The 72,089-nt window shown below is 42.7% G+C and overlaps 3 protein-coding genes across 3 annotated transcripts; 2 read left to right on the top strand and 1 right to left on the bottom strand.

The window, feature by feature from the left end:
* Positions 1-17,342: 17,342 nt before the first annotated feature.
* On the top strand, positions 17,343-37,877 carry LOC121832963 (chymotrypsinogen B-like). Its single transcript, XM_042290623.1, has 6 exons — positions 17,343-17,489; positions 22,312-22,495; positions 24,318-24,447; positions 28,733-28,877; positions 33,486-33,628; positions 37,617-37,877. The coding sequence occupies exons 1-6, from the start codon at positions 17,432-17,434 to the stop codon at positions 37,821-37,823; spliced, it is 867 nt and encodes a 288-aa protein (XP_042146557.1). The 5' UTR covers positions 17,343-17,431; the 3' UTR covers positions 37,824-37,877.
* A 4,722-nt stretch (positions 37,878-42,599) lies between these two features.
* On the top strand, positions 42,600-51,856 carry LOC115318301 (chymotrypsin-like protease CTRL-1). The gene is made up of 6 exons (XM_029978008.4): positions 42,600-42,746; positions 45,419-45,614; positions 47,245-47,365; positions 49,206-49,341; positions 49,655-49,794; positions 51,561-51,856. The coding sequence occupies exons 1-6, from the start codon at positions 42,683-42,685 to the stop codon at positions 51,762-51,764; spliced, it is 861 nt and encodes a 286-aa protein (XP_029833868.3). The 5' UTR covers positions 42,600-42,682; the 3' UTR covers positions 51,765-51,856.
* Positions 51,857-56,028: 4,172 nt separating this feature from the next.
* LOC121832961 (serine protease 48-like) lies at positions 56,029-63,364 on the bottom strand. Its single transcript, XM_042290622.1, is given in 5 exon segments — positions 56,029-56,172; positions 56,238-56,401; positions 56,404-56,447; positions 57,526-57,751; positions 63,316-63,364. Coding segments are annotated over 5 exon segments (627 nt in total).
* Positions 63,365-72,089: the final 8,725 nt, after the last annotated feature.

The raw sequence follows: 72,089 nt of genomic DNA, 5'->3' as shown, positions 1-72,089 counted from the left end.
GGTGAATGGCAACTGTTATCTTTATCAGACTTCTGTATTATGGTCAAAGTTGGACTGCATATTTGCAATACTTTTTCTCACTTAAAAATATGTCATACTGAAATATGTAGAATAGCCGATGACAAAAAGAGAATGGCTGGGCGTCCTCTAGCACGTGCTTGTGCTTTTCACCCCACTTTGGACAGATGTGCTTGCTCCAGGCTCATGAGGCGCTGAAACGGCATCGAAGGTAGCAGACGGGCTGATGGTGGAACAACGGAGACTTCTCCCTGCCTTTCTCATGCTGTCAGTGAGTGTGTACCTCTATACTCTAACTTAGCTTAACCTGCACAGAGCTGAGGAGAATAGGCTTGGCGAGTGCCCTTACTGCATATGCATTTGTACAGCTGAGGCACTTTCTGAATCAAGAACATTGTGTATCTTACCTTCATAAACACATCATTTTGGGGGTGCAAAAGGAATTGTAAGGCATATCTTTGTTTGTATTGTCCTATTACGCATCGCAGGCACGTAGCCAGGGGGAGGCTTATGAGGCCCGGCCCCCCCCCCCCTCCCCCCCGATATCTTCCATTTTGCATGGGTCCTCCCCTCCCCCTCATACAGCGTTTTGTTATGAGGGGGCCCCCCCTGAAACAAACTCCTGGCTACGTGCCTGACGCATCGACTCCAACTTAATGCGGAGTTGACCCACCCTGTTGATAAATTTAATGCCTGCCAGGTAATTTGTTTTGCATTCAGTTAATATATCAGTATTCAGTTAGGTATCCCAAGTCATTAGTCGTTGAGATGCAGTCTCTCTGCAAGTCAGTCATGTTTAACATCCATAAAACTGCTTGTCAAGTAATGGCACTGTTGAGGACATGTACTCGGCTCGAGCAATCGCTGTGCACAAGCTGGTCGTGTGGATGCAGACAGCAAACATCCCGGTTGAAACGTCCTTCCTCGCAATGTAGCTCAAGACTAGGTCAGGGCCCCACTCACAAACGTCTATACTTTGCATCTCTTTAAGCTGGACCACTTTTGACACTACAAGCCATTGCAGCAAAAATAGTGTGAGACATGATTATAAGCTCGACGTACAATGGCATCCAACTAGAAGGTCACATGGCTTGCAGCTTCTGCCGTAATTAACTTTAAACTGACATAGTTTGGAATAATGCTCCCGGTTTTTAGTGTTGCCCGGCACGGTTAACAATTTGGTGATATAGTGCTGCATTGAAAAATCTGCATTCGTGACTGTATCACCTTATGAATGCATACTAGCTATTAAACTCTCCATTCTGCAGAGAAATGAAATGCACTTTGCTTCCAATTGCAGCTACTTCTGGAACTTCATGCTATGAAGCACCTTATGGCTGCAAGCTCTGACCAATCTTGTTCTCTGGTCTGCGCAGGCTCATTGCAGGGAGTCGCTCCGAGAGCCTCACCAGAGGTTCCTGCCCCTGGTCGTTCTAAATTTTTTTGTTGTAGGTATGCATCCTTTCTGTCTTTCCCTAATGTACTCAGGCGTTTTCATTGTCGCAGATTTGCCTCAAAATCGGTTCAGCACAAAAATGGATGCTGTACAACTGTATCCCGCATATTTTGTTCAAAATAACTTTTCTTTGCGAAAGTTAGATTTTTTTTTTATGAAGGTTAGTCTTTTTTTGTTTTTATTCACTAATTTATTTGAGTTTCCATGGGCAACACTAAAATGTTATGCCAAGGGCAAGGACAAGTTCACTGCTCTAACTTGTTCTCAACTGATTGCAAGAAATTTTGTTAATGTCGTGAAACCTCTTTCCAGCACTTGCTTTGCAGCATGGTCACAAATTATACATGGGACATACTCTAGACTGCTTGTTCATTCTGCAGGTCTGCCTTCTATAGATGTCGTACTACTGGAGAGCAGGCGAATTCGATTGTTGGTTTTGCCATTGCTTTTTTTTAGCCGTTGTCTTAATAGTTCTTGTAAATTTAAAAATTTTCCTAGAAAGCAAGTCGGCAAGAATATCTATTTTGACTAGTTAGCTGGAAATAATGATCTAGTACCCTTTCGTCAGTAAAATAGATAGTGTGTGCCGCTGTTAGTGTCAAGTAGAGATGCACGCTTTTTAGGCATTTTGCGCAGAGTGGTACCCATTTTTATTGGTTAGCCTCTTGGTGCGCCAACTAAACACTTTCTATCCAGACCCCTGCCCTTTGCTTTTATTTGGCAGGCTCTGGCAATAAAATAATATAGTGTTATTCCTCGGTGGCTTAAAAACCTAAAGAAAGAAGTTTCTCCATGTTTAAACGCAAACTTTTATAAAGGCAAAAATGAATTAAGCCAGTAGCAGACGACACATAGCCTCAGCAGTGCTCCGCGCCAACAGCGTTGCGTCAAAATAGCGGTCGTCTCCTTTTTGCTGCCTTCTCTCTCTTTCCTTCGGCGCTCTCCTCCCTTTCCTCCTCTCCGGCACCTTTGTCACCACACCCACTGGCTAAACTCTCCCACTATACGGCTCTGCATTGCAGTAGTAGGTTTTTTTTATATAGTCTTTAGAGTTAAATGTGAATATTTGACAGAAATCTCCCAGGTTGGGGTGAAAGAGGGTTAAATGAATGCATTTGATCATTTGCCTTAATTCGGTACCCATCATTTCAAGGCCTGTGTGGCCTTGTCCTGGGGTGTGTCTATGACTGTGGCTGTGAAGGAGCAGTTTTTTAATAGGTACAAGTACAAAGTATAAAAGCAAAAGGATCTATGTGCTGATCATGAAAGAATATGCTAGCCATTTTAATGTAGCTCTGCCAAGTACTTGATTGTGATTTGTTTTTATTTCCAGCTACTTGGTTGCCTCAAGATCTGGAGATCCCAGTGGCCACAAGCTTGGACTCAATCTTCTTCTGTGGTCCGGCCAGGACCATGGGGGAGGTAATCCCAGCAACAAGAGCATCACAGTGTCTCCCTGCCTGTGACTTTCGATTAGCATCACGACAAGGGAGTCCTCATGCCACCAAGTGTTAGGTATGCTACTCGAAATAAGCATTCTTACCTATTCTTAACTGAAACAGCAAAAGCACTACTAAGCCTAAAATGCAAAAAACATTCAAATCTCGGGTTGGATGGAGTTCCAATTACAAAAAGGCGTCTGCAGACATGATTCACATGTGAACTTAAAGCCCACGGATGTAGGTTCGACGGAGTCACAGAAATAACTTCCCGCAGATGGCTTCGCTAGTGCCATGCCCAAACAAATTCTTAAAATAATCATTGTGTTACGTTGGTGTCATTAATCTTATGTACCTACCCCACCCAGCAGTCGGGAGATGTGAAGTATAAAAAAAATGGGAACCTGCACATTGTCAGCTCTGCAAAGATAATATATTGAACCAAGCATAGCACGTTCAACTTAAGAAAGCAATTCAGTGCAGGCCTAGTTTTAAGCTTCACATATTTGTTATTGCCCTTCATAATGAAGTAAAAACTGCTGAAGTTGTGGCCCACTACAGGCTTTCTATTAGTGTTAAAAAGTGTTATGGCAGTTTAAACAGCTCGCTCCAAATATTTTCTTGAAATGCATAGGTTTATGGAAATTATTATGTGGATGTTTGCAGACAGTCATGGTGAGACCAATCTTTAGTGCCAAGTGTTCCACTTATTCAGAGTTGGTTGAGTCTGTAAATATTGTAGGTCGCGAATTAAATTTTTATGGTATGCAATGGGCACAATCATCCGTAATGACTAGCTCTACCTAGGGGAACTTTATACGTTTACTACGGCAAGATGGTTTCACAAAACTAAGTATTTATAGTCAGTTACAGGTTAAGAAGGTAGCGGCAAATGCACCTCAAAGGGAATCAGATATCCCTCCGCCACCTCCGCATCCAATAGCGTCCCACCGTTTCCGGGACGTCGCGGCCAACGCGCGAGGAGGGTCTTGCCTTTCTGTACATATTTGCTTGCTCTTTCGACTTTGACTTAGCATTGTGGAAGCCACGAGAGGGAGATTAGAGGTCTCCCCCACCGACGGAAACAAACACGACTTTCGGGGATTAGCTTCCCCCCGATGGACACAAAGGCTGCTTTCAGGGACTCGGTTCCCTCTCCGCTGAATACAAAGGTCGCTTTCTTAAAAAGTGGGATCGGAGACAAGTGGGAAACCATTGAAGCGGAACAAGGGGTGTTTCCAGTGAACTCTTTCTTCGACTGCGGAGAGATTTGAAACAGGCGCATCACACTTGTGGGAGGAGCTTCTCCTACCTTCTTGACTTGTAACCGACTATAGTTTATTCAACTCCTGCACTAACCTTATCTCTAGAAACTTTTTATATTCTTTACGATGCTGAGTTAGGTTTCTGGAAGTAGTTTTTCTAGAACTACGCTAGACATTTCCAGTTCATAATTTTTCTCACGAAGAATTCGAGAGAGCCAAACCCTGTAATATACGGATGGAACTCGCAGAATGATGCGACTGGCAGTTTGAAACATTCGGCACTGTAACAGTAACAATGACATGTCACTTGCCTATGTAATGCTCATTGTCGCAGATCAAACTGCTTTTTCCGTCTGCACTCATTTTCAGTGGACTCATTCAGCGAACTCGCACCCGAGACTGCAGCGCTGGGTTCTGCGAAGTAATTTGCATGAATATAGATGCAACAGGTTTCTTTCAAACTTCTTAGTGAGCGCGTTGGTAATGATGTAGGTTTAGAAAGAGTTATATACGTAAAAACAGGGGACGGGACAACACATCTTTCAACTTTCAACAAACAAATGAATTTATTGCCGGACGCTTCGCCTTCGGAGCTCCACTATAGGAGAGGGAAAGTTAAAAGGAGGGGGAAGGGGAAGGAGGGTGGGGGGGGGGGGGGGGACAAGGACCCGGGAGAAAACTGTGGGAAAGGACAGCGGAAAGGAGAGGAAGGAAGGAAGCATCCCGATTTCCCTCTCAGGAGCAAGGGGCGCTCGCCCGGCCCGCCAAGGCCGTCAACTCCGGTCTCAGGAATGTAACCTCTCTCTCGGACAGCGACAACGAGGCCGAGGAAATGTTCTTCGGCGCCTCTTTTATGGCGAACGCCTCCACGATCTCGCGCCCGTAGCGGTTCTTGTTGGCCCCCAGAACACGCGCGGACGGGAACTCGGGGGCGCATGGAGCGCAAACCTTGAGGTGATGGACCATTGGGTGTTGGGAGTCCTCGTCGTTTTTTTCTATTTCTCTCTCATGTTCGTATCGGATACGAGTAGTGTTTCGCTGGTATAGGATGTCCCATATTACGTTATGCATGTATGGTTCCGTCCGCCTACATGATTCCGCCATAATCCACTACGCCGGTACAGAATGTCCCATAATACGACATGCTTGTATGGTTCCGCCTACCTGTATCGTTCCGCCTTAATCCACTATACTGGACCTGCCTTTTCGCTTGTATAGGATGTCCCATATTACGGTTACGCTTGTATGAGCCTTTTCCAACATCTTTCCATCATCGAAATTTTCCAACAGGGTAAAGTAATAATCATGTGGCAGTTAAAAATATTTTCATTCGAGTCAACATCATCCTGCATGGTACAATGAGCAAAAGATTTGCATTGGACTTCTGAGTGGAGCTAGAGTATAGGGATCGATAGCGATTGAAAATAGATCGGAGTGCTTTACTTTGTATGCGTGCATTTGTGTAATGTATTTGTTGCCTGGAAGGTTCACGTACTATACTGGGCTTGCATATTCAATTGTTCATGAAGCGGATGACTTATATGCTGTTAATATGCGTTGTGAACCGGCAAATTCTTAGTTCAGTTAAGGTAGCCAACGCTTCTTTTAGTGATTTATTAGCAACATTTTCTATGCGTGGATTCCACTTCAGATTCGATATTTAAAACAAACGCCTAGATATTCGTACTCCCCTACATACTTTAAAGGAACCATGAAGCGATATTGGACAGACCTTTACTGACTGCATATCGTTTATGGGATCACAATAAAACTAGCACGCGAGATTAGGAAGGCTAAATCTTAATTTTTGCCATAAAAGCTAGGCAAATAAAATTGGATTATCACTTACACTCTGTCCCTCGAGCACTCCCAACAAAGTTGAGTTCATCAGTTTTTTTGGATCAATAAATGAATTGCGGCGAAACGTTTTGTAACTGGCTGTAGCTTGCGCGATCTAGCAAAGCAACGACAACATTCACAGTGTCGGAGTTGTTTTCCATTTTTTCCTACCACGTCAGTTGAATTTAGCTTCCGTATCGGATACGAGTAGTGTGTCACTCAAACTGTGCTCGCAAGCGATGAAATTGACAATGAATACCCTTGACGGAAATGATCTAGTTCAGTATTCGTTTGGATAAGGTGCAACGTGAACAAAAGCGAGAGAGAATGGATGGGTGGATGCTCGGTAAATGCTAAAGGATGTACTCCTCATAACGGGCGGTAGCTCGCGCCACCTAGCCTGGAAATTAAAAACCAAAAGTATGATTTTTTTTCTTCGCCAGTTTCTTCCCTTCTGCGATTTCGTGACTATCACGAGGCGGTGCAGCATATTACCAGGATGACATTCGGGGGACCTGGCAAAAAAACTAAAAACATCACCCCCGCCTCTTTCCCTCTGCGAAGGAGTCGCTAATTTTCCTCTTGTCAAATCTAGTCGGTTACCAATGCACCGGGTCCACTGGAAGACAGGGTGGAGACTTTGGACCAGAGCCACGTGGGAGGGAGTCCCAATTTTTCCTCTGTCCCGCCTGTCGCCAGCTGTGACAGTTAGTTCTACTTCATTCAATTCCAAATAGATAATTTCCACCAGACTTCCAATCTCCCCTTGGTTCTTAAGATGCACTTATCATCCATTCTTCCATTCTCGTCTGGAAACCCCAGCGCTCCCGCTAAATCCATCGCCGCATCCGGGAGGGCGGAAGCAATCTCTGTGCACCTCAATACCATTTATTCTATAGCGACACGACGCTTGACTGAAAATGGGTTTACCCTGTGTCTTCACATACGTCGACGACCTGTTAGTCGCGAGGTCATCCTTGAGAATAGCACGCTGAACACCTCCGTCTTCTCTTCGATCGGCTCGCCGAACATGGCACCATTATCAACGCCACGAAGGGCTGGATTGGACCACCCAAACTAGACATTCTCGGCCACAGTGTTGATAGCTAACGCATTCAACGCTATTCAAGCGCTATTCAAGAGTTCCCGTGGACAAGTCACTCAGCAAGCTCCGCCAGTTCATTGGTGTCATCAACGTTTACAGACGCTTGATTCCGCACTGTGCCAAGCTGCTTCAACCACTTGACCACCTCGGCAAGCTTGGCAAGTGTGGACGGTTTGCTTCTCCGCTTCCGTGAGATGAAGTAGCTGAGCAAGCATCTTGCAATGCGAAGCGAGTGTTGGCAGAGACCACCCTTCTGCAGCATACGATGTACAACACTTCGACTCCGATTATGACGGATGCTTCCGCTAAGGCCGTCGGAGCTGGCCTTAGCGGAAGCTAAGGCCAGCTCCGAATGGAGCTGGCAACCACTCGCCTTCTTTAGCAACCACAAATGGCAACCACTCGTCTTCTTTACAAAGAAGCTGAAGCCCGCACAAAGGCGCTACAGCGTGTTTGGCCGTAAGTTGCTGGCGTCATACTAGGTTTTTTTTGCACTTCCACCACTTCGTTGAAGGAAGACCATTCACCATCTGTACAGATCATAAGCCCTAGACCAATGCCATTTCCGACGCCAAATCTCAATGCTCAGCGCGAAAACTACGCCAGCTGTCCTTTGTCGGAATTTACGACTGACATCCGACACGTCAGAGGTGTGGACAACCTAGCTGCCGATGTCCTAAGCAGCATTGACACCGTTCCGCTACCACCGCTCCCCAACCCGTCAGAACTCGCTCGTCTGCAAGTCGGTTACCAGGAGCTCGAAACCTTGCGCGCGCCAAGGCTCTGCTGCTGCTGGACGTCACCTTTCCAGGATACATAAGCATCATTTGCGATGAGAAAACTGGAAAGCAGCAGCCGTTTGTCCCTGGTCCTCTACAACGAAAACTCTTCGACGCCACTCACAGCCTGTCACACCCGGGCGTTGGGGCAACACAGAAGCTCATGACGTGCAGTTGTGTGTGGCCTCGCATCAAGACAGACGTCCGCACCTGGGCACGCTGCTGCATTTCGAGTCAGCAGGCCAAGGTACATCGGAACCCCGTGCCTCTGACCAGGACTTATCTTCAACCCGATGCCAGGTTTGACAAAGTTCATGTAAACCTGGTCGGGCCTCGTCTATCGTCGCAGGGACATTGGTATCTCCTCGCGTGCAGTGATAGATTCCCGAGAGGGCCTGAGGCGGCACCCTTTCCTGGCATCACTGCCTCCACTGTCACCACCGCCTTCATCTCCACGTGGGTATCCAGATTTCGATGCCCTTTCGAGATCATCACACACCGTGGACGGCAATTCGAGTCGTCGCGCTCTTTACAGAGCTCAACCATATTCTTGGAATGACCAGACTGAGGACTACAGCTTACTATCCGCAATCGAATGGTCTTGTGGAAACTTTTCACTGCCATCTAAAATCGGCACTCGTAGCACACGGAAATCCAAACGAGTAGGTTCTTCGAGTACCCCTTGTGTTTCTTGAAATCCGCACAGCTCCCAAAGAAGAACTTGGATGTTCCACCGCCGAGATAATTTTAGAAAACACCACTCATGTTACTTTCGGACTTTCCTAAAGCGAACAAAACAACTTCAATAAGACCTGAAGATTAAATTGAGACTCCTCGATAGATCTTCCAGAAAAATTGGCACCGTCCATACCGGGCCTGTCCAACAAAATCACCTCACGTGAGAGGATTTGAAAACTTCTCCACACGTTTTCGTACGACAAAGACAGAGGAAGCCTCTACATCCACAATATAGAGGATCATTCAGAGTGATATAGCGAGAATGAACACATTCATAATTCATATCAACGAAAAAGATGACGCAGTCTGCATGCAACGCCTCAAACCAGCACACCTAGAACACTCATCCCTATACGAAATCCATCAACGAAGAGAAATTCGAAGGAGGAATAATCGAAATCGCCCTTATCTTTCCTAAAGAAGCGGGAGGTGGAAAGGGGTGCATCTGTAGTGGCTCAGGCACACGCAGCGCGCCCAACATCAGATAAAAGAAATAAAAGCTGATGCTGTGGGGGTGCATGATTCTCACGCGCCTCGAGACGGAGAACACCAGGAATTCGTAGCGGCCGGTTGTCTTTTGCACTTTCTCCACACATTAGTATTTAGGACATCTCAGGAGGTGATGCAGCTGTGATTTTATAGGCTACACGTCATACCAAGTTGTTCAGCTGCCCAGTAAGGTGTGCACACCTCCACAAGTTTAAAATACTGTTCCATACCTGACAGAGGAAGTACATGACTACATTCTGGTTCAAAAGCAAAATAGTCGGGGAAGTTCAGTCTATTTTCGATGACTCTTATCAATGTGAAACTTTCCTGTTTATTTAGTACCGGTGTTATTGTAGAGCGAAGCTGTTTATGGCTAGGGTTCCGTAGACTTCTCATGAGCGTCAACGAAAACTCCACGCTGGCACCGCCGCACGCGCCTGGCGCGCACGCCTTCCGCGCATAAAGATGCGAAGTAAATAACCAAACTAGAGCGTTGACGAACGCGCGTGCAAGATGCCATTTGTTTTTGGCTTTTTCTTTAGGAGAGTTACTGCCGCAGCCGCAGGCACTTGCAGCGCGTGGAATACCATTCCATTAAAGCCACTCGATATGTAACACGTTTTTATCAAGGGGCTATACATTCCATGCATTCTCCTTGATGCTTGGTTATTTTAGCAACAAGTCGATTCAGTAAATTAGCTATCAATAGGCACATTTTTTGAAGATCAGTAGAGTCTCAGGTAGATAATAAATGATTATCAGAGATTTGCCGCTGTGCGACCCGCGTCGGACATGTCTACGTTCGCACCGTTTTTTCTTTGTCGTCGTTCCATGCGCTTGCGTGCCTAGTTCCCTTGCCTTCCGCTATCCCGGGGTGGCGGTCCCGTCGCGAGCGTGTTGTTTCCTCCATGTAATTGGGGCGGCCGACCAAGAGAACAATAAATGTACGTGCGTGCCATCCATCACTTTGACCACCGATTAAGACGGTACATGTGTCCGTACCTCTGTTCAAAATTCTGTGTCACGCCTGTTTCGTCTGTTAAACAGCTTCGCTGGTCATCTATCTTCACAGTGTGGAATTACTCATGATTGTTTTGCCTGACCCGCTGTTTTTCTAGTGCATTGTTGCAATTTTGTGATTTTTCCGCTCATCCGCTATAAGTTTATGTAATCAAAACAAAAATATTGTCTGTCCCACACAGAACCAAAATCTCTTCTGAAGTGCGCGTACACCTAGGATCCCACGCTCGCAACCGGATGGACAAAGGAGAACAAGCCATTGAAGCTGAAGAGATTTGTGCCAGCAAAGGCTATCATGGAGAGGATGAGGTAGGAGTTTAAAGGATGCCAGTCGCTATTGACCACAAATCTTAGTTGTGTTGTTCGTTCTTCAAATTACATATTTTATTTCACGACACATCACTCACAACAATAAACTTATGTTTATTGCTGCAGGTTAAATCACGTCAGATATATTGTTTATCTATCCTCGCTTCACTTTTACATACAGGTTTTTCCGGACTATAGTTCGCAAACTATACATCTTTGAAAGTTGGAATTTTACGGGGTGCGTACTATCTGCCGATTCGAAATATACAATTATGTATATTATATTGTTCATTTTTATGACACGATACGTTTCTTTTGAATGACAGAGTATGTTAATTATCATTTATGTTTGAAGTAAGTTTCTTTCTGAGCTCATAAAACAGGCACATCTAAGAGTCGGCTGTGCGTGAGAATTATGGTACGTGCGATATATGCACCATGTACTGATTATCTGAGAAATCTTTCTTTTTCAATTCAAATTGTCCCCAATAGGCTTGGCACATGGTGAGCACTATAGTCAGAAATACACGGTACTTTGGCAACGCTACTCGAAAGCACGTCCTTGCGGGGTTTGGGTTCTTTTTTTTTTTTTTTTCGATGGATATAAGTATATTATCTTTGCTTGTTCATCCTTTTCCTTGTTTTTACCTATCGCGTTTCCCGCGATTGCTAAAACAAGTTGTCGCAAACTCACGGAGACAGATACTGACAGTTGGGTTTTCTTAAAAATAAAGTGTGAACAGAAAATTGGACTGTGCTGCCTAAGTTTTTACTCTTGAAGTTATTTTTGACCAGAGGAGATATAAGTGACGGTCATAATTTTTTTTTTTCACTGAACTCCCTGAGATTGATTCATAGCCGCTTATTAAAATGAAGACAGCCTTTACCGTTTAGAATGTGAATTCGACGGAGGTAATAATAATTATCGGTTGGTAGAAGTAAGGAAAGCTTGGTTTGATGCATGTCAGTATTGCACCTATCATAAAAACAGGGAGCACAAAAAGCTAGGACCAAAACACGACACGTCCGACATAGGAACACAGGTTGGTCATCTGTGTCTTTCTTTGGTACCACTTGTATTTTTTGTGCGCTCGTTTTTTTTTATTTGTTTCCTCGACTATGCTCAGCCCCTTTAAAAAAGAGGTAGCTTGCCCGTTCGTAGAAATTTTAACCTCACTAATTATTCCTCTTTGATTTTAAATATATTCTCCTTTTTTTTCAGAACGACATCGCCATTATTCGGCTTAAGAAACCGGTAAAGATGAGCGCCACCGTCAAGCCAGTTTGCCTCCCAAGGAGCGGAGAGGAGCTTCCCGATAATACCGAACTTTTTGCCATGGGGTGGGGACGAGCGGATCGTGAGTGACACCAAATCTACTCCCCTGATTTTGTTATGTTATGCGTATACAAAAAAACAATGTTTGTAAGAACGTATAAATGTCAAAAGTTACCAGATAAAAATAAGCATAAAAGAAACAGAATAGATAAATATACTATATGTGCTCTTACCTTCAGTTAAAAGTAGAGTATGGTGAGCAAACTATCCTCAAGGGACGCTGTGAAGCGTTATTTGGTCTGCATTGATTTTAAAAGCAGTAGCTTACAACCGGATACGGAACAGTTAAAGCTCAATTTACTCCTTGATTTTGGAGACCCAGGAGAGCTTACTCTACGAATGAACAACACTGAGACGATTTTTGCCTTTTGTGTCTTAATCAGTCAATTGAATTTTGGATCTCCAAAGTTAACATGTAACAGCTTCCGTGCCTTCAAGCTTAAGCCTTAAAGTACACCTGTGGCCGGGTAGACAATGTTTGAGCCGGTGTTTTTTCGCGCACAGGACGCCAACAACAACAAAAAAAAAGATGTTGAAGTATCACTCTTTTAAAGACAGCCCAAGACAATCGACAGCGAATCGATAAAGCGCTAGCTGAGTTTCCGAAAAAATAAGATGAGAAGAGTCATAATGACTTCTTACAGCAAACTTTGGAGCCAAATAGTTATTCTATAAAGCCATGTCTTTCTTGGGAGATTTAAGGTAATGCTCCAACCGACTTTATATTTCAGACGTTGTTTCAAAGAAGCCCGTGTACATGAAGCAGATGTCAACAAAGTCAATTGCGAATAATCGTTGCCTAGATTATTTCAACAAGACGGCTGACCCAAGAATCCTCTGCACTTCAACCAATGTAGCCTCTACTTCCCACGTACGTATTTTGATTCAACACTGGACCAGCCCAGAACCTTCCCATTAGAACAAATACGTAAAGCGCTCGTTATATACTACTAAAAGTCGATGACGCGCCTATTATTCCATCATTGTATGCTCGGGAATCTATTAAACGTTTGCAGACCCGACGCACATTTAAGTAAGCAGGTGAATCATCCCACGCCGGAGTTCCCTCTTCAATCTGTCGCGAAGAAGTATCTTAGTTAATAAACTCTGAAACTCTTTCATAAAAGTTGTTGGATAGAACGGATATCACACTGAATAGTACTAACTATAATTTTCTCGCACTTCAGTTAAGTTTGCTTTTTTGCTTCTTCATTTCTTTCCCTCTAATCTTATCGCATATCTTTTTTTTTTCTTTTTAAAATGTTAAGGTGAGCTAGACTTCTTTCAGCTTAAGTCCAGAAACTGCTTAACCCAATGTACTTCGTTTTAAGTCCATACGCAACCGACTCTACGAGCTAATGGGACCAACCAACAATGTCAAAAGTGCACCATCTTGGCGTTCTTCATATTTCTCGGCATTTACTATAATCGTTGAACAAAATCATAAACTGAAAAGTCTAGTGATTCGCACTTTTGGTGCTCCTTGATTTGTCCCATTACATAGCTGGTAGCGCCGGCTGCGTCAGGGCTTAAAATGAGCAACCTTCAGTGGGTTAAGCGCGATTCTTATGCACTTGTTTGTCCTTCGTGCTGTTTATGTTTAATATATTTTTCATCTTTCCAATTTATCTTTGGTCTTTGCCTTGATACGTTCTCAATTCTGAAGAGGATGAAGCAACAAAGATGGCCCTTAGAAATTCAAGAATAGTAACATTTTGGTCCAGTGTTATTCATTGTCAAGAATTTTTTCTCGTTACTGGTAGAAAACAATGATTCAAGTCGAAGAGTTCGGAAAAACGCCAACAATGCTACGTCAGATAGTATCATACTTTTACAAAAGCTTTTTCATGGCCATGGTTATGGTTTCTTGTGACCATGACCATGGTTTCAAGGATTGAGGCTCCCATTGACTCTCGCGTGGCATGGTTTCAAGGAACGCCACCAGAAAAGCCCTCCCCATGGCGGTGGCCGTTAAGATGTGCGGTCCTGGTCGCAGAGCCCGCATGGGCGAACTACGGAGAGGCTGCACGGCCGAGCTCAGCGCGGCGCGGCCACTTCACGAGAGCGCGCGCTCGGCCGTCGGCCGCTACCTCGGCAGTAGCGAAACGGGGCCGTCCATGCCACTACGCCGCAGACGAACCAAGGAAGCGGAAGAACGACATTCATGCTTTCGCCGTCAAAACTCATAAGAAGTGCTTAGGTGTCTTCGGAAGGTTTTTTTTTTATTTATACGTTCGGACTATCCAAGACACCGGGAGAAAAATGGTATGGCTCAGAAGCAACCAGAAAACTCGTGCCTTATTGACATGAGCGTCATAGAATGCCAGATGGTCGTGTTTTCTCCCTCGCGTGTCACGTTACGTAAATATTTATTTTGTTAAGAGACGCAACCACAGATTGCTACAATTCGGCTCGGATGGAGCTAATAAAATATATCAATAAAATTAAAGCTTACCTTGACATAGTAGTTGGTGACAAGAGGGGTGCACGTCTCGAAGTGGAAACTCGCGCTGAATTTGGCGCCAAGTCTGGTGGGGGGGCGGGGGGGGGGGGGGAGGGGGGGGGGGTGAACACGTCAACCTTAAGTCCGCATTTATTGTCTCCAGAAAAGTCTTGCCGATAGCTCACGAATTTTACGCATGCGAAGTGTACAGGTGACGGCACCTCTATGTGAAGTTTCAAAATACTCCGATTGTTTGTCCAGGAAATCAATGTCGCTAAACACAAACTGTTGCATTTTTCCCTGCGTCTGATTTTACCCACATTATGTTACCTTATTCAAAGCGTAAAAACACATACTCGACAGGATATATTTTTTCCCATGTTTGCTTGTTCCTTAGAGTAAACAACAGGTGCTTCACCTTTAGAAGTCTCCATTGGTTTTTATATATAATAGAGAAGGATAAAATCAGACAAAAATTACAGATTATTCATTCGTGTAAAGCAGAATTGTCGAAGAATTTGTAGCTGTAGTTGGGCACGTTGGTATCTCTTAAATTTGAAAAGCGCCTGAAAAATCAAGAACAACGGGAAGAATTCTTTCCAAATCTTGGAGTACTTCTTGTTTTTTTTTGTTTTTTTTGCGCTTCATGAATTTAATAATTGCCCTCTCCTGCGGCTACACTCCTTTAATCGTACATTCACTCAGGCTGAAAGCTTGTATTCCGAGGAAAATCAAGGCGAAGCTAATATTTATCTTTGATATGATTTTATAAACATTTGTGAAAAACAAACTTCACAAAATATAAAAACAGCGATATCGGTTACCTTGCATCCTGGTGGCGCTGTTTCTGAATACGCTGCCCGGACAAAGTCAACCCTTACCATGTATGCGGAGTTAAAACGGCAAATCACGGCAGAGACGCGGCTGTACGACAACAGCTTGGGCAGCCGCCTAATGTTCGAGGCTCGTGCTGGAGCCCTGCGCACACTGGTGTACAAACAGCGCTTCGACAATAGTGTGCAGTCGACTGTATGCCGAGTATGCGAGTGTGATAGCGAAATCGCGGAGCACATCATACTCCGTTGTGGCGGAATCCGACCATCTGCCACTTCTGCCACCGAAGAGGCGAACCGACTACACGAAGGTGTCCCGCCTCTAACGGCAGCGTTGGGCTTCTCGTCAACAAGCGAGACAGCCTATACTACTGAAGCCTTTTGGAAGACCATCGAGCAGACGAAAAGACGACTGGAGGATTGGTGGCATCATACACAACACAGGGGGCGCTAAATTCACCCCCAGGCTTGGGCACGATTATTCGAGCCCGCCCGTTATAAAGGGAGCAGCCGCAGTATCATCATCATCATCGTCATCATCATCGCAGGAATCAAGTTCGCTGCTGGATTTGTCAGAACTGTTTTTCGAAAAATAAAATCGTGTAAGTTTATATATCACCTGTCGCCCGGTACATTTTATAAATGAGTAAATGCACCCTGGTTTCAACTCTGAAGGGCTGAAAGAATAAACTAAGTCCTTGAGTAAGTTTTAAGCAGTTATGCAGCTGATGTCTAATCGGTCAGTTCATTGCACAGGACCAGTATGACATTTTGTTACTCCAACTCACAAAGGTATTCTGATCACAACAATAATACTCTATATTCTCTTCAGTGCCTGTGATTCGGGAGTGATTGGTCCTTTTCTTTGAGGTGCTGACACTACGGACAGGAATGTTGATGTCGAGGCGTTGATAATTTCTAAGCTCGAGCTGGTGACATTATACATTCACGCAAATCTGTGAATTTAGGCTCCTCAATAATCTGTAATGTGTGTCAGACGGAACACCTAAAGAACACGTTTTGTAATGTCCCAGTTCAGCTCAATATTAAAATTGTGTTTTTAAAACAACATTCATCTTCCGATGCAGGGAGACAGCGGAGATCCGGTTGTGGGGCTCGGAAACGGAACGACCTGGACACTCTACGGCATCGTCTCAGATGGCCCACACCTTGGAGGCTTTGAGCACCTTCCCCTGATTAATACGAAAGTTTCTCATTTTATTACCGATTTTATTAGTCCTTACCTAAACTCACAAGGAAAGTCCGAGAAAAAGAAAATCTGCGATCTAGCTTAATATTTATAGCTGCTAAATTTGGTAAATTTTCCGGTGTCGTAACTCTGTTTAAGTTACTGTATATGATATGTCGGTGGATGTTTGGAGTCAGTGACAATAAAACAATACCAAATTCAACAATTCTGAATGTATTTTTATAAGAGTTGTACCTAATTACAAACTTTTAACAGAAGACGCCACCCGTATAAATACAAAATGGCTCTGTTTTTTTTTTCTGCTAAGATGGAATAAAACATTTTGAAATTGCCTCTTTGTGCTACGCAGAGGTGTAAGCCGGACAGCTTTATTGACTATAAAGATGCTGCTAACACTTACGTGCTACGTTGTGTATTTTAAAACGGTTATTAGTAAGGTACTGCTACAAAAACACCTTGAACGTTCTTTTAAGTAGGATTTGCTTATTAAAGTACTTCAGGAGGGTGTTGTTTTGGAGATTGTCCATCTAAGTTCTGCGAGTCTTTCACCGTGTACCTGCATAAAATCTGGATGTCCTTAGTTAAGGAACACCTGAAACGAACGCACAATCTATTGACAGACACCTGCAGGCAAAAGTATTAAATACTAATTTAGTCACCACTCGTAGAAGGAATTCATTGATTTGAATGATAGATTTTCATTAGATCCTAACATCAGACTCACCTCCGTTTAATGCCTTAAACTCACCAAACTCTTCAATTGCAAAATATTATGTGAGCACGCACTGAACCGGAGATGGAAATATAAGGAATATAACGACAAATTTAACGAATGGTTCAGATAACGCACGAGGAAAAAATATACATGTAATGGGGACACGGCGCTCCCATTCCGTCCAATAACCCGGATGATGATTCAAAGAAAGCAGTAACATCTGGCAACCAGACCTTGTGAGAAGGCATCTTTTTTTCCATGAGAGGAAGAACCAGTGAAACAAATCTTATCGATTTATCTCTAGGCATTGCAGTTTCCCCAAGCGTTCCTAGGAACGGTATCTTGAGACAAGAGGTCTATTTGAACAGGTTCCATTTTCTCAGGACTTTTACTAACGCTCGGGCAGGAGGACGCCGCATTTTTGGAAACCAGTTGCTATGAAGCGATTCATTGTTTTATCCCTCCTGCTGGTGCCCACCCTGTCCAAATACCAAGGTAAGTTTTTGCAAAATATTTATATGGACATATTTTCTAATTTCCAGCTTGAACAGTTTTATGCGTTCAATTGTTTGATGGAAGTTATTCCTTTACCTATAATTTTATATTGGGGTTTATAAGCTTTGTTCGTGTTCAAATTAGCTCCAAATACTGCGTGAGCGCACCATAGTTTAATGTCCTTGGCTCCGAAAGTTCCTGAGTTTATACCCAAGTTATATTGTATGCCGTGGCGCACATTTTGCTATAAGAACACTGAAAAAGGTATGAAGAGGAACGCTGTGACGTTAAAGAAAAATCAAATCTTTGTCCTGGTTGATAAAAAAGTTACCTATAGTTTAAACTTCATCGCTAAAAAAAGATCAATCACGGGCTACACAGTCCAGGGGCCGCTTTAATGACAACCATTTTGGATAGGGGCACCTCAAGGTAGCGTTTTAGGGTTATTACCTTTTGACCTGCTTATTAATGATATAGTCAATATGGAAAGAAATACCTCATCTTTAATTTATGCTGATGATACTAGTTTATTTTTTAAGGAACAATACAGACAGGGCTAATATCTGACCAAAACACCTGCCTAGCAAAAGCTCAGTACGTTAACTGCCTTAAATTTTTTAATAAGAAAAGTAAAAAGCGATACTTTTTTATCTAAAAGGTACACTGTGCAGTGCCACCACAAAATCTTGAACTACTTTGAGGTTTTAATTTGTAACTACTTTATTCGTGTTCTTCTTCTAACATATGTAATGGGAATTTTATATTCAGAACCTTACACCTAACTCGTAAATATCATAGGTATTCTATACGCGCATCGTCCTATCTTGCCGACTAGTCTAAAACTTATAATATATAAAGCATGTTTTAATTCTCGTTCATCCTACTGTAATCTAGTTTGGGGAACAACGGCAAGTACCAACCTGAATAAATTATTATTTCTTGGATGAAGAAAGAATAAACAATTAAAACAGGGACAACACAACCACATCTTTCAAGGTGTGGTTGTGTTGTCCCTGTTTTAATTGTTTATTCTTTCTTCATTCAAGACTTAAACCAACACGCTCTTCTACCAAGCATAAATTATTAGTGTTGCAGAAGAAAGTAATTTGGATCGTAGCTAATGCCTCGTATAACGCATATACTGAACCACTTTTTTAAAAATGAAATCACGTAAATGAAAACAAGTATATTTTATGTATATAGCTGGCGACAGTGTACGCGGAATCATGTAAAATTTCCAATCATTCATTGCAAGGATTTTTAAACTAACTTCAAGAAATACTATTTATGGAGTGCGCAGCGCCGGATCCTTGAGAGTGCCGCGTCTTCGAACTAATTAAGGATTTCAGGTTGTTCAGCTCACACTAACTTCTGCAATGACGTTTTTAAGGAAATTGCTTGTGTTTGGATGCAATACATAACAGAGCAATACGCAAAAATACTATCCTCTTGCGGATAAAGGTTTGACTATATATCACTGATTTTTGTTACTGCATTATAAGTTGGTATTTTTCCTGTCAGCCGACCCGTCAGAAAGGGGGAATGGACTTCGTCAAGTTCCACTTCTGCAGCTTCTTTGCTGCCTCCATCACCCATTTGTAATATGGTAGTAAACGTAATTATTCTAATTTGATTTTTAAAATACTAAAATCATATACTTTTAATATTTGAACGAGATATGGTGTTCCTACTTATTTGTCTAGTTAAACGCTAAGGTGTCCAGATTTTTCATCGCCAGTGACGACGATTGTTAACATTTCATGAAATCAAATTTAGCAGCTATTTTTGTTTAGGACTACCGCAGTTTAGGAGTTCTCTGAGTGTGCTAAAATGGTTTTCTTGCGTTGCCGATCAGGAAGGCAAAAAACGAAGTCATATCTCAATGCATACTTTGCAGATGACTAAAGTTTGTGCTTAAGAACTAAGTCATTTTGCGCCCTCTATAGGGTTCAAAGGTAATTGGAATAAATAAATAAATAAATAAACAAACAAATAAAGAGTTTCGCCCTCTCGCCTAAGAACTATATACTTAAATATGCAATAACGCTAATGACATTCGAATGCCAGCACCGAACAACGCTGCATTCATCGTTCATATGATGCAACATATGGATAAGTCGTACAGAATATTGTATAAAGGTTGTGAATTTTTTACGTTAGGGCTCAATCCGTGTAATGGAAGACGTGGCTTAACGTTCAAAGTTTAATTGAGCTATGCACCGGCTCACTGGTAATAAATCTCACACATAGGGTGGTGAATTTTTTTTATTACTCGCTATGTTTATGGCAAAAAGAACACACTTTCCTTGATACAAAAATTAACTCGAACGTAACAGCTTCCCTCAATTATTCACTAGCTTGCCTCCAACTGCAAGCAGAAAACGCAACTATTACAAACTCGCATCAAGAACAGATTTCATGATTAAGTGTAACAGAGAGGAAGCATATATGTTGCATTAGTTACTGAAAGTCAATGAAACTAAAGGTTTTTCTAGGGGGCTTTTTTTAACCGTCTTAATTGAAGTATCTTAGCCTCATATAAATAAAAATTGTCCCTAACTAAATAAGCGAACGCAAGTATTGTGACTGCCCGTGAATTATCGTTTATGACACGAAATAATAGAAATGACGTAGAAACGCACGTAACGAGGATGTGGATGCATGCCTTTGCGAGTTGAGTCTACTCAGGCCGGACCAGGATAACGTAGATGACGAAAGAAAAAATAGGTCGACAAAGACAGCTGCACCTGTGTAAAGATAAAAACTAATTTGCTTGAGGTTTTTTTTATATTCGCTTGTGGTAATCACTATCAATCAATCAATCAACCAATCGAGTTTATTGTCATGAGTTGCATCGTACAAATTATTGAGAACCATCTGGGTCCGTAGCCTTTTGGCTAGTTTTGGGCCCATTTTTAATAATAACATATTAGGAAGGCAGCACTCTTAAGAAATATTACTCGAAATACGATAAAAGGAAAAGAAAAAGAAAAAGAAAAAAGAGAAAGAAAGACAATAGAAAATAAACGTAGAAAGTGACTTGTTCAACTATATCAGGTAATTTATGCATTCTATTAAAAACACGAGGAACACAAGTGTATTCAAAGTGAAATGAATTTTTATGAACTCAATAACAGAATATGCGATTGAGTTTCAGGATGGTGGGAGACATGTTCTTTAAAAAGAAATATAGTATTTCAAAGCGCTGTTAAAGTTGCCTGACTGGGCGACTGAAGATGGTAAAGTGTTCCAGATTTTAGTTCCGCATGATTGCATCAGTCGCTCGCCGTATACATTACGATACCGTAGTATGTTAAATTGACCAGATGTGTTCGCCCTTGTTAATCGGGTACCCTTAATTAAGATATTCGCTGACAGTGGATTGCTTGATTTTAAAATATTGCTTATTAAGCAAGCAATCGCAATCTTATATTGTTTAATTTCCAGAAATGTGAAAATGTGAAGTCGATGAAATATGATATGTGACGGTTGGGAATAGTGGGAGTATGTCAAGATTCTGAGGGCTCTCTTCTGTAATTTAATCAATGGCAAAAGGTAGGTGTCATAAGTTACGCCCCAGGCCTCAATACGATATAGTCAGATCCCTTTCGCCGAGGTCGGCTGTCCTTGATTATTTATCTTCGCAGAGGATACAGATGCCCAGCGCGGGTGGACGTTTCCTTCCATAAAGTTTTTTTCTGCAACGTCTAGATAGAGGTAGACAGACATCAATTTAATGTTGTGGGAACCACGAGTTCCCCGGATCTCTATCTAGGCCTAGCTCAGGCAGGCCGTGGGGCGTCGCCACGTGGGGGCGCGTCTCGGATGCGAGGGCGATGCCGTATTCCCTGGTGGACGGCTTTCCCTCGTCCTTCTCGGGTGATTTGCCTAAGGCACACCCCTCGGGATCATGACTTGGACGCGTCCGCCCCTCCGGGGGGCCACCTACATCCGACCCACCCCGGGCGCGTCCATTCCCGCAGGCCATATAAGACGGCCCTAATCCAACGGGCGGGACTCTCGCTGGGGGAGGCTCTGCTCGACGGAGCCTTCATATCCTTATCTGATCCTCCCCCTCCGTGATACTGTCAATAGCGGCAGCGCGGACTCCGACTGGCGATCCTGTCAAAAGAGACAGCGCCGTCATCTCCAACATTGTTGGCCTTTGGGCAAGCGTGTGGCATCTAAGTCAAATAAACACGTCTTTATCCGGACCCAAGGAACCTTCTGTGTTTCTAAGTGGTACCCCCATAAAAGGTAAACCCACAATGTATGCTCCCTCGCCTTGCCAATATGGCGAATTTTCGACTTACGCAACAAAGCGTTATAATCGTGTTTTTTTTTTTATTCACTATCCCCAGCAAATCAACTAACCTCTGTTGATTTCTTTCGCTTTAACCGTGCATTTTTGGATAACAATAGTAAAAAATGGTGTTTCCCTTGGACGATTATCACGGTGCTTAGTTGACTTCGTTCGAGAATTAACCTTATTCTGTATAAACTTGTCGTGAGATTAGATTGCTGGTATATTATTCAAGTTAAACAATTATAAGTAGTGTTTTTTATAATTACGGTAAAATTTTATCCTCTGGCCAACGTAATAAAAATTATTTCGTTCAGGACGCCTCAGAAATGTTTATCTTTTTTTTGAGTCAGGTCACGTTTTTCTGAACCTAGGTCATGTACCTACGCGTATCCTTAAATATCGGTGCAAATTGCCATGTCTTTGTGGACGGGAGTCTCGGAATGTTTCTTCTCTTTTTGTTTATGGGAAGGAGAGGCGCATAACTGTGCTCAAATTGTCTGCCTTTCACTGGGGCAGGAAAGTGCGGAAAGCCTGAAATTCCGCCCGACACCGACGAGGGAGACAGGATCATCGGCGGTCGCCCTGCAGTAGGCGGGAGTTGGCCATGGCAGGTCGGCATCTACACGACCAAGTACTCGCACTTCTGCGGCGGCGCGCTCATCAGTGACCAGCACGTGTTGACAGCGGCCCATTGCGTCTGGTGAGAGAGGTTCCCATACTTTCTCTTGCAACGTGCGTTTAAGCCGCAATCAGACCTCTCATACGTCGTACAAAAGACAGGGTGATCGTTGCACACACGATGCCATGATTCGGTGCGGTCACACCTCACGCATGATCGAGGCATGTTTTCTTCATAACTATGCATATTTCGAACATGTCTCCAGGCAGTCTTTTTATCACCGATATAACTGAGGTTCGTACCAGAAAGAAACATGCATTCGACAAAGTTTCAGACTGCCTTTTGTATGATGTATTAGTATTGGGACCGGTGGTTTAGAGGACCAGTGAACTGCATAAGAAGATCGTCAACATCGCTTTTAAATACAACCATGTGACTAGTAAATATTGTCTTTTATAAGTTTAGTAGAAAAGTTACCCTGAAAATAACTATCCATTATTATTTAAAGTCACGTAGATGCTTGCGATTTTATTAGTGCGACAAGGTTATACATCCTGCATTTCGTTAACAGCTGCAGTTCAGTTAACTGATCACAGATCAGTTAACTCTTAATGCACTTGTTTGTTGTTACTTCCGTTGCATTCTGGAGATTATTAATTATGTAGCTTCGATAAGCTATATAAACTCATACATAGCTCTAGTCATTCACGTATAATTAGGTGCGCACAAAAAAAATTAACAATCGCGGGAGAATAGCAAAGTATTCAGAAATATTCCAAGCATAATAATCGCGACATTTAAGAGCAATAAGTCCAAACAGCTTGCTAAATTATAAACAATATAATACAAAAAAATAAAACCTTTTACGCGACTGACGTGTATTTTTATGAGATATATTTATATGCAAGTTGAGCTAGGCAAACACTGAAAAAAAAAGAAAAACGCTATCATGGCTCAAGCGTAGTTACTCAGTTAGTACGTCCGTGGATGGCCTAGCGCAATGCCAAACAAGTAGCTTCGAGAAAACTCCAGTAAAAGAAACCGAGAGAAAAATATGAAAAGATCTCTCGCGGAGACATGGAAGAGTGTCTGCTTCATGCTGACCTTCCCGCATTTATTCCTACGCTCCCCCTTTTCCTTTCCAGGTCACTTGCACAAACACATGCGCACACACGAACACATTTTCACACTTTTTTTATACGAGCGCAGATTTGTTTAGTAAATTTGTGTCATATCCTAAACCCCAACAAGTCCTTTATTGCATCTTCACAAAACCATGAATTAAAATTAGACTAAATGTACATTATCAAAGTTCATTCGGGACATTTTAGCGTATATTTTAAAAGATTTTCTGCTGCGCTCTTTTTGACCCATACTTGACTTTATGACAAAATCAGAGAACACGCAAAAGGAGAAAAAAAAAAAAAACTAACTTATACAGGTTTGTTCATTCATGGCGCCAAACTGGGGCTTAATAGGGGATTCCTCCAACACGCTAGTTAATGCGACAGTGATTTACATTCGTACTAACATGCCTCAAAAGACCAATTTTTTTATTTTCTTTAATTCACCACAGGAGTGCCAAAGTTCGATTCGTGAGAAGAGTATGCCAGTAGCAACCGAATTACAATCCCGTAAAGCCTAAATAAGGTGTTTACTAGGGAATTGAGGTAGGACCCCAAAAAAAGCCATGTACCAACTGAATATGCAAGCAGTGAAGCCTAACCCTGGAGCTTTCTTGGCGATCGCGTACCAAAATTTTTGGTCTCTAGCCAGAGGATATCGGGTTTGGTTCCACTCCGGCTTTTCAAAATTTTAGCGCCTCAAAATGTTCTTGAAAAAAAAAAAAAAACATATTTCGGTTGATTTTCCCTCCGAAAACGTGAGCATCTTTTTGTTTCAGGGAAAGGATGGCGACTGATATCAATGTTCACCTGGGCTCGCACCAACGCCTAGCCATGGACAGCACCGAAGTGTTCGTCGGAGTGGATGATGTCTGCGTGACTCCCAATTTTCGCACAACTGGAAAGACCGTAGGTTACGTTTTTCTGGAACATACATTTAGAAATATTCTACGGCTGTCCTCAGGAGTGAAGGCGCATTAACAGACATTTCCTTCACTCGCGTGACTCAAAGGATGCACTTTGTTCCGAACGCTTCCGATAGGAATTCAGATGACGGACCTGTTTTAATGCTAAGCACTTGTTGGCGGGGTTGCGATACCCTAAACTCTGATAGGCATTGAGAATTCACACCTAAGTCTTCGGCGCTCCCATGTTGCGATGGCACAGAAAATACTGGCTGCAGAGCGTACCGCTCTCTAGCAGTTCTTAATAAGTAGAGCTAGATCTTTCAAGTTAGACGAAATACCAGAGATTTATATAAAGGATCTTAACATTTCGTTTCAGCACACATTATATTTATGGTTTCATGCTTTCGGATACAAAATTCTGGTGTCGGACGACAGCTCGGTGTTTATCTAATCTAATGGCAAGGAAAACAGGACATGGGCGTAGGATTTCCCAACCTCCAGGTAACATGGGCGTGACCAGAATCCTTACAAATCATATCGGTGCGATAAGAAAAACAGAAACAAGATTTGGACGAGGAGGGAGCAAGAGAACATACGTAGCCTCGATGGAAGTTCAGTGTGGTCCGTTTCCCGGGTAACCATCAAATAAAGCTGGGGCTAAAAATTTCTTTTCGTGAAGCATGGGTTTGCCTCATCAAAACAAATCTCGAATTTGGGGTTTTTCGGCTTTCCCCGAGTTTTATCAAGCCGACTTGGTGATTAATATTCTACTTGTATCAGTATATAGCGAAAAAATAGAACGCTAATCATATTAACTTAACATATCGTAAGTTGAAACAACTTAAAAAATGCTATTGTGTATACCGAGGTTAGGTGAGCGCTAGCCCACTCGGACACCGATCCCCCTATTTAGATGACGGGATCTTTTTTTTTAATGCTTAGCACTTTTTGGCCGGGATTCTGAGAGCCTGAACTCTGATAGGTGTTGAGAATTCACACCTAAGTCTTCGACGGTCCCATGTTGCGATGCCACAAAAAACACTTGTAAACCCAATCCGCCCTCTAGCAGTTTTTAGGAGGTAGAGATTAATCGTTTAAGTTAGACCGAAATACCAGTGGTTAATATAAAGGATCTTGACATTTAGTTTAGGCAAGCATTACATTAATGGTTTCGTACTTTTGGGTAATAATTTTTGGTGTCGGGCGAAAGCTCGGTATTTATCGAATCTAATGTCAAGAAAAACAGGACGCGGACGTAGGATTTCCCAACCTCCAGAAAACATGGCCATAACTCGAATCCTTACAAATCATGTCGGTTTGATAGAAAAAAAATAAAAAAAAAATAAATAAATAAGATTGGGAAGAGGAGGGAACAAGGAGGCTCGGAGTACGTGGAGCTCGGAGCACACCAGCTCGGAGCACGTGGAGCGAAAGCTCGCGATACAGAACCTAAGGGATCCTGGGTTCCATCCCCACCCCTGCCCGCTTTGATCTGGATGAGCATCGTACCTGCTTGTTGTCGTGTATCCCTTCAGCGTGGTGCACGTCAAAAGACGCCAGGTTAGCTGTTGTACCGCACTGACTTAATTGCTCATCTACATCTAAAACACCAGACGCCCTCTAAGGCAGACTAACTTCAAGCTGTATAAACATACAAACAACAATTTCCTTTGAGGATAGCTGGAACGGAAGCAGCATTGTCAAGTAATGTGATGCCAACTCGTAAGAATATGTTTAGATTGTCTCTACAACGGCTTTTTGTAGAAAATAGTGACATAATTATTACTGGGAATGGCTGTCCTACACCGTTCAATATGTTTGCGTTCTTGTGTTCTGTTAATGGTGCTTATAACGCGTATTTACCTTCGGAATTCTTGACGTATAAAACAATGAATGGAAAATCTATATAATCTACGCCCCCAAGGATAAGTATGAATTGCATGCCTTTGTAAGGGGGTAAACATGAGAAAAGAAAGTGGGCCTTGGCAGACGAATTCAATATTTTCGTGGAGAGGAGCCACATTCGGACGCACTTAAGAAAGATGCAAGTGACTTGGGCAACACCTCGTTGAGTAGCACACAACTGTTACGAGTGTAGCATTATCTAAAAAATTTAAAAAAATCAAGTCTATTATGTGTTTTTTAAGCTTATTATCAGATTTCAAACCACTGTGAGATAAGATTTTAACGCATATAAAACCAAATTTGAAAGTTAGGCTTTCCTGAGAACCTATCCAGAAATGGTGATGTCTTGACGGAAAAAACTGTGCCAGATACGTATGCGTCATAAAGTAATTAAAAATTGGGATAAAAAGAAAAAAAACTCAAGTTTTTTTTTTGAGCGGGTGGCCCGCGGACGGGATTTTGGCAGCGAACCTTCGACTTCTGTTATAGCATTACTCAATTTCAAATGTATCCATCTTACTCTATCTACATAAGATAATATGTATAAAGACATAGCAAAACCCTTGGTCAGCGCAATTGCCATTCTAGAGATGATATCGTTTAAACATGATTAAATATTGCCGCAGCAAACACGGACGACGAGCAAGAAACAAACACGACAAGACAACGGCTGACTCACAACTGAAGTTTATTCTGTGAAAAGGAAACTTCCTAAAAAGATTACACACACAGAGAACATAATGAGGGGGTTACCCAGTTCGGGGCGGGGGTTCCATTAGTCCCTGTCTGCCAAGAAAAGGAAAACATGTTCGCTGGTCCTTTCGTCAGCTTTCAAGGGAGGCAATATCCGACCCACTCAAAAATAGTAAAGAGGGCTATTGCCATTTCATGCCTTCGATCGGCCCTCAAGAAGTTGCGTGTTCACTCGATAAAAGAGTTTCAAGTGGCAGTTGTCTTAGGATGTTGGGGTTTCCGTTGGGCCAATTGACTGAGGTTAGGGGTGCTCTTTTGAAACAAGCACACTGCATAGAAAAGAGAAAGACAGGTGTGGAAAGCAGTCAAACGATGGTATTCTCATACCTTCATCGGGTTTACCACAACCTAAATCAGGTGGGAGGTCGATACGGGATCCTTGTTGTGTTACAAGTTCCACAAAAGATGAACCAGGTATGCGCGCGAGTCAGTGCTAGCGCTGACAAACGTCCGCAAGCTAAGTGCACGAAAAACATCAACAATCGTTTATGATTTGTACATCGGCTGTCGTCTACCGGATACCCACATCGTGTGGAAGATCTTAAGCAGGCCATACCGGAAGGTGTTTAAATGAAAGGTTGAGAGAGCATGCTTACTCCTTTAGGGCTACGGTCGGGGGACTTACCACTACCATGCCAGGGATAGCTGATGTCTCGCTTTTTTTAAAGACACAGTTGTTGTGGGCAGACACCGAGACGAAATGACTTGATAAATAATTGAAGCATCCTTTGTTTCTTCGTTGGCAGACATATGTGTTAGTGAACCATCGGTGGCGTAATCCGAGAATGATATTGCGTACCTTCGGTGTAACGTAAGTGCTAATTTTTAAAGCAGTATTTCTGCGGCCTCTAGCTTCCTGCTAAGCGTGCGTTTTAATCTCTGTGTGTGTAATCTGTTTAAGAAGTTTCCCTTGTTTCTTTTTCATAGAATACACTTCAGTTGCCAGTCAGCCGTTGTCTTGTCGCGTTCGTTTCTTGTTCGTCGTCCGCGTTTACTGAGGCTGTATTTCATAATGAATGGGGCGCTGTCAACTGGCCCAATTTACAACCGTATACACCCTAAAAACTGCCTGCGCATCTATTTATTCGAAGAACTCTCAAAGAACCAATCGCTGCGATCTACGAAATCAACTCAGCGAATGATGAGGTGGAACATCTGTTTAGACCTACATATTAAGTCTGCACTGTGTGATTACGCAATGCAAGCATGACGCTTTGCATTTGCTTAATTTCACAGCGCGACTTTATTTTTAGGTCTAAACAGATGTTCCGCGTCATTATTCGCAGAGTGATTTCGCAGATCGCAGAGATTGGCTCTTCAAGTGTTTTGCGGGTAAGTAGATGCGCAGGAATGTTTTAATGTGTACTTGCCTAATATCATATTTGTGCCACGTATTATCTGCTATGCGCATACCTGAAGTAGGCTTATAACTGATCCGTGCCACCTGCATCGTGGTTAAAAAAACTTAGGCTCGGACGCGAAAGCGTGTATAGGATTTCTTCAGAAATGCGGCCGCATTCGCAGTAAAATATCGCACATCATACAGTGACAAATCATCCTTCTCCTTTTTTATAAATATACCCTAACATGGTTTCAACGTAGTGCAATCCTGCGATTGATCCCCGCAGGCAGGCTTCGAGGACATTGCCATCCTAAAGCTGAGCCGCCCTATAAACACCAGCGCCACCGTGCAGCCCGTTTGCTTGCCAGCGAGCGGCCAAGAGCTTGCCAGTGGATCGGAGCTCTACATCACGGGCTGGGGTGCCACGAAAGGCGAGACGTCACTCTCACCGCATGACGAATATGCTGCGGTCACTGCGACAGCCATGGACGACTTCAAAAACGCGGGGGATTATTATCTTCACCTTCCTTACCTACCGATTTTCCTTTCGGTGTTCCTTATCGACTCACGCCATAGTTACACGCGTTGTTGGGCGATAATAATTAGGTAGCTAGGGCCTCGCCACGCCCTGTGTAATTATCGGTTACTTTGCATACTCCGTTCCGCATTAAGCCCGAGTGCAGCCCACGCTACGCTCCGTTGGGACAGATCAAGCCGCGTCAAAAGTGCTCCGTCACGGTACTCGTTGTTTTTGTGTGTTTCTCATCAACGGCTTAAACTAATTGCGCACAAAAAATTACGCCATGATCCCGCGCTTCCTTTCAGTGCGCGATTATTTTAGCCGATGATAGCAGATACGCAAAAATACACAGTTCTGTGTCGCATTTAGTGGCGCATCTTCCTAGATAAGAGCTTCGTACAAGTAGTGTCATTCTTTGCAGCGCCGACTGCGTGACGGTGCAGGTTTTAGGACGCGAATGGCGGCGAAAAGCAGAGCTTTCAACTAAATGCCGCCATCTTGTTCCAGCGGAATGTGCTTTGTCATTCGTATTCGTTATTGTTGCTTGTAAAAGAGATACCGAGGGACTTCAGCATTGCCCCCATCGGATGGTAGAGTCGGCTGCACTCCGACTTAGTGTGAAATTCAGTATAGTTAGGAAGAGCTCGAGGAAAAGCAGGACGTCGCTTCTTATACTCACGTTTTTCACGTTGCAATGTGTTCTTCTGAGCTTTTTTTATTAACTTACCGCAAACTTAATTGACTGTGGAACAACACTAAGTTGCCAGGGGTTCGCCACACCCCTTGCTCTGTTTTTAAGCTTTCAGTGGCAACGTAGCCTCATTACACGCAAGACTGAAGCAACTACTTCTTGTTTCATGTTATGCTTTTCTGATATCATTAACTCCCGAAGACATCACAAAGTTGACGTGGTTTAATTAAGACGTAAATTGTTTGCCTTGATTTCCGAAACAACTTTCTTGAAATGTGTGGTTTCCGAGATAGCAGCGATGAAGGTGGCAGGCGTTTTAATTGGCGAAAAATTACAAACACGAATTTGGACTGATGATCAATTTTACAAATTTAAGCACAATAGTTCGCTATAAAATAGCTTTGAATCGGCGAATTTAACAGCATGCCCGTTTATTGAGCTTTGTCAGAAAAATGGGGCGGCATATTCCTTATTTAAACTATTATTTCAGTACGACTACCTCGTTAGATTTGAGCATTTTAAAAGTTCTCGTCAAGATTTAAGACGTTTCATTTCGCATTGTGAAATCCAATGACTTCATCAAGAGCCTCTGGAGAAACAGCTTACAAATTCACACCTCCAGCTTTTTGGCAAAACCTTGTGTACAACGCGCAACACTGCTAACTCTGAGGAAGCTCAGTAAGTTCACTTTCCTGTAGAATACAGACCGTCAATCTTGACAATCAATGAAAGGATCGCAGCGAATGACGAAGCTAAGATTATGATTATATCTGAATAAGGTAATGTGCTCCGGGACCATGAGCAAGCGAAATGTAACGTTCATTGTCGAAATAGTTTGTTTCTGCGTTCATCGCTCTCTTTTTTCTTTTTTTGTAAAATCTTACTTGTAGTTTTATCACTTTCTGGGATACTGGTATTGTTTGCTGTGATTCGTTGTGTCGTGTTCGAGATTTAAATCAGATATTTTTAGAGTGTGTACCATGAGCAAGCAGTTTACAGTTTTTTGCGTGTTTCTCTAACAACTGAATAGCTGTCATCAAAGTTGTTATGGTGAAAGAATTAACTCATTCTGGGACAACTAGTTACGCTGTCAAATTTGGGTTTGCTTTTCAAAGCATTTGATAAAAACGTGAAAAACGCCTAAAGTTCTCTTCGTGTTGTCAGTGTCCCGCAGTGTATATATATATATATATATATATATATATATATATATATATATATATATATATATATATATTTGAGTGCTTGACCTCGAATGCAAAAGCTGCTTGGAACAGGTTTGAGAGGATAACGTCGAAAGGACATTTGCATCGATTATATGCGAAGAGGAATCAAAGTGGCAATGCAGGCGTGCTAGTTTAATCTTAGAGCTTGGTGATGCAGCTTCTTGTCATTTCTTAAAGTTAGACGCCAAACCCAACTAGGACGCGAGACGAGATGGTGACTCGACGAGGCGTACTTTAAACTAAACTTTATATTGAAAAAAAAGACACACAAGCGCGAACACAAGCTGAGGTACGCACGCGCATGGGAGATATTTTGCATTCACCATGCAGATAGAAAAGTGGCGAACACTAGCACGTATTTCAATGTGACATGCTCTTTTCTAAGATACGAATATTCCTTATCTGTCAGGGTTAACGAGGGAGCACTAATACAGACATTGGTTCCATGGGATCTAACCTTAAATGCTTCTGGAATTTCGCGCTAAATTTTTGTTCCTCCTCTTTCCAATATTTTTGTCTTATTAATATTTGCGTTACACTCACAGCAATCACAATGTACGGCGAAGTGACCAGATGGAGATTGTCTAGTTCGCGCATAGTGTTCTCTGATTCCATAGTTAATGCATCTCCCCGTATGGTCAACATACACCCTCCCGCATGACAGGGGAATCTCGTGAATGACGGCAGTGACACACTCGCGGTACTTTGCCACGTGCTTCTTTTTGCAAGCCTCTTCTATCACAACTGAGTAATCTGGGCTTATATTAATTTATTTTGCAGCAGGTTGTTTATTTAGAGCTGAAAAGAAAAACAGGAATGGCTTACTGTTTAGCTAGCTTCTTAAAGCTGTGGGATAGTCTATGTGTGTAGGGTAATACAGCAGGCAACGTTACTAAAACACTCAGTTGGGAAACTCGCCGTCGAAACCTGGGCCGCTGGCGTCCACCGAGACCGAGCTAAATGCGACAACAGCGCCACTCTTTTTCGTTTGTCTGTACTATGGTCACCTCGAGCTTTTTGAAAGCTTGTTTTTTGCGTAAAAACAAACGGAAAAGACTCTTTTTGTATGAAATTTATTGGAGTTTAGTACCAAATGATGGGCGCGTGATGTTGTTATCATCTTTAGTTCGCAAGGTTTTGCGGAACAATTAATATTGTTTTTATAAAACCATGCCTCAGCGGGCCTTTCAGGTAGCGCGTCCCGACCTAGGTGCATTTTAACTTCAGTGGTTCAACGCGGCGCGTCCGCCGGGGAGACGGGGGTTCACCCCGTCAAAGCCAAAAATAGAAGTCACGTGAAGTTTCTCGAGTGGCCGCTGCGGGAGAAATGGTGGCGTTGTGTTCGTCATTAGCTCGGTGCTCGGAGACAGACTGGGGCCATATTTTTAGGGCTGTCTCTATGGGAGTTTCCCAACTGAGTGTTTTAGTAACGTTGACAGCAGGTCTGACCGCCGTCCTTATGCTCGCCTCACAAACTTATCTGTTCTTCTTTTTAACCTCCTTTAAAAGAGTTTCTGACACATCCCAAAGCTCACTGGGACGGGAACTCGTCGCTGCCAATCTGCTGAGCTGAGAATTTAATGATATAGACATATTTTCTTGTGTCCTCGTTGTTTTTGGCGTCTAACTTTAAGAATTAACACTCAACTAGCCCAACTCGTCGTTTTAACTCCCTGTCCTTGATTATTTCGTGGTGCATCATCAATTTGTAAATACGAAGGAGCTTACTATTTTTATGTACACCTTTAATTCTTATTTTACAAGTGACATCTGATATAGGCTAACGCAGAGTAGATGCTTTAATCATAGAAATGCTAGGCTTCCTGTAATTCAACTATCCTTGTTATAATAAATTCCGGACTTTGCACAATGAGGTGATATGTGTACTGCTAATTAGACTGCATAACAAAAAACAGTGGGCACGAAAGCGATTATTTTCAGTGACACGAAAGTAGGGTGTTTTATTTTTTGCGTGTGCATTCAAATTGCTTAAAGCCAAATCCCAGATGTGGCCAGTTGTGAGCACCAGCGAAACTAGCATCGGCTTGTTTTTTATATTTTTACGTCATAAATATATCTCGTTTATATAGGACCTTTTTAGAGTATGGGATTTTGTGTTTTTTGCATCATTTGTTTTATACGTTGTTTTTTGTTTACTTTTTTTGTTTGAATTTGTGTAAATCTGCTCATACTCATTTGTTTAAGTTCTGCTCGTGCGGGTAATACCGTTTGGTGTATAAAGTTTTTACCTCTTGCTGAATGTGAGGAGTGCAGAATATTATATTAACTGGGAGCTTACGGAGGGCAGGGCATGGATTATTATGTTCACGCGTCTTGCTTCCTGATTTCTTCTTCGACGTCCTTTTCAAGTATTACCCAAATATCATTGGTGGCGGAGCAATAGCCACATGCTCGGGACTTGCCACGCGCTGAGTTTTTTTAAAGTTGTCAGTGCCTGTATATTATCTTGATATGGAAAGGCACGGGCCTGACTTATTTTTATTCCGCACCTTATTCAATCGAAGAAAACAGAGAAGTTGAACGTTGAAAAAGTCGGTCTAAATTGTTTAATCCTTTGGCGGTTTTCACTGTTTTCTTTTAGCGAAAAATACGAAGTCCAAGTCACTGGAACTCAAGCAGCTTCTGACCACAGCCATTCCAACCAAAGAATGTTCGGACGGCGATGGTGTGCCAGCGCCCCCAAGTCGCTTCTGCGGCACCCACCATTCCGGTTCATCCTGCTACGTGAGTCACTTTCCTTGGGGGACTCCTGGTAGGCCCGTTCGCCGGACTCTTTGCAGGCTATTTACGCGAAAGAACGAAATCTTAAAAATGGGCGCCTAAATTATACGTTTTAAAAAGAGACAGAATATGTAGAAAATAAACTGAAGCAATCAGAAATAGCTCTTTATTTAGATATTTTTACTTTGTACAATTTCAACGGAAGTTGAAATTGTTTAAAGAAATACACTTATTACAAGGGAGGATGTAAACATTTTCTAAGCTTTTAAGTACACATAAAAAATGTTTAGGAAAGATTTTTTTTACATATTTCCAGCTTACGTGATGCTCATTAAATAGTTCCCTGAAATTATTTCTGCTTTTATAGTCAACAGAAAATAATCATCTCCAAATATTCCCTTTGCAAAAAACGGTAAGTTAGCATGATATTTCGCTTCGTCTTTTGCATGGTATTTCTGCTGGTACGGGCAGAAATACAAGCAGGATACAACCATATATAAAATAGAAACAGAATAGGAGGAGAATCCGAGCTTTTATGCTCGTATTCTTGATTATAAACTTTATTTTATTTTTTCACCCTTTTTTGTGTTATGTAGAATGGAATAACTTTAACAAGAATGATACCAATCGCCATTTGTTCGAAACGCTTCGTTTCACTTTTTAGTATTTGTGATATATTTTTTTTTTTTATAATTTCTTGCTAGATGATTTAGTTTTAGGGTTTTGTTTCTTTTTTTTTTTTCTGTTCACACATGCTATATTTTTCGTGACTTAACCGCGTTTGGGACCATCTCGATCATCACGAAGTGAGGCAACCCTTTTTGTTGGTCATCTTCGAAAAATAAATTGGTTCTGTGACAGAACCTATTCTCGTTTCTCTAATTATCGATTGATGGTTCATCCCAAAGAGCATCTTTTCTTGTCATTGTTATGAATGCGCCGCTTTACACCCACATTTTTATTAATGGCAAGGGTGTGTTGCAAGAACGGCACAACCTTTTGCCTGGGAAGGATACCGCCTGCCTGATATGTATCTCAATATCTCCGAGCTGTGAAACGTAATGCCTTGAGGTACGGGCTCAAATTTCACCTTTTGCTTCCCATGTGAGTTTTCTTTATCTTGTTGCATTTGCAGTTGCGTAAAAAAAGGATAATTTATGATTTCTACATTCCGCTCGATAACCGGCTGTAAGAATCAGCCACCTGTTTGAAATCCAGGGCTCACCTTCGACCTTATGATTATATCTGCAAGTCACTCACTGCCGGGCTTTGAGTACGTGGACTCTCTGTATTATAGTACTGAAGTCTCCTGGGTTCACCAAACAATGAAAATAGTAAAGTCAAGTAACTACATCTGGAAGTAAAAAAAAAATCGGTAGAGATATTTAAGACTGTTTACATGCTATAATGCTAAAGGGCATGACGCACGCACTAGACACAGGTGTTTAGTCAGCCATTAGTGTCGAGCCGCCGTGGCGTCGGGGGAGAGTGCTCGTCTCGCACCCCGGAGGTCCGGTTTCGATTCCCACTTTTCGAAGGCATTAATTTAGTTTGTTTGCAGGAACCTCCCTTAGAAATTTGACGTCAATCTGAGCACTTTTTTACCTGTTTTTACTCTTGGCAACGTCGGCCATTTTTGGTACCATCGCTCGCGCACGCCGCCTAGGACGCCGGATTTTCGGGTAATGGGGCACGTAATGCTTTCGCATCAAAGAAACGACCTCTTGAAGGTGTAGCGCAGCGTTTTCGGACTTTGGGCAATTAATTGGGAAAATCAGTCACTGTCAACACTTTGCGAGGTGCGCGTACTACAGAGGACTCTTCAGCAGCTATCATCATCATCGTATGCGGCCTGGGGGTAGGAGAGACGGAGCAGGCTGTACAGATACCTAAGCTCTCCAGCTCGATTCAGGCGTCGTTTGGTAAAGGGGGGAAATCTACTTCACGAGGCTATTTTTATTTGAGGAGTGATATTTCTGGTATATTGCATTTTATTCCGGCATGAGTACGCGGCGCGTGGTCGGGCTGATCAAACACTTACTTTGCTGAGGCGACGAAGTGCCGGGATGGTGGTTGACTATTCTCTACCTTAGCACTAAAGCACAGGAGAACGAAATAGCATATCTAGCGCTTTACCCCAATACAACACCTACCACGGCGAACAGCCTGTAGTTTTATTATTTTCCGATCGAATGAAAACTGAGGAAGGAATGCTTCATCGAGATGAAAATGGATGCTCAAAACTCTTCTTCAGAACCCCCAATCTACGGGTGTCGAGATGTCAAGGTATGCTTCATTCACAAAGCACCACACCCAACACCGCCAAAGGTCGCAGCGGAAGGCCGTAGTCCAGACAAAAGAGAAAATGCCCCGGGTCAGTGGGAAGGGTAGCCAGTGGAAAGAGAATGGTTTCGTTGAGTTCGGGCAGATGGCGTACCAGAAACTTGTGTCCCAGAATACGTGACATGGTGACCGCCAACCGCAACTGCAAATTAAAAGATTATATATATATATATATATATATATATATATATATATATATATATATTGTGATTACGCGGAGAACCATTCCATCGAGCTATTATGTGCACCCTATATAAAAAAATGCGTGGATTAAGTGAGTATATAAATAACTTAATTAAAGCCTTTTTTTGTTACTTTGCGCTTTTTGTTTTGTTATAATGCATCGTCCCGAGGCGTGGTCAATCACATGTTTAAAAATCTTCGTGAAAACTGTTGTTTCTTAAAACCGTTTCTATATCCTACCAATGCTTACTGTATCTCTGCTCCGTTTCACTCCAAGTCCGACCGGAGCCGACGCTGCGATCAGATGAACCCAGATCAAGCAGCATCAAAAGTGCATCGTCATGGTGCTCGTCCTCTTCGCGTTTTTCCTATCACCGACGAAGGCAATCGCGCGCAGTGAATGCGGCGCGATTTTGTTATGCGTGATAATTAGTTTAGCCGACGATTGCGAACACCCAGAAATGATGAGCGCTGTGACGATACACATTTGGTGTTGCTTGATTGGCTCCGTAAAGTTGTTCCGTAGGCTGCGGTACGACCTAATGCGAAACGGCGTAGAGACCCGCGTGACGAAGATCTCTTCTTAAGGGGACACTAGAGACCTCGAAAATGATATTTTCTTTTGCTAGGCGATTTATTATACTGTCAGGAGACTACCCAATAAATATTTCGCTTTATAGTCACGTACATCATTTAGTAAAGCCAAAAAACTCTACTGCTCGCAACCGAAACCGAAACACGAGCACGGAAGCTCATGGCCGGAAATCACGTGGCTGAACCCGACAGCGTTCTTTTTTTCCTCCGCTTCTCCGGTTTGGGAAGCAGACGACGACGATGACGACGACGATGACGACGACGACGACGCATTTGCGTGCACCGTTTATCGTTCGATTGTTTCGCTCTAGTGTCCCTTCCGCTCGATGTTCTGTGCTCGAAGATCGATTGGACGGTACCAGGAACGCCAGTTCCTAAGTAGCGGTCCTACGTCCGTCGTAACGTTCGTCCGTCGTGCACCGCCATCGCGTCGTCCAGCCCGCTGCACGCCGCCATATTCATAATGGCGTGTACACGTACCTCCTGGGATCTGTGCAACATTTTTCTTATTAGCTTATTTGCAGTTTTTAGAGGCCACAAAAATAAAGTTAATATTCTTTTCCATCCTTAATATTAGATGTGTTCCTTAGGTGACCCAGGACATTGAATATAGTTGCTACACATGGTTTGAACACCACGTGGCCATAAAAAAGAGCTTAAGCGCGACTGAAACCCGCCAATTCTCGACCGGCTGATTTGGGGCGGGAAAAAGAAGGAATTTCGAGCGGCAAATTGCGTTATTGGGAGTTGGGCTCTGATAGGTCCTATTCAAATAAAAACCTCGGCAAGCATAAATACTTTGTCCAGTGTACCTTTAAGCCCGTTACCGGATTCATCAATCTTACCACATCCGTAACCGATGTCCACGTAGGGTGACAGCGGAGGACCCGTGGTTCACAATGCCAACGGTACCTGGACCCTGCACGGCATCGTTACTGGAGGTCCCATCGTCTGCGGTTCAAACGCGGACCCGCTGTTCTTCGCCAAGACATCGTACTACGTGGACCACTTCATCCAGCCGTTCATGGACCCGCGTACGCCTCGGAGGGATATTAGGAAGATCTGCAGGCTCACCTAAGGTGTTTATTTCTGCAAGCTGTGATTTTGCAATAAACATAATGGCGTGCAGTAATTTCTGTATTGTCTATTCGGACTTGATCAAAAAAGTAATCGGCGAGTGACGGTATTTTGGGGCACAGTGCGTAGCATAAGGAAAATACCCGAGGGCAACCAAAGCAGTGCGTTTTAGGTCAATGTATGAGAAAGCAACTTGTTCAGTTCCAGCATTTTGTATTATCAGCACTACGCTTCTTTTATTGTCGCTGACAGTTTAAGAAACACCCGGCGTGTCGAGTTCCGTGCTTAATAATATTGAGGTCTAGCCGGTGAGATTGTAGTATCAGACAATGAGAACGCGAAACATTGAGTCGCGAAGCAGGAAGCGATAATATATGCCATGTCCTGTGTTTCTTAAGCTGACAGTGACTATCGCTGAAAATGGCGGATGCACCTACGTCCCCTTTCGTAAATGGATATGTTGTACAAACTTTAAAAAAAAATCCCGCGGGAGACTTACAATGTTTACGTTTCTTTCTATGCGGTTTGATCTTGTGGCTTTCTCACTAGCTAATACCGAAATCTCGTTGTCCATTGAGTGATAATAAGAGGCTTAGAACCGACTGTTCCTGATTGAATAGTTGATGTTATGATGTCGAGTGTCTGTGTTAGACAGGCAGAGCCGAATTCAGAAATTATGAGCGCGTAATAATTTTTCTTGTGCCTGAAAAACAACTTTGCACCTCGTAGCTGGATCTCAGGTAACGTGTTATATTCCGAACGAATGTAAGCTGAGTTTAACGTTCTTTCAGGTGGAGAGGCCTTCATATGTTTCTGGGTACATCCAGGCCTACTTCAGATCATGTCGAATCTCACGGCAGGTGATACAGTTAATTAAAAACAAAATGGGCGACTTCCTGTTTGCACTTTCTTTAGTCCCTGTTTACTGTGCGCTGTTTGCCTTTTCGTCAGTGTGAACAAACTAACCCACATCGCCACCCTTTTCCAGCCAAGCCCTATTTGGGAACCCTACGTTTCGATGCCTACTCGGCTCTTCTTGAGGGGTGACTGTGGTGATAGCACTTGAGGAGCAGTGTTAACATAAAAAATAATGGCACCACCGTAAAAGAAGCCGAAAAAAAAAAACGCTGCCCCTCAACGGCTATCGCCAGAGTAACCTCTGAAGAAAAGCTGATTAGGCATGAAAATGTAGGGTTCTCAATTCTGATTGACGTCGCCAATTTGTTTTCTTTTTCTTTTATTTATATATTATTTTATGCAATTAGCCTGATTTTAGTCGAATGTTCACGTTCATGTGATACACTACATGTCTGAAGGTTTGAGCTAGTTCCTGAGGCGTCTATGAAACTGTAAAACTCAAATTGAAGTGATCACGCCTCAATACTAGTGAAGTGTGCACTAAATGTGGGCGATGATTTCAAGAGATTGTAGCACATGTTTTGAGAAACACTAATACGGTCCCCCCCCCCCCCCCCCATTCTAAATTCAACTCATCGTAATGTTCAGTGGTGTTTAATGGCTACTTGATAGACATTCTAGAAGAGGTTTTGTTGTTCAAAACGTTTAAATTAGGTATAGGAGGATACGTCGCGGCTGGTTGCAGGCCTTGCCGCGAAGGGGAAGAGGAGAGGAGTATGAGGGAGGGGGGAGGGAGAACTATATGAGGCCGGCTACACAAGCCGTTCTGATGTCAGCCAATAGCGAGTCGAAGACAAGCTTCCTTGCTTCGTTGGGCCTGTTGGTGCCCTCCAAAAGCCTCTAGCGTCTTGGGTCGGCTCGCAGGGCTGAGCTTGACTAGTGCAGCCTCCCATTCCTGCTGCCTTGCAGAGCACTCCCACAGCAAGTGATGCGGAGTGGCAAGAGATGCTGAAGGATGGTCGTTAGAGGCTGTATGGGGGTAAGGCCCAGGTCCTCTCGGCCTAGACCTGAAGTGGGGCTCATACCGCAACGGTCAGAACCGTTGCGGTACTAACGCCACTTCACCTCAGTAGTAGTATTATGGGAAGCTATTGTGTGAACACAAAATAAACACCCACACAATAGCTGTGAGGCACCAAAGCCCCTCATGCTAGTCATCGACGTCCCCCTTTCTCACGTTAAATAAAATATAATAAACAGATGGGTGAGCTCACCTCTTTTTTTTTGCGTAAACACTACAAGAGAAAGTGAACGACTGAAATTTCGCTTGTGCGATTAGAGCAGCTGTCCCAGTGAGGCACACTTGCGAACGAAACAATATAAACAATCATTTTTACGAAATATTATTACATTATCTCTTTAAAATCTTTCTAAAGCATGTGAATTCAATTAATGGACCATCCTAGATCGCTTTCTGTGTATGCCTGCGTAGAGAAGCGAAGCCTCAGGGAGTGAGCAACTTTCCCTGCAGATGTTACGTGGTCAAGGTTTCTAAGACACTTAATGACGCTAAGTCCGAGGCCAGCCTTGCTAAGAAAAATACCCCAGGGAGATATAGTCACCTTCGAGGCAGTGACTAACGCGGAAAATCAGTGAATCAAGACTCTGGCCTCGGTATATGTTAAACACAAAAATGTCCAACTTACAAAACTGCAGCAAGTTTCACAACAAGTAGCATCAATATGCACCTTAATGTTAACATGTGTTCTTTAGCTTGCCAAATTATCACTTCCCACGTCAAAAAAGGTTAATCATGGAAATAAGCAAAGGTGGAGTATTACGCAATGGCAGACAAAATTTTCAGAATGAACATGAAAGATTCGAGTTCTTAGAAAGGAGCGTGACCATCATAAGCCACATCATGCGTATCCTAAAACTGTCGCTGACTTTTTCTCGCCAAGCTCTTGGGCGAGGCAATCCTTGCAATATAAGAAATGAAGCTCGCGTTGAGTGGCATGGCTGAAAATGTGTTTTGAACTGAACCAAACACTCTGCGCTGCGACACTGAGCGTGATGTTTGAGCTGCTTTTATGCCACGCTCGGCGTTACTGCCAAGACGGTTTTTGTTTAGTTCAAGACATGTGTTCAGCCTCGTCACGCACTGGACTCCCCAATTGTATCACTCGACTGCTTTGCGGAAAAAAATAGGAGCGCCAGATTTTTTAATGCGTACGAAGTGAGGAGACTCCAGAACCGCACTCAGTACAACTCAAGAGACCTACGCTAGTTTCTTGTACCAACGAAAAAGCTCTTTTTTTTTTGTTATGATCGCTTCAATTCCAAATGAGATTGCGGCATAGCCGATGAGAACGCCAAAGAACGAACCGCCCAGCAAAGAGTTGTCAACATATTAGGCAATGTTCCCCGTTTCTGAAGTTTTCAGTGACCTTTGAAGGCGAAGGTTCTTCCATTCAGTAAACAAGTATGATTATTTTAATCTTCCTAAAATACGAAGTAATCTTTTTTCTCTCTCACAATCTTTGTCTCTAAAACGTAAAACAACGAAATAAATGATGATTAATTATATGTTTACGGATTAACAAATCAACATCTTGTCTATAATTGTGATGATCGCCTTAGTCAAGACTGATTTCGTATAATCACAGATAGATAAATATAAACGCAAGACGTAGCTTTTTATGTTCGCAATTTTTACTTTGTAGTGATCCTTGGGCTCTAACGTGCCCCCAAAAACTTCACAGTTCTTTTTATCGCAAAAATAAATTACGCTTCGCCGAACGCTCAGTTCCCCCCAAATGTAACGCTATCAGTCCGAACCAGGTGACAAAGTTTCAACACCAACCGTTATATTATTAAACCGTTATAACTCATCTTTTAATAAGTCCATTGGGAAAATGGTGTTCGTTTTTGCCCGATTTTCAGTGACTGGCGCCATAGAGCTCCATGTATTCGAGTGCACTGTCGGCCGCCACTTTCCCATTGCAAATTTAAGAAAATCTCGTATAACGTTTGATTAAAATAATAGTAAGCGCTGAAAATTTGGATCTGGTTTGGACTGCTCGCGCTCAGTTGAGCTAAGAATGGGGGTTCGCCGATGTCTAGTTAATTTTCTCGCTGAATAAAACCATGTTCATTTTTTTTGCACACCCTCTATTGAGCTGCTAATGCCGCATCATATCTGCTGGCGGAATGATAAGAAAAATATTGTGAATGGGGACGCCCTCTATTTCTTAGGCTGTCAGCGACTAAAGCGACCGAAACACGCTTACTAGATTGCGTACGCAATTAACCAACTTCAGCAATGGGCAGACGTCAAAGCGGGATGCGGAATTGCGAGGTGTGGTGTTGGTAACCACCTGTAACCATTACAGACAGTACTTGTAAAAAAAGCGTCCTACACACAAGGCTTCAATATTATTCTCAATATGCCTGCAAAAACGTGTTTCACAACATCCGATCGCGAAGGAACGGCCAGAATCGAGAACTCATTGCCGCTGCTTCAGGTACTTAAGGAGCCCCTCCTCTTCCTAGCCCTGATTAATTACTTGGGCGCCCCACGTGTTCTTGTACACGCGCGTTTTCCTGCGTTGCGCCAGGTCAAGCAAGTGCTGTTCAAGCTCAAAAACAGCAAACAAACATATAGCAAATTACTTCTTGTTTGTGAGCGTCCACCTGAGCCCAGCTCTAACGCACAAACACATGGTTGTGGTGAAACCCGTTCGGCGACCAGGCTTTTCAAGAGCGCGATAGAGAACAAAAAGGAAAGAGTGGGCGAAGTCTTTAACACATATAAAAAAAGATCACTGATTCTGCGAGATGAGGCCTACAGCCAGGAAAAATAAGAGGAGGAAAGATATGGTGGCTGGCCCTTGGGACCGCACCATCTGCGAGGTCTCCCAAAGCGTTCTCAAGTGTCTCGGACACTGGACGCCTTAAATACGGCTCCGCTGGTAATGAACTGAAGAGATCGTAATCCGCGAGATGGCAATCCCGTCAGCGCTGGTGTTCCTGGTGTTATCCACGTCGTGCGCACTGACTCAAAATGGTAAGCAAGTTTTCTACACAATAGACAATTCGTGTAGCCCGTGAAATTTCATATTGAAGGTTGTAGGTCTGTACGATAAACATGAACATTGGGATTCTTGCTGTTTGGACGTGAACACCAGCGAGATAACTTATCATTCTCAGGTTATTTTACGCTTTAAATTATTGACTTTGTAAACCGACTGAGGATATATTTTAAAGATCGATTTATCTTAGTTTGTTATTGCATAAGATGGAAGAAAGCCGGATTCGCACGAAGGTGCCGAAAGTAGTCACTAGAGTGTTTAGATATATGAATGTGGCTCTTATTTTTCCCCATAATGTCCGTATTATTTTGTGCCGTCCTGTGTATATTACCTTGTAGTACCAGCGTCGGCGACGGATATCAATATTAGTGATCACTATCGAAACCTAAGAACAGGATCGACACTAAGTAATAGCCACTCATTGCCCATTCGGCCTTTAAGGGTTGAATAAATGAAATGAATGAAAATAACTACAATGGTGAAAGCTCAGTATTTCTATTGACCTTAAATTAACACTGAAAACATGAATTGCGCGCCGGACGACGTCAAGTAGAAATCGTGTACATGCCAGTGCGTCGAAACTAGCAACTACATGGAAACGTCGCCTGGCAAGTTTTCCTCACCGTCGCATCCGTGTACAGCAACGCTTGATTCTCTGGCGGTATTTATTATTGCAGCCAATGAGGGGCAATTCAAATTTCCGCAGCGGTAAAACGGTATAGGGGTCAACGTTTAGATTGGACCTCAATGTGTAAATATTTAGTTAGTTTAAAAACTTTCCGGGTTGTAATGTTAGGTTTCTCGGCATATTTGAATGAGTCAATAAACATTCAAGTGTGCTACGGTTTGGGTAGTCCTACAAGAAGGGGAAATGGGGGTTATCACATGACGATCTAATGATTGCGTTTCGGTTCACAAAATATAATAATACTCTCAGGACGTCTTTCACACATTTTAGAATTTCAGCGCGGATTACATTTTTGATGGCCACCGATGCCTCGTCAATCGTAAGACTTGCTACGGATAGGCCAATCATTGGCCTTGTACCTGCACTCCTCGGAAAACTACTCTCCCCCTACACGTACTGTATATTGTAAAATCTTTGACCTACCATTTTAAATAACTTATCCGATATTTGAAAGTACAAAGAACAACGTTACACCAGCTCAGTGTAAGAGAACGCCCTGAATTATTTAGACAAAGTGAAGTTATCCTTTAATCCATAGTCGCGCCTGACGAAGAAGCCGAACCGGGTTTTGAAACGTTGGGCTCCTAGTTTAGGGATTGGTTGGTCGTCCTATTTTCATAATAAAGTGAAGTCAGTTTAGACTATTTTGAGCAGTTTAAAAAAAATGCCTTTAACAAATCAAGTTGGCATATTTCGGGCAATACACTTTGGAGAGTCGATTGCTGCGCTCTGCGAAGTCGGCTCAGTGAATGACGGAGTCAAGGAAATGTTTATATACATAAAAATAAAATTCAGTTTGCAATGTAACAGTGAACTTGACGTTTTAACATGCTGAAGTAAGGCTCCGTTTCACATCTAAAACTTTATGATTCGATCTAACGATAGTTACAGGTTTGTCAATGGGCTTAAGTTGCCTCGGTGTAAAATAGAATCCGAATTTGCCGGCTACGAGTTTTATTTCGACACATATTTGGGCAGTCTAAAACAAACGCCGGTAAGTACATACATTTTTACTGTTTCTGCTACCCGAGGAGCACATCCTTTTACCATTTTATATTTTCAACCGCCCATCAATTGTTTCAAATTATAATTTTTCCTTCGGACAATTGTAGAGTACGGAAACGAGTTTACTTGGAATATTTCGGGTCAAGATTTTGTAAATGCATTAATTTACGTGATGTGTTCTGAATACAAATAACCCTTTAACATTTTGATGTTTTTTATTTATATACTTTTCTTACCTGCAAGATCACCTCAGATGACATCATCAGTATTTGCAAATAAATCAATAATAATTTACATTAGCTTGATCATGCTGAAGAAAAACGTGGAAACACGGATTGTGTTGTGAATGAGCTAGAGACGGCTATGTACGCGTGACGCTTTGTGACCTCATGAGGTCATATGATTGTGACACGACATGACGTCATGGTGCAACGTAATGTCACAACGCCACTAGGACGTCACTGAGGCGTTATAGTGACGTCTTGACGTCACGGTGACGACACTGTCACGTCCAAAATACCTCATATGAACTCCCGACGTCACGGTGACGTCTTAATTACGTCCTGACGTCACGTTTACATCATAATGACGTTATGATAATGTCATCATCATCTTTTAAAGACGTTATGACGTCATGTTGACGTCACGGTGCCACGTCACGTCATCGTCGTTTGTGACGGCTCTTGATGGTTCCTCGTGATGGTTTGCCAAGGCGGTTCTTAGCGACGGTCTTCTCATAAGATTCAGCTCATAAAACACATTTTGTGCTACTAATTCGTGAACTAACTTTGAGCATTGAAGATATTGATTCTTTGATAGTATGCCGAGAAAGTGAACCTACGAGCATTTTTAGAGTTCATCATAACGTCCAAGAAAAACTTATTTTTCTATTTCTTAGATGACAAGTTTCTTTTTTTAACGATATTCAATTTTTTTATTCCTTTACCATTCTAGTTCCTTCCTGCGGTGCTCCCAAAGTGGAGCCTCAACTCGAGTACGAGGACCGCATATTAGGAGGAGACACAGCCGTCCCAGGCAGCTGGCCCTGGAACGCGGCTATCCACACCAAGTCCAACTTCAGGCCTGAGCAGTTTTGCGGCGGAGCTTTGGTGTCGGATCGACACATCATCACAGCTGCGCACTGCGTCAGGTATGTCTTACAAGGCCAAGTTTTTTGTCACCTTACTCGGTTGCGAGGAGAGACGTCGACTCTAAACCATTCGCTAAACTATGGTGCGTGAAACGAGTCTTTGATGGGTGTCTTTAACAAGTCCTTATCTCTTGGTGCCTCGATTTCTGCCTGATGGCGTCATAGAAGCCTCACGCTGTGGCCTACCGCAATCCTAGCGGTGGCACGGCAGATTAGGTGCAGGCAGCAGACGCACAGCTCCTCAGCTGCCGCCATTTATGCCCGACAGTCGACCGAAGCTGAGCAGACACGAGACTGGCCATCGCAAAAAACAGCGACCCTTGCGTCCACTCTTCTTTTCCGACTGTATTTCTACAACTTTTGATAACTCTCTGACCTCTTCCGAAAAACCGGACCGACTGACCCACACGCGGAGGCGTTGGGCTTACTGTACCGGGCAGGTCTTTCAGCAGGGTTCAGATCCCTACGACCGACAGCACGACATGCAGGCTCCTGGGACGTAATTTCTTCCACTTCAGAACCAATTTCGATGGACGGGAGTAAAAGGCGATAAAAACATCAATCCAAGCCGTGTTCCAGTTACCGTAGTCGAAGCGGTACGGACTCTTAGGGCCCTCAGTACGCCGCAATTCACTATACTGCATGGCTAGCGGAGAATGATTTCGATATTCCTACTCATTAGTTGGAGTGTATCATGGAGAAAGATCCATTCAGGGTTTAAGTACATGTTTCTTTAGAAAATAACTGATACATATGTGGAGTAGATGACAGCTGCCAATAATTGTTCTAGATTTGATTCACTCACACGCTACACTCTATCGTTAATTCCGCGTAATATTTTGAGGAACTTCAACTACTGCATAGCACCACGCGATTCATTGGTAGGCGATGTATACTATATTGGGTGTCTTGTTTTTTTTAGATTACTTGATGTATATAGTAAGAGTGCAAACAACTTTATTGTAAACATATTAAGACCTACGTCCTATGGGTGTAGTATATAATTCCCGATGCGTCTTAATAAAAAGAAAACACTTAACAGAAGTGCATTTTCTGGTTGTTTGATGATAATCATTTGTAATTCTGTATTCAAAAATTTAATGTGCAAACATGAATTGTCAACTAATATAAACCATCTAGTCCTTAACTGCGGAAAACTATTATTTACGAAGATTGAAGCCATTTTTGTACGACCTACAGCATTTACTTGCGTGCGATCTTTTGAGTAGTAAGCAGAAATTAATTAAGAAATGTAACTGCGCAAATATTAAGAGTTGTTTTTCAGTGCGAAAAGTTTTAATAAGTGTAATACACAAAAACATCGTGTGTTCCACCACAGTGCTTAACGAGCCCGAGAGTCGAGTTGCTTTAATATGCCACCTAGAGTGAACAAGTTAAACGTTTCTGAGGTACTGAATAGTAAACACAGAAAATGTAGCCCTCAAAAGAGTAGTGGATTCCTTGCAATGGACCTACATCCGACAAGCTCGAAAGTGTTATGTGATATACTGCAGGATTTATATCGAACATTTTTATGACAGTTTCTTTGTGTGTGATATTAAAAAAAATTAGACAAAACTTAGCAACCAAAGTCTGGCCAAAAATATTTCATTCATTGCCTTTTTTACAGGGCACGACCCTCACAGACAATCCGAGTTCACCTCGGTTCCTACAAGAGGACCTTCCTCGACAGAGGAGAAGTAGCTGTTGACGTTCAAGAAGTCTGCCTTCACAAAAATTACACGGGTCACGTAAGTCACACTTTTGCCAGACAGTTCTTGAGTAAAACAATGAGTGCGCATATAAAAAACACAAGTGCAAGTGAAGTACACAAACAATGTTACAGTATTGAAAGCCGCACGATACATCAACTGTTCTCGGTTCTCACGAGAGGGCAAGAAGGCATTGTAAGGTTTTGAAAGTAATGCGCTCTGTTTTTCAAAGCTTTCAAGGTTCCTACAATAACATTATTGAGTATACCCAGATGAAAACTACTAAGTAAGATGACGTTACTGCCTCCTGATTTTGGTTTTGAAGGAGCAGTCATCTAGTTTTAGTTCATATACGCCGCATATCTAATTTGCGAAACGAGCCCTTCTACTTCAATTTTTTTCTAAATCTATAGTCTACAAAAGAAGTGCCACGAAATTCAATATTACACTGTTCTTTAAAATGGGGTTAATAATACTGGAAGCAGCAAAGTTTGTTAAAAAACACTCTTCAGGGTGCAGATAACTGTCTAAAGCTAATTGTGGTGACATGCCTGATGCATACTCAAAACGTTTTGCCCTAGCGGCCACAAAGCATCTCCAGCAAACCGTATCTGTTAACTTGTATTTGAGTATCAAGTGTGAGTCTTTTTTTTTAAAGGTAAAATGTAATATAGAGCGCAACATTTTATCAAAACTAATTTATCGCAGAGCCTAATGTATTACACCTTTGTGTAATATTGTAGAATATTGTAGAATATTGTAGAATATTGTAGAATACCAATTGCAAATTTAACATATCCCAATTAAGACAGTTCTGCTCGTATACTTCTTATTTGAAATAATTCGGCGCAGATGCATTTCCCCCTTTCTGGAGATTGCATTGTTTAACACTCCGTGAAATCGTGTTACCTCGAAATAAGATACAGAATAAAGTTGTTTTTCCTTCAAGACTACTACATCAGGAAATTTCTCGCAAGGCATGATTAACTTATTTGCTCGTATTTTAACTAAATAAATTGTTATCTTATTTTGGCCGTAGCAAACCTCCCGTTAAATCAATTGATGTTCGTTTTAGAATACCAAATCTCGTTCACTACGCTCGTTCTTCACTTTGTTCCGTTCATTTAGGAGATATGAGAATGTTCTGGACGTAGTACTGGTACTATACCAGTGACAGGCAAGTTGCGGTTGTCGCGATCTGGAAGCTCTCAAGATAAGGCATGCTTGATACCAAGAAGAGATGGTTGTTCATAAAATGTGTCAGTAATCATTCTGCCACATGCAAGACAGATACGATGCTTAAATTAAAACTGGCTTGTGTTGTGTAAATGTACACGTGCAAACCAAACGTCATGGCAAGAGAGGAAACGCAGATCACCTTAGAACGATACTTGGATCTTGTAATTAGTCAAGGCCTTGGAGATTCAGACACGTGTGTTTTGGAATGTAGAGGTCAACCTAACATAGATCTCGCGACTACCTTGTCTTGCCATGCGAGGCTCTGGTGCAGCTAGTTCAAGAGGTGAGCTCGACCTTGTACGCATGGAGCTAATGATATAAAAAAACACCCTAGGGCTTAATTACTTTCTATTATCGATGCAAGCACATTTTTATAGGGTTTCAATTTTGACACCGATACAACCACACTGAATACATTCCAACCAGGCTCTCAGCAATTTCTTGGCGTAAAGGATAACGTATAGGATGACCTATAATTCGAGCCAGCGTTACAACAAAAGCATGCATTTAAAATAAAGCTAATACCCCCCCCCCCCCCCTCGGTTTTATTTGTAAAGACTAAATTTTTTGTGTACGGTTCTAAGCCATGCCATTATGGGCAGTCCTAATATACCACTAAAAATGTATTTTTTCCACGCAGAACGACATTGCCATCATCACTCTTAAACGGCCCGTTAACTTTACGGACCACATCATACCAGCGTGCTTGCCGACGAGCGGCGAAGCAGTAGAAAGCGGCACAGTGGGCTATATCACCGGATGGGGAATTAATGATCGTAAGTGATTTAATACACCTGACAGCTAAATTAATGGTCTTGAAACATCCTACGCTGGTGAACATGTGGCGCATAACATGGTAGTGTTATATCACTTTCTAATGCAACACATTGATTGTTCCTTATTTTTTCCTAGTAACGTTGGCTTATCGCGGACAGCAAATGGTTGCAAAATAATTTTAGAGTTTGCCATGTTGGAAGATTGTGCTTAGATTATTTGAGCTACGGCTTATAGATGTAACTAGGTTAGTTCTGCAGGCGTTATGACGTGACCTGCTAACGTGTTTTCTAATTTCATTGTTTGATGTTTCAGCTAAAGGGGTGCACGCCTCACCGACATTGAAGCAAGTAAAGACGCGGTTTCTGAAGCCGCAAAAGTGTTCCGTCGACTTCAACCTGACCATTCCGGGCACCACAATCTGCGGCACGCACGAGTACGGTTCCACCTGTGAGGTAAAGGATTTACATATGCGCGCACATTAACCTCTCAGCAAAACACACGTTAGGTGAATTACTGTGATTTAGAAAAATTGCTTATGAAGCAAACATCAAGCTTAAGAAGGCAATTTGGCCTCAGAATACTAAAGCGCTGGATCAATTTCGTTGACCATACAAGTACTGTCAAGTTGGTACACAGCGCGGCACTCTTAAAACAGACAAACTGCTAGTTTTTTTTTCTTCTTCCCCTTAAAATTGAGCAGAAGCTATAAAAGCTATTAGAGGAGTTAAAAGTCCTCATTTAAGGCAGTAACCTCATTGATAAAGTTTTATTCTCGCCAATACTCTGTCCAAGTAAAACGCAGAAAAGTGCCGATGTCGTCTTTGAGTGTCGCGCAGTGAGTGTGGCCCCTACGAATGTGATAGACAAATCGGAATGCTCGTGTTTCCACGTGAAAGGCAAAATAAGCCAAAGAATGGCCAGGCTTCGCTCACATACGGTAGTAGCACCAATTTCATGATAAAAGGATGTTGGTACTTTGGTAAATCTGATTATTTAGTGCTTTAGGAATGAGTACACAAATCATATTTGCGCTTCGTCACAGTGCAGATTGCGATTTTGAGTCAACCCGTTTCGGCGCCTTGTCGGTCGCTGGACAAGGCCCAACTTTATCGGTCCAACGCGTATTGTGTAGAGAGATGGACAAGCGACTTTTTTAAGTGAACTCGATTTCATTCTGAACCATTTTCGGCGTGAAATTTAGTATTGTAGATCTATAAGCGTGCAGAAAGTCCTAGATAAAGCAAATGTGTTAGCGGAAAGCTCAACGGGTCGTCCGTTTTTGTTTTAAACCATACTATGCACTGGGCAACTGATACATTCGAGATTGCTTTGTCAACTCTCAAAGAACCCAAGTTCCTTGGGCGGAGCCTGGGCCTGAGTAAAATTCTGTCACCAGCGTGTCATAACCGCTTTTAACATGCGCTCACCAATTCGCTGAAGCTTAGACTCTATTTTTCTCTTCCCTAATACGCACGTTCATAGCTATTTTTTTTACACACAATTTTGTACTCGAGTGTTTCCATCACGTTATTTAAATGACGTGCTCTAGAACGTTTAACAGCACTCTTTGGTGTGTGCGTGTATGTTTATATTATAAATGCCTAAAATGTTCTGGTGTGAATACAGATGCATTTTATTGTAAGTGCCGCACGTCGTGAATCCCAGTGGCCACTTTTATATTAGCCGAGTTGCTCGTGTCAAATGTTTACATTAAATATGCAGACATTCACGCGTGTGCAACACGTTGTGTTGTCGATCTGTTTACCATCCGCTTGACTCCCTTATGCAAAGCAGTCTCTTTTTTGTGTGTGAAGTACAGGAGGGATGTGCATTTAAAATGGATTTCACACACTCTAAGAAATTTGAAGCGTCTACTTTTCCGCAAAGCACTTTGAAGAGCTGATTTCTGATATCTACGGAAGCAGCTCAAGGAATGACGATGTTGCAAGTCAGTTTAAGCAAAGCAACATAGTCTGGGCAGTGACACTGGATAAGAAATTTCATGCTCAATTGCAGTTAGAATGTTAATAACTATTACAATTACAGCGCAGACCGGGTTTTGAGGTCTTAGAGTCTTAGAGCGTGTTGAGCTTTGTCATTTGCCGTAGAATGTAGAGACTGGTTTCCTCATGTGCATTGCAAGTAGGTAGACACCCTAGATCTCTTGGGGAGCGCGATGATTCTCAAATGTAAAGCAGCGCTCAATTGCACCCAACAGGGTGACAGCGGTGGACCCGTGGTGCAGAAAAAGGACGATCGTTGGCTTCTGCAAGGTGTGTTGTCCGGAGGTCCCCATGTCTGCGGCGACAAGAAGTACCCCATGCTCTTCACCGAAGTGTCAAGTTTTCTGGAGGAGTTCATCTATCCGTATATGGCAGCGGAAACGCGGAAAGAAAAGGCACTTCTATGTTCACTCCTATGACGATGCGATGCGACTAGTGTAAATCAAAGACGGAAATGGGACCTTTCTAATATTATCTGTTGCTCGACCGAATGGCAATAAATGTCGAAATAAATAGGACACTTGTACATACATACATCATGCACTTTATGTGGTCGTTCATTTTCCTCGTAATTGGCTCCGATGCGGCCATTGCGGTTAACCACAAACTGTGGTTACACTCAGAGTGTGGTCACCGAGGTTTCGGGTCAAAATAACAATACATTGTTAGATTAAATTGTGATACTTTCGAGCACGATTGAGGGTTTTTCTTCGAAGGTACTGTGTAGACTGACACAGTGTCGACAAACGAGTCCGCGTTTGCCCACACCACGTGTGGCCAATGCGCGTGCGCAGAAACGAGACCCGCGTGAAGTGATACGTCTACGCATGCGCTGCCTGAAGAGCAGCGCCACGGCAGCTGCGTGACGACTGAGATGCGTGTTGCTGTATTATTACCTGCTTCCTTCCTCTATTGATCTTGATGTCCTTATTTAACCCACGATAATTGGCGTCTACTAGAAAGGCCGGAGGCCCTTACCAAAAGGCCTAATACACCCAACAATAAAAACTGTGGCAATGGGAATTGCACACACACACATACACACACACAAGAAAGAATAGTAGGCACACGCGCTTAGAAGGGGGAAGTATGAGAGGTGATGAGGGAGCGGTTCAGAGAATGCGAAGGGAGTGTCTAGCGTCCCTACTATATTCCTTGGGGTTCGTCTCCCCTGCCAGGACGATGGCCGTTAGCGTGTTTTGTGGTGAACGCAATAGCTGCAGAGTTCTTATAAGAAAAGATTGTCGGTGATGATCCGCACGTGCCAACCGGGATTGAAGTGCACAACAACAGGTGTATCGGATGACGCATGTAGCTCGTAAGTCAAGTTTAAGGTCACCCAGAAATAGCGGCCATACAAATACTGCTTTGTCTCTGTTGCCAAACTGCCTCATCCACTGAGTCTCCAACAAGCGTCATCATGCAGTGGTCGGTTCATTGAAGTAATCACCAATGCCATATTAACTTCACAAGGGGAGAGAATCGCCGCACATGCGACATTGCGCAAATCGACCGGCAATGAAATGCTGAAGTGCTGATGCTGTATTATTATTATTAAAAATGTCTTTATTTACAAGTTTCTTTCTAATCTATGTTCTACTTATATTAGAAAGAGAGGGGAAACTTCCGTCTTCATAAAGATTCGCTTCGAAGGCGGTGCTGCGACGGGCACCCCGGGCATGTGCACTCACCAAGGGAACTTGGACGTAGCTTTGACGGCAGTCTTCCGATCACTTCTTCTAAAATCCGGTTCTGTACCGTGCAGTACCATAAAATATTTGCGCTTGTGTACTGTTTCCCACTTGCGCATCGACTGCAGGACCCGTCAACGTCGCCTTTATTTTCGTCAGCGTTCTTCAGTACCTGGTTCTCAAATTCGACTCGGACTGCTGGGGAGGCGGCCGTTACGGTTCGGAATCTCCGGAGATGCACAGTACCTCTCCAAGCGTATCCGTTCCGTAGTGGGTTAACGTATTTCTGCATAAGATCACGCAGGACCCCTCGTCATCGTAGTGCTCTAGGGTTTTTTCTGGCGGAGTGGGGTCGCGATATGCTCTTTGGCCTGTTGGAGGGTGTAGGGACAAGAAATGAGCTTCCGAGCAGTGTGCTGCGCTCTCTCGTTCCTCTCAATTCAGGTATGACCCAAAACCCCAAAAAAATTTTACTCTGATTCCTCTGGATTTGAAAGTCGTCGGTCTTGCCTTGATCTTCCGGCACGTGTCTATGTCCTCCTTAGATTCTGTATTCATAAATACGTTTTGGAGCCCTCTAGGGTTAGGAACTCGGCTTCCGCGGAAGTAGGATAGATCTAAGTACTGATACACTAGATCACGTACATTTTGCCTATTTCACTTCTTATTAACATACGTCAACACAGTGAAAAGCACTGCTCTGATTCAGTATATCTGCATACTGGAGGCCGAGGATTATGGCACTAGGTTACTTCATGTCAATGTTAAAAACGGCTATCCCATTGCTTTACGTCGTACCTATCAACGCACCATTCTTTTCTCGTGGCAACATAGTTGATTCATTAAAACCTCATTTTTATTGGGCTGAAGTGAATCCTTATAATTCTTTTAGCTGATCTAATCTTAATTAATGAAGGTATTTAAATGTATTTTTGTACTTTTGTCGCTTCTGTAGGAAAAATACTTTAATAACTGTGACCCAGTGCCAGTGTCTATGGAGTACCAGTCTATGTCATGGGTACATGCAGGGGGTACGTAATTTCGTTACTGACTTTTCTGCAAAAGATTAGTAAATTTGCGTACTCGAAAACCATATTTCTAAATAAATAAAAAGTTAGCGCATTTCAGAACAAGCACAACTTAATTATTGCTAAGGTACATCAGTATGTTAGAAGTCCTTGTGTGGCAGTGATTCTGCCTTTAGGCTATTTTTTTGTAACATGCACGTCGCGATGGTACTGAATGAGGTCAGCATGTTCGAAATTTTGTTGCAGAACCTTATCGCCAACTATAAAAGCAATGAAGGTCCTACGTTCTTCTGTTGGAAAAGAAGCGCCCATTCCAGAAAGTTATCAGCTCATGTTTGTCAGACAATTCATACTTGTCCAATCAGCAACGAAATGGGCTCGTGTGAAAAGGCGCTTAGCTTGCCAACTTGTGCTATATTTTTTTAATAAATAACGTCTCAAATTAACACTTCTCTCAACAAGTGCCACCAACAAAAAAAATAAATAAACAGATCTAACTGCACAAACTTATCGGCGGGATTCATTCATCACACACATTGCTGTTTCTGTCTGATAGCGACACACGCAATGTCGCACGATAAAACGACTTAGGACGCTCTAGCGATTGCTTCATATAAAGGACACCATATCACAAGTCGCAGGGCAGTTTTATCTATAATCGCAGGCGTGTAAGGTTCCCACACAAAAACATCTGCACGGTGGTAAAGAAACTGCTCACGTGCTGACAATAGATTCAGGTTATGATTAAGAAACCTCTGTCCTGCATTTTTTTCTTCGAACTCCTGGTTGTCGGACTTGGACTGAAACTAGGTAAGTTCTATTTATCATTTATCCATTTGTTTATTGATAGTGTTAGCTTTTCGGGGCTGTTAGAGGAGTTTAGATGTACACATGAAAAAAAAAAACTTTCGTACGCGTCGCATAATAATAAAAACGACAAACTCCACTCAAAGCACACGTCAGTATAAAAACAACTGTAGTAAATTTACACAAAAAAAAGTTAAGAAACACGTGCTATATATGGATGACGTACGAAACTTGAACTCTAAGCGGAAAATATCGTCTACAGGGCGATTGCCAATACACACAAATGAATAAATCACAATGGGAGGGATAGTTAACTTTCAATCTACGATTGACTCAATCACTTTTCAAACACGCCTCTGTTGACACTGTTCACTATTTCTGGATGCAGAGATTTCCCATCTAAAATATTGTTCCAGGGAAGCACGAATACATAAAACAATCGTCGTTCCGTTCAATCAACTTCAATTTCTACTATGGCAATGTTGGGTCAATGTTAACTTTCTTGATGGTGATTTTCGTACTGACTATATGATCATGCATGTAAATTGCATGCTAAAGGGTTAAATTTTCGTCAATTATCAGTTTAAAAACTTTGTCGGCGACGTCTGTGTTAAGAGTTATGCTAGTCGACGACATTCATAGCCTTTATTATGACATGTACCAGTGTGCTGCCGTGTCTCTTGATATATTGAGTGAGTGTAGAGCCATTTCATATTATTGGTTTTGGAATATACGCAATAAAAATATTCTCTCTATATTACATACATCCATGAAAGAACTAATATAGTGACTGTGTCAATAAGGACATTCTTTGTTTTATTGCTACTTCCTGTTTTTTCAAAGTAGATCTATCCACATCCCCAATCAATAAACGCTAACATGTAAAAAACATCGGCCTTGTATCAGATATTTCAAAAACTAGTGTGTGCCTGCACGCCGTTCCAAAGAAATAGATAAGGAAAGATATAGAAGCGCCCACATTTGGTTTGATTTTGTTATCATTTAAGCATCCGCAGCCTCTCAATGACAGGAATCTGACGCGTACTGCAGGAAACAGTTTTATTGAGAGGCTTTGCTTTTATATTTTCATAAATATGTGTTTTTCTTTCTGATTTGTTTACGATAATTGACATGTAGAACAAAATCAGGCGAGAATATCATTTACCATAAACTGTGCCCCAGCCCACAACGTAGATGCTGGCATTTGAAGGCGGTTCTTCGCAGTGTTCAGGAAGGCAGATTGGGCGAATATACTTTGTAAAATTGACCAATTCTTTTAATTTCAATAGTGCAAGGTCTTTCTGTAAAATGAAAAGGTTAGTTCTAAAAAATACAAATTAGTTGTTTTTTTAACAAGAATACATACCACATTAAGGGTACAGTTGTCCTGAAGGGGTACACAGGCGTAATCCACTTCCATGCAAATGATTTGATCTTCCAGATCCTCATGGATGACTGTTGTGTCACTCCTTTCTAGATGGACATTTTTGACTTTATTTCGTTGACAATGTACGGTATAATTGTTTTTTTCGTACTTCCCAGGCGAACTGAAAGATAACCTGTAGTGTTCTTGGTCCTTGAAGCATTAGGGGAATGGAAGAAGAATTGCAAGAATATGTATTTGATGTTGCAATGCTGAAGTCAATGTCAAAACACAAAATGACTCCACTATTTCAAATGGTGTATTAAAAACAAACGGGTAGTGAGTTCACGACGACATATATTTCAGTCCTGATAACGACATAATAGAAGAAACATGTACTATAGTAATATACCGAGCGTTCCTTCTAAGACGGAGCAAAAAACTGCGACAGTACGTTGATAACAACTAAAACCCTCACACGTAGATAATGCATTTGTTGGGGCCAGTTACTCTCGGAGGAATAATTAATCAATAAAGATTAATACAGCAACTTCCGACAAAACGGCAATCATTGCCGCTAATAAAAGTCGCGGTCACATCACATATTTAAACTGTTATTGTTTTTAGTATTCGGATTTTGGCTTAAAGCGACTAGTGAAACCACACTGAGGCTGTTTTCGCACGTGAGTCTCTGAAAACGACCGTTTGAAGGGGGTGCTTCTTCTATAAAGTTGCGACTCATACACGGAAACACTTATAACGGCAAACATCGGAAAAACGAAAACAAGACATTAATACTTTGCATAATTCTTACCAATTCAATGTCAAAAAAAGAGAGCGACCACTTATCCAAATATGTATTGGCTTAAGAGTGCAGTTACGAAAACTGGTAATTTTTTAGTTTTTACAGACATTAAATTGAGAAGTGTTCCGTAAAGGATTACGTAATCCCAGCCCCAAAACTTGTCTGCCTCGTCTGTGTACGGTCGTAATCGCAGTTACCGGGTACAGGGGAACGCTTGGCATCAGACGCTATCGGAGCATTCGGCATGGCAAGACAGCAGTAAAGTGATTCGGACGGTCTACAGTTGTAGCTGGGCTGGTAGGCTGTTCTGGTAGTACCCGAGAACACGCGCACTTATGTACTTGCTAACGGTTATTGAGATAGTATACTTCGTGAACAGTTCGAATTTTATAAACACACGTAAACCAATGTGAAATCCCGGAACTCAACGGGGGCTCTCGAAACTTAATTTTTGGAAAAAAGAAAAGGGAGTAAATGGATACATACATGTAGCAATGAGCAGCAGTTAAAACAAACTGGCGGCTTATTAAAACACCACCGCAAAGGAATTGGTATTCTGCAGTATACAGCCCCACCATCCAGGGCCAGTGGCCCGGAGTCGCCTCGGTACCATTAATAATTCGTTCAGAAGCGGTATTCTGCACTCCTCGTCGTCCACATATCTTCATTAAATCATCTTTCTCTTCGTTTCTGTCTCTTGAGCATACCCCTGCTGTAAATGGCAAGTAGGAGATAACCATGTTTATATGATGAGATCTAGGCGGTTTTAATTATTATTAATAACTACTTAAAAACAGTTTGGGAAAGTTTGTTGGGCTGAGGGGGTTCAGTTCCCTCACACTGCTTTCATAGGAATTCAGCGGTGCAGGAATAATCAAATGATTCCACATTGACTAAAGGAAATAATTCCGAACAATATCACGAGGCTCACCAAGAAGGTTGACATCGCTTTCTTGAGAACTATTGTCACATTTTGATTAAATCCTTCCTGTTACATATATTTATAATATAAAATTTACGTATCTTGGTGGAGTTTGCAGGGATATAACAAATAAACAAAGATAAAATCAATAAACCATGAATGAGATTATTTTCTTCTGCAAAATCTTAAGCAAGCTATAGCCTTCTGAAATAAACGAAGAACACATCACTGCACACGCGTGTCAAAAAATTACATTGCGCGAAAAAAAAAGAACAAAGCACTTTAGAGCAATATTGACGGCGCCAGGCTCGGTTTAGTCGGCGGTCCCCTCCTTTCCACTTGTTTTTTTTCTCTCTCGGCATTTGGGGCGCGTGGAGGAGAGGTCGATTGGCTTCGCCTTCAGGACCGAGATGGTCATTCCGAAATTACCCGTGACGTCATGGACTTCGCGCTCAGAATTTCAAATAAATCTCTCGCCGTCAATATGGCTCTAAAATATATTTTTTGCATACAATTTATTTGGTCGACACACGTGTCTCAACCAAACTTTTAAACTTTTCTTCTCTTTTCAAAGGTCCTTTAAGGAAGTGTAAATGTGAACAAAAGGAGGTTGTTCACACTGTGTTATCAAATGCATATCCTATTCCTGAGACCTTTCTAAGTACGCTATTTTCTTCGTGGAAACATTTCTTTGTAATACGTGCCCATCTAAGCACTCTCAACATTTTATTTTTCAGTTCTGACTTTTGCTTTTAGGAGCCCATAACAAAGGCCACAATAAATAAATGTGGCACAAATGAGCACACCATTTCAGAACTGAGATTGTGCTCAAATGAACGTAAGAGCGTTGTATGAGTCACTTATGCCCGACTCCCACTAGAGCGAAAAACAGAAACAAAAGAGAGCGACAAGCCTCAAACGCAGGTAGCACGCTCACGATGGTACTTTCGGCAGACGCTTAGTCGTTCGGTGCTCGCGAAGTAAGCATGAGCGATTGCAAGCCTGCCAAAGACAGCCTCGCGTGCATGGTGCTCGTGTTTGAGCATAGCCACCTTTATTCTACAAAGCCTGTCAAATCGTGAAGGACTCTGGATTGAGGCCTGTCGCTGTTTGTTTCTGTTTGTTGCTCTAGTGGAACTCGAGCGTCACAAAACCCAGTTGAACAGGATACAAACTCGCAACGCATTTTGAGCAGCACTCAAATTACTTTTAATATGCATGGTCTTGAAAAGAATACAAAACAATTTCGAGATGGAAACTAGCTGTTTTCGCAAATATTTGACAAGCTGAGAAGCAAGTGATGAAGTCATATTTTTTTTTTTGAATATTAACCAAATATAGTCCCCTCGCTTCGATCTTTCTCAGTAAAAATCTAATTCTGCGATAATCCCTCTAGGTGCCTTTCACCACCTACACAAACGACTTCCCCTGGGAAACCTAGTTGCCATAAGTTTAGTTCACTTCGCACGGATCTCGATTATAAAACAGAATTGGAGAATGTAGGCGAAGAAGTCCTAGAATAATTATGGCGTAGATGGGATTTAACTTAATTTAGGCATGGCACCTGCTGTTCTATTGTCTGTCGGCAGGCCCGCTTCATAAACCGTTCGGATATGAGAGCACATAGGTGTGGCTTTCATAAACCGTTCGGATATGAGAGCACATAGGTGTGGCTTTCATAAACCGTTCGGATATGAGAGCACATAGGTGTGGCTTTCATAACCCGAGAAACGCGCAAATTATTCTCAGGGTCGCCGCTCCCTTTATTTGTCTACGTGATAAGTCGAGCTGCGTGTTATTGTAAGAAATAAATGCTTCATTTATCTTGATACTACGGATAAAGTCATAAACGCAAAATGTGTTTACGCGCAATTTTTTGGTGGATGTGATGGACATTGCAGCTTTTCATTTCCTTGGTTATTTCATGTCATTTTACTGTAGCTGTCGCTTTTTTCAAATAAACTGTCGAGTATTTGAAATTTCAGTGAACTGTTCGAATGTGGACGAAATACTGCCGGAAGCCGGTGCTCGCGTAGAAACGGTTAGTACAAACCACCGTAGTCGAGACAAAGTCACCTAGCTTTGTATCTATAGGACACACGCAAAATTCTCCACAACTATCATAATCATGCTATTCGCATCCGGCATATTGTTCCCTTTCACATCTTCCAGTTGTGGACAAGGCGCATCTCCATTTAACTAGGTTTTCATGATATTAGGAGAATTTATTTGTGTACCGAGTGAGTTCCTGTTTACTTCGGTTTAAGAACAAAAGAAAAAAAGTAGCGAGATTTTGAAAAAAGAGTAGACTGCTTCCGAAATTTCCTGCATGCAACACTGCGTGTGTGGCATTATAGGGCATCTTAGGACATGGTAGGGTGTACCACACCCTAGCCATGGAAAGGAAGGACGTGGTTTCGGTTTCTATTGCCGCGTCTTCTCAGCACTGCAGGAAAATTAATTCTGCGCTCGCTTATTCCAGCCATTCACCTTCGTGACAGCCTTCGTTGAAACACAAAGCGATTGGGGCAGTATCGACATGCCTAGAGTTAGCGAGGAGTAGGAGTACGGCGGGCCGCGTCCCATCCCTTTTGAAAAATTCAGCGTGAACTTCCAGTGAGATTCTGTGAAAACTGGGGAAGTGTCACCCATTTTCCTCTGAATCCAGCTCAGTTTACCAGTATTTAATGAAAGAATTGCCGGCAGCTGATATCGGTTACCACATTTTGCTGGAATTTTACCGGCAGCCACTTTCGTTCACCAGACGACCCGGCTTTGCTGGAAGTTTCACCGGCTGTCATTCGTTTCCCCATGCACCCTCTCTCCCTTCCCTTGGGTGCGTGCAAAAAATGTGAGGGGGACTTTTTGCTGGCTCATTTAAAGAAAACCGGTTTGTTTGTCTGTCAACTAGCAACGGCAACGAACGGACGCTCAGTGTCGGCTTCCCGTACCATGCGCGCGACCTGTATCGTCCAGAGCAGCTGGGCGTGCGGATAAACCAAATCTTTCAGTGACCCTTATTTGCGCCTCCTCGACCCTCCGACTTCAGAAGCATTAAGCGAGGAAAAAAGATGCCCGAGATGCCAATGTTTCAGCATCAAGGACGACACCGTGACTGTGCCAATGATTTCTCAACGGTGGCGGATGTTGGTTGCGCGTTAGTGGTTTTCGCTAAACGTGCTACTGACAGCGTGTGTCTGCGTGTTTGTCGGTGTGGTTCGCCTGCTCGGTTTTATTAGTTGAACTACCGTACATCTAGGAGTTTACCCAGCTGCATTGTTAGTACATGGAAATATATCTTTTGCGACAATTAACTCGGTTGTTCCTATTTGTTCTGATTTCTTTTGTCTACAGCTTTTCAAATTATTTCTCTGGTATCGATTCTGTGAAATGAAGAAGAACTATCAGGTCTATATGAACCAACCGTTTTCATTATTACCAAATCGTCCAGCATCTGGTAAACTTGTACCACCCACAATTCACAGGCTTTTTCCTAAGTGCCTTCTGTTGACATATAAAAAAAAAACAAAAAAACACTGTACGTTTCGCTGAATTCCGGAAAATTCCGTGATATCTGATAAATTCTGGTGAATTCAGGCAAATTCGGTGACTTCCGGTAAGTTCCGCTTTACCGGGAGTAAAAAGAAACCCATAAGTCAGTCGAATAGATTTTGTTTCCTTGAAACGAAATGCCGGAAAAAAATCCGATGACTTCCGGTAAATTTCAGCTACACCGGTAGTGAAAAGAGTACCATAATACAGTAAAATAATTTTTTACTGGCAGTGAAATTCCGGAAAAAAATCTTTTTCAATGGGGATACTTTCCTGGCAGCCTGGCTACAACTCAAGAGTGCAGAATGACCCTCCCGAGTGACGGATTTTTTTAGGAAGTCTAGGGCAGTGGTGAGCATACACAAGCTCACCTGCCCTCTCACAGTAATTTTGTTTAAATTAGTTTTTATACTTTTTTAGATGTATGTATGGACGTCAACCCAACAGCTTAATCATATAATTAACGATAAAATGATAACAATTAATTGGGTTAGAATTTCGATCAATAAATGGTCCCTCTTAAAACGTAAAACAGGTTTGCCCGAAGTCTTTGAATTTAAGATCACTTAATGATTGAAATAACAACACTGCATACCATTCCAGGATTTAAGCGCCTAACTGTATTGATGGGGGAAACATTACAAATATATTTTTTGTTATACCTGATATTCCTTACTAATGTTTCATGTATGTAGCAATTCAGTTGTTTCGTTCAACGCAGTATCTGTATACGACAAGGAACGTTGCATTAAAATTAACGCTAATGGTTATCGGACAACGTTATGGCAGATTTTCAACACTCAATTATTTACGCTTGGTAACCGATACTCAAACTGCAGATTCATGCAATGAACAACGTGCAGAATATACCAATTAAAGCGAAGAAGGGAAAACTCATAACAACGATACGTTTATAATTATGTTTTTCTGCGTTTGTATATGAATGTCGAAAGCATTTTTTTTTTCATTTCATAACAGGATACACAATTGTCCCATTGTGTATCCTGTTATTACGCAGCTAAGCATTTGCTAGGTAGCCAACTTCTGGTTTGAGCGTAAACAATTTATTGAACAACACGGAAGTTTCTTGAGAACTGAAATGTCGAAGGGCATGCACATGTATGAAAGGACCAACCCTTAGACCATCTCGTTTTAATGTTAGCTTTGTGCTAAAAGTACGCGTAATGTTTGTTTGATTGTTTTTCTTTTCTTTTCAATACGGCACATTTACCGGAAACTTTGTCTTCCAGAACATCCGTTCTGCTCGAGGCCAATTTCTCATTCCGTAACGCAGTGCTTCCATCTTCGCCGTCTAAATAAATCACACACGATAAATGGGGCGCGTCCTGCGCTTACATTTTTGCGTGATTTGGTTGAGCCGGTGATTTCAAACGCACAAAAACGACGGAAGCCATGACCATGCACATTGGGCGCTGCACGCCTGGCTCCATCTGGTCGTAGCGTTGGCTGGGTGGGACAAAATGTAAGATTTAGCAAAAGGAAATATTACCAGTCTTGCGACTTAGGGATTAGCGGATAGCGACTGTACTTTCCATTTTGTAGATATTAGCTAGTGACTCATCAAAAGAGACCCGTGAATTATTGGCAGAACATTCTGAATCTTTCTGGCTTTTGGGAGAGGTTTAACCACTCAAAAATTATGCTATGTACATTTTGCTCAAATTTTACGCACTAAGGCCCCCGGTTAAGCTTTTTATTTTTGCTCAATCCCAGATTCCGGATATATTTTTGAGGAATTAGAGTGTTTTGGTCATTGATCGTGAGAGGGAATTTTCACTTACCGAAAAACGTGCTGAAAATAAGCATGAAACCGAGTTGGCGTGAGCTCATATTTCCTACCTACAAGACACGCCGCTTTCGTTTTTCAGCGTTTAAACCGGGTTATTTCTTATATCTAAGCAATCGACGAATGAGAGAAACCTCTGGCTACGGCTACGTGCAGTTATACATATACTAAAAAGCCTCTCGCGAGTGGTCCTCTGTTTTTTTATAAGAAGCACCTAACGTTTGGCTTACGTCCGAACTAGCGCTGACGTCAGGACTCGCCCATCTCGAGTGGATGGCAGGGAGCCTATCATCTGTGCCTTAGTCACCGCGACCCATTGATCTCTACGTGTATTTGCTAGATGGCGTTTAACCAGCTCCGTCTATGACCGGGAATGCGACCACGGTCGGTCACCTTTTCGGTAGAGTTATATTCTCTCTAGACATTATAGTAATTTGGTGGACAGCGTTATGGCGGTAGGGTGCCATACAAATAGCCGTGGGTCTAGTACACTATACCGTGGGTGATAATTTGTGATTGATTGAAGTTGTTCGACGAAGTAAATTATTGAAGCCCAGCGTCAACGGTAGCCTTATCTTTGAGGATCCGGCGAAAGTATTGCGAAAGCGTAGCACCGGAGGAAAGCAGCGGAGCTAGCATCGAAAGGAGACGCCCTACCGGGAATGGGCCCCTCCGTGGTTCGACAGTGTTGACAGGTGGTGGTGTGATTTCGTTGGTGGTGAAGTCTTATGCTCGCGAACGCTTGGATACGAATCAAGAGACGCCGTGGATGTGCTCGCCATCATTTCGGGACATTCGCGAGTTGATATATTCCCCGGGGTCTCTCCACAAACTTGTGTGCCGATGTGCCCGTGAATGATTTACATATTTTTATACCATATATTCGCCTGCGACGTTCTAAACGAAATTCATTTAAACGAAGTGAATTTTTCACGGCCTATCGATGACGGGGAGCCCCCTTGCCGAAGGAGCACTATTGCCATAAGATATAAGAGGAGCCGGAAATATGCAAAAGCGTGTGTGCGCCCCACCATCGCCCAAAGCCGCATTCGTTCCGAGCTGTGCTGCTTTTCCCCGGTGCAGTGAATTCGTGAAGCTTTTGCCAGGTTTTCAAAGATCAGGCTACCGTTCACGCCGGGTTTCAAAATATGTTTCGTTGAGCAATTTCAATCAACACGAAATATTACATACGGCTATTTTTATGGCAGCCTGCCACCACAAGTGCCACAACGCTGTCTGCCATCGATAGATGATAGTGGCTGTACCAGCTCTACCCTATCTAATAGGCGGTAGATTGCGCCACCATACTCTTTGTTTTGTCGCCTGTTCCTTCGTGAGTATATACAATATACATTGTCGACAGTATGCACTTCACGACGATCGGACGGAATCCGGCTTATTTTAAAGATTGTTTTGAAGACAGATTTTTTTTCGGCATTAAAGCAATAAAAAAAAGTGAAAGCCGTTTACAACTCCCTCTAACGCCGAATTGGAGCTCGGCTCTTGAATAGGAGGAGGGAAGGGTACTGAGGTTAGGGTAGACCCCTCCTCCTCCTCCTCCTCCCCTCATTCTTTAATATGCTCCGGGGGGGTCACCTGACCTCGGAGGGCGGGGTCACGTGACCTCGGGGGGGGGGGGGGGGGGGTGTCGCGTGACTTCGGGGGGTGGGGGGGGGAGGGGGGTCACGTGACCACGAGGAGGGGGGGTAACGTGACCTCGGGGGTCACGTGACCTTGGGGAGTCACGTCACCTTAGGGGTCACGTGGGGGTCACCTGGGGTTCACGTGACCTTCAGGTGACCTTGGGAGGGGTCACGTGACCTTGGGGTGACCTTGGGGTGACCTTTGTTACGCCGACGGCGACGCCGCTCAAGCCGGAAACGGGCGCCTAAGAGCTGCGCTCTAAAACGGAAATTAAATTGTTCCGTCCTTTACGTAGGACCCAACAGCTATAGGCTCCTTGCACTGACGTCACATCGCATACTTTTGAACACCAACTAAGAGGAGGAGAGGGAAGCTGCCTTTGTGAGATTTTTGAGTGACGGGTTAATCTTCTATAATCTTCTGGGAGGAGGATAGCGACGCCTGTCCAAATCCGGGTGGCACAAAGGAGGATCCTGATAAGAGGGGAGCTAATTCTTTCCCTTTTCTCTGGAGGGCATCGGAAATGACGTCATGTGCAAGCCACGTATTTACTGAGAAGACCGGGAACATAGCCGGGAATACTTTTCGAACTTGCCTCTACGGAAATATTTGTCCAAGAACGTCGAACGACCCCCGTAGTGAGCTGCTTGACGCACGCTTTCTTCATTGGTTTGCCGCCAAATCCGAGCGGGCTACGAGACCTGGTATTTCATGGTTCTCAAAGCGGAAGATAATACCAAACGGGTAAGAATCCTTAAGATACAAATAGATCAAAACTTTCAAGAAAGTCCGGAAAACACCCAATGCACATTACAGGTTGGGAGTCGTGCTCACCAGGTTTCCACAGCTTAGAAGGGTGACAAAAATTTGTGGCTGATAGGGGTCGTCCGGGTCGCAAAATGGGCATCCGCAAAGCGGTTGCTCGAGCAACTTGAACGCCGATCGAAGCCGCGCGCGAGAATTCTTCACTTCTAAAACGTCACAAATGTGATGGGCTATACTGATATGCGTCTCTCTGTGGAAAGGACGAGAAAGAGATCAGGGGGACGTGGGAAGAACTGAAGTTTGTTTAATTCGCCAACTAGTGCAGACTTTCTTGGTTTTGGTTTCAATTCAGGTTTTGACGTGACTGACACGCATTTGCTACTGTTCCTCATTTCGTGTGAGTATGCGGTTGAGGTTGCTGAGTCGCGATCGCCGAGTATGCAAGCATATTGGCGATTCTTTCCCAACGTTTCTTTTGTTTTTAAATAAAAACCAACGCTTGGACTGAAGTGCAAGGACAGCAAAACGAGGTAATTTACACCGTGTAAAATCAAATCGTATTTTATTTCTCTTGTGACCGACACAGATATGCGACAACAATTTAAGAAATGCCGTGAATTTCATCAGCCCTGCACTGCTTTGAGGTCATGAATGGGCAAACTCGTCTATTGCTGAGAAATCATAGCGTGGAAGCGGTATACAAATATATGAACATGCACAGGCTACGGCGCAAATTCTATTTGGATCGCGTTCAGTTACCTCTAGGCCCACGAGGGAGGCGTCGGCGCACCTCAGCTCGAAACCCGTATAGCGAAAGCTTGCCCAACAGAACCCAGGGATCCCGGGCTCAATACCCACTCCTGCTGTAGCACGGCCGAATGTAGCACGGCCGACGCGTGCTACATTTGTTTTGGACTTCGCATTGATATTCTATTTTTTGCTTACCCTAGGATGTAAAGTTAGGGTAACTCTGCGAGATAAACCGATTCCTCTTTGAAGTGACGGTTACTTGGGTCTATGGAAGAGTAGGTGTAGGAGCAAATAGTTACAATTTTGCGTTGGGTAATTGTATATATAATTCCTCGCATTTTTTAGTGACGTGTACAAGCCTGCATGCGTGTGATGCGTTCGGCCGTTTGATGACGTGTGCAATAGTTGTGCAATACAAAGTGAAGGAGATACGATGCTAACTGCGCGAGCAAGGCAAATATTTTTGTGTCCTTTGAATTAGGTAATACCTTGCACGACCTTGCGTCTTGAGCTAAGTGGCAACTATACATTTGACTGCAGTTTCTATTCGATTCTAAGCCAAAGTAGTGGTTTCTACTTGGTCTCGTGGATGACACTATTTCAATTTACTAACTTCCTTGGTTAGTGACGGTAAGTGCACACCTATTACTAGATGCAGTTTGTAAGAGGTTAGTAACATATCTCACAACCAGTGACGAATCTAAAGCCTTTAAGTGCTACATCCTTATATCTCAGAAAATATTTTAATTACTCTGGCCAAAAGGAGAACGCAAACATAACCAGCGTTTTTCTCTGACTCAGCGCATTAAGCAGCACGAAGATCTAACCGTCAAGTTGGTACCCCGGGTAAAACCATTGACCAAGTAAATATTTCTGACGAGAACATCGCAGTTTCACGATGAACAAAAGAAAATAATAAATGCCGTGACGCGTTTTAAACGCTTTAGACGTGCAAGGGATGATGTATTATTATACTGACATTGGTATAAATGGGTTTTATAAGGTTCAATGGCCGAACGTTATGAGCAACTCTGACGCGGGGTCACACTGTCCATATATCATACAAAAGTAAGCCTGCGAATGCCGCATGACAAGTTTTTTCTTGAACGCATTTCCATGCGGCATTCGAAGCACACATTTCTCGGTGACTTGCGTTAAAATATGAATGTAGACTGCGTTTTGTATCATGTATAAGAAGCGTGACTCCGGCTTAACGGTACAAACTGCGCCGACAGTCGAATTTAATGATTATCAGGTCTCCTTCAATGTACCTTCGCCATACTCGCTGCAGATGTGTACGGACAGAGATGAGGCAACGGAAAACCACGCTCTTTACTGATTAGCAGACCATATTCTAAACGGGAGCGCGGAAAGTGGAACTCCTAAAACTACAAAACGGCCTTTTAGACCTGAACGTGAACGTAAGGAGGAACCAACAATCTTAAGGATTAATGAAATGTCCGTCCCTAGTTATCACATGTACCAAGCTTATGAAGCCAGAATTTTGAAGCATAAACTACGAGTCTGCTAAAATGAGTGTTACTGTGCAGGCGAGCTGTTGAAAGTTCATAGAGAAAATAACCTCGAAACCAGAAACAAAGAAAAAAGGGACAACCACCACACCGTCGTTTAAATTGAGACGGTGCTGTGTTTGTCCCCTTTTTTTGTTACTTGTCTCGAGGTTTGTTCACCATGATGAGTCTGCTACTTTGAGGGAAACCTGACTTCAGGTTTAACAGAAATATTACGTTTTTAATTTGATAATAAAACTTCTTGGGGTTTGCATGCCATGAAAAGGGCGAAACAATTCTGTCACGCCGAAGTAAACAATTATCCTAATTAGACATTATTGAAAACAAACTGACAACGTCTTCGACGTTCTGTTCAAACAAATTATTCTTTCAAGTCTAACTAACTTCGGAGGGTGGCACAACGCAACTGGATATTTATAAGAACGTTAATTTTGTATTAGATCCTCTGGGGGATTGTTTTATTAGTAAACAGACAGGGAAGCTTATAATCATTTTCAATCACTGATTGTCCTCTTCAAAATGTAGTTGTCGTGCAGAAGTTGTCCCTCCCACGCTTATTACCTTGTAGTGCTTTATTTTTATACGATCGTTTTCTGCACATACAATGTTGTCAAGGTCAACATAACTCACTAGTGAGCAAGACAAGTTTTAAAGGAGCAGTCGATGAAAGCAGAAATATATATTTGATTGGACTTGAGTCGCGACTCGCTTTTTGAACCAGTTAAACACGGTACACATGTCTCGACACGCTACGAATGCACCATCGTGAGAAATACTGAAGTTAGTTGTGACTGAGTAACTTCGTATCAGATTATATAATTAAATGATAAGAGGCATGTTCGATATTTCTACACTCATGTTGCGTGAGACTTAGCGCAAAGGTAAGTAAGCATCAAATTGAAAATTCATGTCTTCGTTAATTTTTCTGGCTAAATTTGTAAATTCTTATCCCTTCGCTCATTAATTATGGTTTTCTCACTTAGCAAGTGGTATATACGAAGTCATATACAAAATTAAAAGGGGTAAATTTATTGTCCTCGATATCGGCATGTACCTTCCCGGCTGCTCTACTATTCCAGGTTGTGGAGGAAAAGTCAAGTGCTACTGGAAGACTGGAAGATACTCTTTGAAAACGTCTCGTGATAATTTGACCTTGCATGAATGGTTTCGGCACTGAGATGTCAGAAGGTTTTAGTAATTCTACTATTATTCTATTGAGCGTAAAGCTGAGGTAAACTCATGACATCTATCGGATAACTGTATGAGTCGGAGTTCTCGAATACACAGTACGGGGGACGGATCCGGCTCGCGGAGGGTGTCCCACGTGGCGGCGACCAGCCGCGGTTCTTTCAGTGACCCCCGGGCCACCGTTCCGTTTCTAATAGGCCCGCTCCTACTATCGCAAAAATAAGCGCGTATAAATAAATCGCAACGCGACGTTCACCAAACGCTTCGTATTGTTTTCTCGCTTCTTTTCTGCCCCTCGAGGCTGGGACAAACACCCAAACAGGCCCCTTAGCTATAAAGTTGGGAGACCACTGGTATAATCCGAAACATTTGTCCTGAGTTGCTGAGCAACTATACTGGGGTTTCGACGTTTCCATGTCTACGTTAATTCTACATTACAGAGATTAACCGTCATAATTAAAAAAAAAAAAACATCGTTCTTATAAAACAAAATTATTTGCTTAATTTAAACAGCAATCCAGTGTAATCCGGCTCTCGTGATTGTGAACGACGATATTTTTCAAGCTACTATTTATATAACAGCCGGATAACGACCATCTCCGTCGACAATACCCTGGACATTTTCTTACCTGCTCGACTTCACCTGGAGGCGTGGGTGAAAAGAGAAACTCGTTTTTCATACTCGAAGTATGAAGTGTGACGTCCTCCACCCTGATGGCACATTCACACTTTAGGTTGAGCTGCGCTTGCGAAGCGGCGACGAATGCGGTTCGCGAGCGAACTGCCTCTTTTGTTATCGCGCCAAATAGGTTTGGACTTTCATTGTTTCGGTTTCACTTTGGGTTTTGGCGTGACACACACGCCTATGCCACAGTTAATCTTTTCGTATGAGGATCGCGGTTGATGTTGCTGAGTTGCGATCGCCGACCACGCAAGCATATTGGCGTCTCTTTTCCAATGTTTTATTAGTTTTTAAACACCAGACGACGCTTTCACTGAAGCAGACGGACAGTATCACAAGGTAAATTAAACCGTGTTAGGTCACTTCAAATTTTGTTTTCTTGCGACAGACGCAGATATGCGACAACGATTTAAGCAATGCTGTGAATTTTATCAGCGCTGCAGTGGTTTGAGGTCGTTGATGCGTAAACACTTTTGTTGCTGAAAATTCATAGCGCAGGCGCGATATACCAAACGGGGAGCACGCACACGCTACGGCGCGAAGTCAAGTTCTATTTCTATCGCGCTCAGTTACCGCAGGCCATACAAGAGAGACGGTGGCTCTCCTCAGCTCGGAACACGTATAGCGAAAGCTCCCGCTGCAGAACCCAAGGATCATGAGCTCAATACCAACCCCTGCTAACTTACGCCGCCAAACTTACGCGGGTGTACAGGAACAAAGGAGGGTCTCGGTTCCCTCTTTCCCGCTTGCGCGTACACGTTGCGCATCACTTACTGAGTTTGTTTAAACAGCTTTGTGTTGCCAAACTTCGGAAAATCCTACGGTGCGAACGAAGGGCCAGACACACAGAAGGTACAGTTGATAAACCGTACCGGTAGTGCCCAATGATGGATACAAAAAAAAAGACTCCTCATTGTTTTGCAGGGCACTAGAGAACCTGCAGCGAATTTAAACCAAGAAAACGCGAAAGATCTAAAGAAAAGGAGTGCAATAAGTTTGGCTCATTTTGACTAATTTAATGATTACGTTGTAAAATTAAGACTAAAATATATATATCTTTAATTGTCTGAGTTAAGTCTAACACGTTATTTTGGTTGGACTATATTAAGCTGCGCATTGAAACGGGTACTGCGTCGCTATAGCTTTGGTTATGCTGCTACATATGGTTGTGCTTGCGTATTCGCGACTTCAGCAAAACGTACGTCACTAGCGGGAACACACTGAACTAGACAGGACAGATCTTTTTGCGATTTCTGCTTGTCTCTTGCGACTTCGGTAATTACATGTCGGTGTTGTGCACGATGAAACCGTTGTCCCGGTGACTCTGTCGTAACTGTAGCATCATAACATAACCTACGCAACCGCGTGAACCAGACATTCCGCGTTTATCATCGTTCATCAGCATCATGGAAGGACATTAGGTTGTCCTTTCCATAGATGGCAGTAATTAAGTTATTTTAATGAAATTACAGTAATTAAATTAAATGTTTGCGCTAATCAGTAATGTAATGGATGACTTTTCTAGACTGTCAATTCAGTAACGCGATGAATTACTTTTAGTCAGTAATTTAAAAAAGAAATTACTCATAACTTCTAAAATCACTTTTATCTCAAATGAGAAAGCTCGCTTGCCAGCTTAAAATAAGATAGCAAATCTTTTTTATGGCTAATTTTTGTAAAAAAGACATCGGAGCAAATAAACGACGGCCATCTGAGCGCGAAACCTGGTACGAAGGACTCGACAGGCGCACAAGGGCGGCTGGAAAGGCGAATGAGAAAACCTTACGTGCAAAGACATCACTGGAAGACCAGGGCTCACGAACCCTGCAAGCAGATTCGCTCCGGTTACGTCATCACGACGACATTTTACTTCCTTCATACGTAATCTGACATTGCGGTGGTATCTGTACCAGGTCACAAGAACCAATCAACCATTTTCCTTTGATCGCCTGACCCGTCCCTTTCTCTGCACGCCGGTACGAACGAGAGCTCGGTTATGTGGCGAAAGATAGACGCTTGACTGTTCCGAGGGCACATCACTAGTGAGGTCAACACATTTTAAAATCTGAGAGGACAGGACAAATAGATCTCCAGCCTTCTTGCTAGAGCGTCAAGCAAGATCAAACCGTAAGCTTCGATCATTGAGAAGAAGTCACGACCGGAAAGAATAGCTAACAACAAACGCCTTGTCAAGGGCCCAGACGTTTC

Source organism: Ixodes scapularis, unplaced genomic scaffold (genome assembly GCF_016920785.2).
Source record: "Ixodes scapularis isolate PalLabHiFi unplaced genomic scaffold, ASM1692078v2 PGA_scaffold1__304_contigs__length_218370807, whole genome shotgun sequence".
NCBI classification, from domain to species: domain Eukaryota; kingdom Metazoa; phylum Arthropoda; class Arachnida; order Ixodida; family Ixodidae; genus Ixodes; species Ixodes scapularis.
The sequence above is the reverse complement of the archived record's forward strand: the minus strand, read 5'-3'. Positions and strand labels throughout refer to the sequence as shown.

Coding starts and splice junctions, on each gene's coding strand:
- LOC121832963 (XM_042290623.1), top strand. CDS start 17,432: ATGAAGCGATTCATTGTTTTATCCCTCCTGCTGGTGCCCACCCTGTCC. Junction 17,490..22,311: donor CACCCTGTCCAAATACCAAG/GTAAGTTTTTGC, acceptor TCACTGGGGCAG/GAAAGTGCGGAAAGCCTGAA. Junction 28,878..33,485: donor GGGCTGGGGTGCCACGAAAG/GCGAGACGTCAC, acceptor GTTTTCTTTTAG/CGAAAAATACGAAGTCCAAG.
- LOC115318301 (XM_029978008.4), top strand. CDS start 42,683: ATGGCAATCCCGTCAGCGCTGGTGTTCCTGGTGTTATCCACGTCGTGC. Junction 49,342..49,654: donor CGGATGGGGAATTAATGATC/GTAAGTGATTTA, acceptor TTGATGTTTCAG/CTAAAGGGGTGCACGCCTCA. Junction 49,795..51,560: donor AGTACGGTTCCACCTGTGAG/GTAAAGGATTTA, acceptor TGCACCCAACAG/GGTGACAGCGGTGGACCCGT.